Genomic DNA, 68036 nt, shown 5'->3' with positions numbered 1-68036 from the left:
GTTCAGGTCAGCTGTTTCTGTAGGTTTCACCAGCCTGGTTCTCATTGCAGTTTTTAGAAAAGAGAAAAGAAAACCAAAGGGAAAAGAAAAAATTGAAATTAATGAAAGAAAAATGGCATAGTGTATTCAGGATAGTAAGACTATGGTAAAGTCAGCATGTCAGAGATAACAGAATCCAGAGGCAGCACGGTGATAGATTGCAAATGATGCAAGGAAAACATCCAGCCAGCCTACCATGGTACTGCAAGTCTTTAATCCCTGCACTCCAGAGGCAGAGGCCAGCCTGCTCTATAGAGGGAGCTCCTAGCAGCTAAGGCTGCACAGTGAGTCTTCATCTCAAAAAAGAAAAAGAAGGAAGGAGGGAGGAAGGGAGGGAGAGAAGAATGGAGGGAGGGAGGGAGGGAGGAAGGAAGGAAGGAAGGAAGGAAGGAAGGAAGGAAGGAAGGAAGGACATTCCACCAAGAATTCTATATCCACTGGGCAATGGTGGCTTATACCTTTAATCTTAGCACACGAGAGAGGTAGAGGCAGGCGGATCTTTATGAGTTGGAGGACAGCCTGGTCTACAAACAGAGTTCCAGGACAGGCTCCAAGGCTTCAATGGAGAAACCCTGTGAAAGAAGAAGAAGAAGAAGAAGAAGAAGAAGAAGAAGAAGAAGAAGAAGAAGAAGAAGAAGAAGAAGAAGAAGAACTCTATATCCATACAAAGTAAAAACAAGGAAATTTCTACATGACCCAAACCTCACAGAATGTGTGGCTAACTAACCTGTCATACAAGAGATGCTAAAAGAAGTCCCTTGGGTTGGAAGGGAATGATATCAGATGTCAAATCACATCTAATAGAGAAATGATGAACACAGCAGCAGCCACTATGTGGGTGAACAGGAATGACAGATCCGCAGGTGTAAACAAAATCTGTGCTTACAAATATAGTAGTTTATGAGCAAACATAGTTCTCCTCATTTTTAAATTTTCCTTAAAACTGAAACAATACTTGAAACTCTGTATCATAAGGTTTGTTAGCCATATAGGTGAATAAATGACAATAATATATCAAATGATGAGGTGTAAATAAAGCCATATCAGAGTCTATTTGCTAAATTTTCTGGAATTAAGTAAATGCTAACCCAAAGTAGATTGTAGCAAGACAATTATTGTGATGCCCACAGAAATTCTGTCTCTCCCTCTCTGTTGTGGGGGCAGGGAGGGTATGTCATACATACAGTAACAATAAAAAATAGAGTATTTCTATTGACATCATGGAAAGCAAGCATGCAGAAGTATTACTAGAGAAGAATGAATTTCATGATAACTACACTCAGTACAAGAAGAAGATAGGAAAACTAGGACTGGAGAGATGTTCAGTGGCTCCCACGGACACCTGAACACAACTGGTGCACACATACAGAGAAGTGTACACACACACACACACACACACACACACACACACACACACACCTCTTTTTAATCCAAAGAAAGAAAAGGTGGGTAAAATACTTCGGGATGAAGATAAGGGTCATCACATGGATACTATGTGCTCAAACAGTTATGAAAAAGTAGTTTATGTGCATCAGTCTCAAAAGTCCCCACTCCGATGTCATCATATTTTCCTTATCCTTTGCATCTCCTGACCTTCAATCTGTCCTACTCAGCGTCTTTCCCACACTGACTAGATCTTTTCAACATGCACTCCATTTATTTAAGAAGGTGGGGGCAGTTAATGGTTGCTGGGAGGGGTCCCATTTCTTCGGTGGTGGAGCCATTGGTAAGTTGCCCATGGTCCTGTAAATAATGTCCCACCCATGCCCATGCAAGCAACCTTAGCCAAACTCAGTAAATAACAACAAAAAATGAAACAGTTATAACCAAGTAGATGGGGGACTTTTTGGGAAGAGGGGGTTCAACAGAAGTGAACATTATATACATGAATAAAAGTGCCAAAGAATTTTTTAAGGCATTAAAAGAAGGGGAGGAAACGGGGAATGGGCACAGTGGTTAGGCCCATAATCCAAGGGTTTGGGAGGCGGAGTCAGGATAGGGAACTCAAGGTCACCCTCAGCCATATAGCTAGCCTGGGCAACATGAGATGCTGTCCAGCTAGTAAAGAAGCTACTATTAGAGAACTTGCTGAGGTATGAAAGCAAGGCTCTGGCTTGGCGTGCGCAAGGCTCTGGGTTCAATTCTTAACACTGGAGGAAAAAAAAGGAAAAGGAGAAGAGATGAAGAGCATATTCCCAGATGCAGTCATACGCATGGATGGTATGTCAGCAGCACGCAGGCACACGGGAAGGAAGACGGCTATTTGACTAGACACTGAGAAAAATGCATGTAAACCTTAGTGACTCCACTAAGCAAAACATCAAATTAGCGTTAGGTGTCCTTAGCGGAAATGCAGTGTGTTCTAGCCTCCAAAAGACAATATGGCATATTCTTAAAAACAACGCATGCAATTCCCATGTGACCAAGTGACTACATTCTTGCACGAGTGTCCCAGAGTGAGGGGAACAATGAAACAATGGAGGGTTCACAAGACGTGTGTGTGTGTGTGTGTGTGTGTGTGTGTGTGTGTGTTTACATATATCATATATATAATTATTAACCAAGAAGAAATATTTTAAGTAAATACACTACATGTGCATACCACAGCAAGAGTGTAGAAGTCAGAGGGCAACCTGTGAGAATAGTTCTATCCTTCCTCCATGGAGGTTCCAAAGATCAAACTCTCAGGTTGGCATAGATAGACATTTTATCTCTAAGTCAGCTTCTGGGCTTTCACCTACCTTCCTAATAGGCCGGCACACACTCTGTTAAATAGAAAGCATCTCTCATGAACCACTACTCAACATTGATTCCTGAGGACTATTTGAAGCCAAGGGAGCTTTATAGTCACTGGAGCCACATCTGCTTTAGTGTCAATTACAGGCTTGAATGACAAGTGAAATAATATTTGACTTGGATTCCCCTCCAAACCTACCTATCTCTTCTCCTCTGGAGATTACTGGCAGCCTATGTGCCCATCTAATCAATTCCTCATCATGAAAACTGTGTGTGTTTAGCTTATATAAGTCTCCTGCTGTTCTCTGTGCAGGGACATCACTGTGCTGTGGCCAGGACCACCCTGCCACTGCCACACCCCACACTAGCTTCGGTTCCGATCACTTATGTCATTAGGCAAGCGGGAGAGCTAAAGTGTGCTTCCGAACTCCCTAAAGTGAGTTACAGCCAAAACCTTCATCTTCCCTTATGGGTGTCTTTGATGGAGTCCATGGCACACACGTCTCATCAAGAGAAAATTCTGGAAGGCACACACATGTACCTGCTCCTTCCTGCCCACATCAGAACAGGTGGCTTTTATTTTTGTTGTTGGTATCCGGGTTTTCCTTGCTTTGTTTCTCTTTGTTTTTTGAAACAGGGTCTCAGGTAGAAGAGGCTGACTTTGAACTCCCAATCCTCTGGCTTCCACCCCCCACCCCATACACCCGTACTGTGGGCATGCCGCACCTTGCGTGCTTTTAAGCAGACCATTTTTAACACATCCGTTTTATTTTTTCTTTTCTCTGTATTGCTTTGGAGGTGGTCTTAGAACTTGCTCTGTAGACCAGGCTGGCCTGGAACCCACAGAGATCTGCCTGCCTCTGCCTCCTGAATGCTGGGATTTAAAGACATGGGCCACCAATGCCAGGCAACACCCCCATTTTCTACATAACACATTTACTTTTGGTAAACAATCATGAAGTCAGATAAACATGATGAACACAAAGAAACACAGGCAAAAAAGAAAGGAAGAAAAAAAGAAAGAAGGAAAGAAAGGAAGAAAGAAGATGGAGTTTTTACATTTAAATGTATGTACATATATGTATGCTAGTAAAAATATAAATGTTAAGATACAAAAACCAATCAACAATAGATTTTAGTTAGTTTATCCATTATAATGCATTTCTGGAATTAAAATTTTTTAACTTTCCTTATAATTGGCATATTATATTCAGGAATAATAATGCAATATAAAAACAATAAGACAATTAAACTTCCATCATAAACATACAAATAACCAATGGGAAATGCTATGAATTAACTGAAATTTTTACTTAATAAAAATATGATTCCTCAGATCCTATTTCACTGTGTTAAATTTCAATCACAATTAAAATGGCGAAGTAGTCATATGAAAGGATGGAATTTTAGGCCCAATACGATGGCTCGGTGTATGAATGTACTTGCCGCCACTCCTCATGACCTGAGTTCAAGCCTGGAACCACACTTCTACACATGTGCGTCCTCACTGCCATCAACACAAGTGTGAGCACACAAACACACATGAAAAACATTTTTTTAAAAGATGGAAATTTACTAACTCATGTTCTGTTCCTTTGTCTTGTCAATTGTCTTGGTAGGAGTGTTTCTTTCTCTTTTTCTTTTTCTTTCTTTCTTTTTTTTTTTTTTTTTTTTGGTTTTTGGTTTTTGGTTTTTGGTTTTTCCAGGCAGGGTTTCTCTGTGTAGCTTTGGAGCCTATCCCCCTCCCCCCTGGCACTCGTTCTGGAGACCAGGTTGGCCTGGAACTCACAGAGATCTGCCTGCCTCTATTTCTAATCCCTAACTTAAGAATGGGGCTCTGAGATACCCTTGGGAGTGGAGACATAAACTCAAATGATTCCAGACAATGACAACCCAATTAATTCTTAAAACAGAAGTATGTAGCCAAGCTTAACTGGGAATTCTCCATCTAAACTTTTGTGTAGAAGACAGTACTTACTAAAAGGCAAGAGAAGTAATGAAATATGCTGATTTGAAGGTTGAATATGCTAGTAAATATGACTGCTGACCCCACAGTGGTTGAGATGAGCAGATTACACTGACGGTGTTTCGTCACTGATGACAGTATGGAGAACTGACGGCACCTGGCGATGCTAATACAGAGACCATCTCCTTTAACTGGGTTTTACTGTTGTTTTTAGATGCCCCAGAGAAAGCCCACCCTCTAGTGTTTCCCTGGGACGTGACCTTTCCCACCACCCCACTCTTGTTTAACTGCTACATAAAATACATGGCCCTTGGAGTCCAATTGTTCCTTCAGTTTATAGCAGGAAAAGGATTCCAAGCTTAGTGAACATCAGAGACCAACTCTTCCTTCCTTTCTTCTGTGTTTTCTGTTTTGTTGGGGGATGATGAACGTGCAGGGGATTGAACCACCACCCCTGAATGCTAAGCAAGGCCTCTTGTACTGTGCTATGAGCACATGTGCATGTACAGACACACAGACACACAGACACACAGACACAGGCACACACACAGACACACACACACACACACACACACACACACACACACACACACACTCGCGCACACACACACAGACACACACACACACACACCACTAGTTCTATTGCTACAAAGCCATTCAAGGTATCCTTGGCACACCAGAGGTCACCTTCCAAGGCTGTGTTGGGTCTCTTTCCCAGAGAAGGGTGTTTAGGCAGTTGGAGATGGGTGAGGGGAGATATGTCAATAACATTTAAAATGCTTCTTGCCTCTTTCATGTTTTTGTTTCTCTTTGCATCTGAGATTCTAGTACTAGTTCCTTGAGAGGTGTGGGTCATGCAACCGGAGTGTTCCTTCTCACTTTCTAGGCCATGGTCTAGCTTGACGGTTCTCAGTTCCTGCAGTCCCTAAAATACTTAGGAACTTGCTGGACAGTACAACATCAGCCTACTAAAGAATGGCTCTGATAGCCCCAAGAATGTATTTTCATAACCCTTCCAACAGCTTCCTATGCATGCCAACATAAAATTTACCACAGCCTTTTTTGTGTGCACTAATTTTTTTCCCTTGGTGTTTTGAAAATATTATTTCATGGGCCCTCAGCATCCATAATTATTGACAAAAAGTCACTGTCTTTGTTTTCAATTGAAACATATAAAACAGTTATTGTTCGCTTGTAGTCAATTTATAAATAATTAAATTCATCGATCTTGCGTGTATAGTTCAGTGAGTTTTGAGAAAAGTACAGCAGTGCACATCACAATCAAGACATAAAGCATTTCCAGAAGCCCCAAATGTACCGTCAGGACACTTTTAATGTATAACCTCTTTCTGTATCTGGTACCAGGGAACGACCAACCTGCTGTTGTGCGCTTTCATACCTTCTGCCTTTTATTTGGCACAATGCTTCTGACAACCATTGGGGTCATCGTATTTGCTGGCAATACAATGCCAGCTCTTTCTATGGCAGTGTAGTATTCTACTGCTTAGAGAAGCCATGGTCCATGCCGTGGAAAACTGTGTTAATACCTGTTACGTGGTTGTGGGGTTATTTATGGAGGGAGGGCAATCCATACAGCAGCTAACCATTCACAGAAGCAACAAACATTCTGCACCGTTATTTTTATCTGCAATTGAGCTGTATTCCATATGGCTTAGTACAGGAGATAATCTTTCTGTTTCTTTCTTCCTTGTTTCCTTCCTTCCTTCCTTTCATTCTTTCTTTTTTCTTTGTTTGTTTTTGTTTTTGGAGACAGGGTTTCTCTGTATTACTTTGGAGCCTGGCCTGGAACGCTCTGTGTAGACCAGGCTGGCCTCAAACTCACAGAGATCCGCCTGCCTTTTCCTCCCGAGTGATGGGATCAAAGGAGTGTGTCACCACTGCCCAGCTGATAATTCCTCTTTCTTATTTTCAAGTTTTATAAGATTCTTTTTTTACTTTATGTTTCTGTGTTTCAGCAATACTATGTTTCTATTTCTATTTGTTCTTATTTATTTGTTGTACTATTTAGTTCGTTTGTTTTATTTAATTGCTCTAGGCTTCACAGAGCAGAGGTAAGCTGGTCCTATAATGTAGGCAATGACAAAAGTAGATCATACAGTGAAAGCCAGGTCTATGGTACTGTGCTGACAGGGCTCTTACAGGCCCTAGTCACAGGACTCTTACCTGGAATTCATGACATCTCTGTTACATGTGACCTTGGGAAGTGCTAGACTAAAAGGAGGTAGAAAAGATGGGATTTCATGACTGTCTTAGTTAGAGTTGCCATTGCTGTGTTGAAACATCATGGCCAAAGCAGGGGGCGGAGAGAGAAAGTGTTTATTTGGCTTACACTTCCACATCACTGTTCATCATCAAATGAAGCCAGGACAGGAACTCAAGCAGGGCAGGAACCTGGTGGCAGGAGCTAATGCAGAGGCCATGGAGGGTGCTGCTTACGGGTTTGTTCCTCATGGCTTGCTCAGACCACTTTTTTATAAAACCCTAAGACCACCAGGCCGAGGGTGGACCACTTCCAGTAGGCTGAGCTCTTCCCTTTCAACCACTAATTAAGAAAATGTTGTAGAGACTTTCCTAGAGACCAGATCTTATGGAGGCGTTTTTCTCAACTGAGGTCCCCTCCTCTTGGTTGACTATAGCTGTATCAAGATGACACAGATTTAGCCAACACAATGACCCAGCTTGCCTATGGTCATTTCCCATGACAGAGTGAGACTGCAGTGACACAGATGTTTGGGGGACACAACTCCCCTGTGAGTAATCCCTCACCCATGCTCTGTAAATAACTTCAATAAACATTAGTTCAGCAAACTGGACTTGGTTGAAGTTATTTCTTTGGTATTTCATTGGTACTGGTACTAATTAGTTTTCTATCGCTGTGATAAAACATCATGACCAAGGCAACTTACAAAGGAAAGGTTTGGGCTTATGATTCTGGACGGGACAGTGATAGCCCATGTCAATGGCAGCACAGAGGCATTAAGCATGGCTGCTGGAGTCGCCTAGAGCTCACGCTGCAAACATAAAACAGAGAGAAAACTAGATACTGCAGGAGTCTTTAATCTACCCTGCCTATAGTGACACACTTCCTTCAGCAAAGTCACACCTCCTGAGCCTCCCCATACAGTGCCACCGACTGGGGACCAAGCAGTCAAATGCTCAAGATTGTAGCAGGCTTTCTTTTGGGCCATCTACCAGCTCCCAAATAAACACAAGGGAGACTTACTATTAGTTATGAATGCTCGACCTTATCTTATGCTTGTCCTACTAGCTCTTATAACTTAATTTAACCTGATTCTTTTCATCTATATTTTGCCTCAAGGCTTCTTTTTCTGAATGCTCTACTTTTCCTGCTTCTTCCATATCTAGCTGGCTGGCAGCTGCTGCCCGGCTGGCTGGCCCTGGGTGTCTCCCTCTCTTTCTCCCTAGTTCTCTCTTCCATTCTTTTGAGCCTAGATTCTCGATACTTATTCTCTCTGCCCGCCAGCCCTGCCTATCCCTCTACTGCCTAGCTGTTGGCAGCTCAGCTCTTTATTAGACCAATCAGGTGCATTAAGCAGGCAAGGTGAAACAAATACAGAACATTTTTACATAGTTAAACAAATGCAGCATAAACAAATGTTACACACTTTTACATAGTTAAAGTCACATTCCACAACACAAGACTATGAGGGACAGATCATTGAAACCATCACAAGGCCCAAACTAGGGTGAATAAGTGTTTGGTCAGATACCCTCAGAAAAAGTCAGGCACTACTTAATTCATTATGAAATTTATTGACTCATCTTTCTTGAATGTTTCTTTTTGTCCTCACTGTCTTTTACAGCAGTTCCACTAGACATAAAGTATGACCCTCTATTTCAACAACGATGTCTGTTCATTTTCTCTATGAACTGTGGACTGTGTGGTTTCTGTATTTATTTATTTATTTATTTATTTATTTATTTATTCATTTATTTTGAGCAGGGTCTCACCAGACAAGCCCTAGCTGGCCAGAAACTGCCTATGTAGACCAGGTTGGCCTCAGGCTGAAGTGTTCCACCTGCCTCTGCCTCTCAAGTGCTGGGATTAAATGAGTGTGCCACCACACCTAGCTAAATCATATTTTTTAGATTTGTTATTTTTTCTATTCAGAAAAATCTAAATTGCTATTAAATTCATTCATTAAATTTTCTCAAATGCTAACTTCTAAAATTTCTAGAATGTTCCAGTTGATTGTTGCTGCACGAAAAAATGTATCTCAAATATAACAGCCTACAATGACTATTACATTTTGCTCATACATTTGTTGATTAGGAGCTCACACTCCCTCAGCACGATAAAGTGCTCCTCTTATAGAGTCGCTGGTGCTCTCACTATCGTACAGGAGAGGCTGGGGGAGGCCAGACACCTCTGTTTGTTTATGTAGTCACATAACTAGGCCATCTACATGCAGAGGCCAGTTTTGTCTTCTGAACCTGAAAGCCTCCAGCAGGGAGATTCTTATATGGCAGTGTGTGGCCCCTGTACAAGTCTCCCAGGAAGCAAAGCAGAATAGACCCCATTTCTGATGGAAGATAAGTTGCCCAGTATCACATCTAAGCAGTGTGATAATTATAGCTGAGTTACTATCATATCCCTCACAGGAGGGCACAGAAAGCCCTCCTCTCAGTGGAGGGACAGACACATGGTCAGAAAAGTGAAAGAGATGGGGAGCCATACTGCATCACTGTGAAAAATTCCCATGCACATAACTAGAGCAGAGAAATGTTTAGTTGAGCTCAGAGTGTCACAGGTTTCAGTATCCATTGAATGGACCCACATGATGGCAGATCACCATGGTGACAACACCATGTGGCAGAGGCTAAGCACCTTGGGGTGGGTAGAAGACAGAGAATGGCCTAGAACAAAATATAACCTCCTAGCTCAGGTCCCTTGTCATCCATGCCCTTCAACTAGATCTTACCTTCTGAAGTCTAGAACCTCCCAAAGTAGAGCCACCCTCTAGGAAAACCCATCTAATACTTCAGCCTTTTGGAAGGACACTTCATACCAAATAAATTGTGGCTAAGAAAATACATCTTTGGAAGATATTAGACTTTCTAATTTTTAAAATCTCCTTCCTTTAAAAAGCACTATTCCTGCAGGGTGGTTGTGGTGAACTCCTTTAATCCCAGCACTTGGGAGGCAGAGACTGGAAGATCTTGTGAGGTCGAGGCCAGCCTGGTCTACAGAGTGAGTTCCAGGACAGCCAGAACTACACCCTGTCTAGAAAAAAAAAAGGCAATATTCCTCTCTCTTTCTGTAGATATTGTTCAACAAGCTGAAAACCCCCTTTACATTGTACCCTGGGTGAGGGAGAAGACCCCACACATGAAGCTTTCCCGTAGCTACCTTTGTTAAGGATCAGAGTATTCACCGACTCCGTGAGTTTGGATTCTCAGTTCACAGCTTCTATATACACCATAGAGGATATATAGAGGATAGCTGCACCTCTAACTCGTAGTAAAGATTTTGCTGAGCTGACTCTGTAGACATTCCGAGCCCAAGAATGGGAGCAGCTCTCAACCATGCTCTCCAGGAAGCTTAGCAGCAGCCTGAACACTTAGCCAGTTCACAGCACTTTTAATAATCCATACCCGAGGGAGGTGGGACTGCTCTAAGAACGTGTTTTTATTTTTAATTATATTGGGGGGGGTGCTTGCACACATGAGTGCATCTGCACAAGCAGGCCAGAGGAGCAAGTCGGATCCCTTATAGTGGGGGTTATAGGCGGCCACCCAGCTTGGGTGCTGGAACTGAATTTGGGTTCTCCACAAGAGCAGTGCCGCTCTTAACTAGTCTGCTATCTCTCCAGCACCTCGATCTCCATTTCTGACACCTGAAATTTTCTTTCTTACTTGTAAGTTTGCCTTTGTTCTTCAGACGTAATTGATGTGTAGCAGTTTAGCTGTTTGGAGCGGCGAGTAAATTTCCAACGTTCTTTTCAGGTGAAAATCAGCAATCTTCTAAATTTGGAGGTTTGAGTTGCTGAATGCTTGCATTTTATCAGCAAATGTGTTCTCTGTAGATCGTCCAACATCGTTGTTGATTGAGGTAAATAAGAGAATATGGCTTTGTTACGGAGGAATGAGGAGGGTGCCATTATGGACTCAGAGAAGCCTATGAGGGAGTGAGCAAAGTAGGAGCCTTCTGGATGCGGGTCACAGATGCAAAGGACTCACTATGGAAAATGTTTCCAGTGTGTGTCTGCTGTCTGGGGCCGCAATGAGTCCAGAGGATGCGAGAGACATTCCCTGTCCAATGACCTTTTTCTATCCTCAATCAGTAGGCCACCCAGATTCCAGACGAATAAGAACTCTAGCCACCCTTTGCTAACCAAATTTCTAGTGGCAGACTGAAAGGACCACACTCATGCCAGTGTTCACCGAAAAGTGTGTAGTCTTCAAATCACGCAAGACCCGTAGCGGAACACTAGAACTCTATCGTGTTTTGAAGCCTCGGAGTACCGGGAACTGGGAGAGCTGAAGAATTCACTCACATCCCAACTGCAGAGACCTTCAGCATTAGAAGTGTGTAAGCTGTGCCCTGGAGATCTGCAGGAAACCTAATCCAAGGAACAAATAATGAGGTAATAGCAGAGCTGGCCTTTTGTGCACTCTTCTCCCTGCTCCTCTTGATGCCTTATGCGAGGGGGGTTGCTTTCAGAATTCTGTTCAAAGATTCCTCTCAAACGGAGACTTGGAAGGTTCCATATTTATACAGCTGCTCTCATGTGTAAGCCTTGTCTCACTGTATAATATTAATGGTAACTCCCTAGTCACTCTGCATTCTCCAAGGTCCAGTTGATTCCCCACCACTCTACGAAGCCTTCTGTCTCCTCTATTCATGCACAACATGCACACACACACACACACACACACACACACACACACACATACACAGGCACACACACATGCACGCACACGCACACATACATGCACTCATACCTGTATACATGCACGCACTCACTCACTCACTCTCTCTCTCTCACACACACACATATCCCGCCACCCTCCAGTTTATTGTTACTCCACTCTACATAGCACATGTGGCCCAGGATGTTTTCTGGAAACCTTTTTTTTCTAGTCTTCTTGTAAACTTTTCAAGTTCTAAGGCTCGAGATTCCAGTATTTTCAAGTCCAGAAATGTGCACTGCACATTTTTTATTTTAATAATTTATAGCTTTTACCATCAGATGAGGATGGCACTGGGGCTCCATCCATATTTATGAGTGATAGCTATCTGCTCACTGTCCTTATCTGCATGCTTACATGATTTACCACACACTCTGATGTTGGGATGCTCTGAAAGATGAAGGACCCTTGAGGAAGCAATGCAGCCTCCCCATAGTTCTGTTTCCCGCCTGCAATATGGATATGATGACACTCGTGGTCTCTGCTCAGGAATGTAAGAAGGTGGTTGTTGTGTTCTGCAGTATGTGACCTCCATATCTTTACATAGAATCTCAGTGTAAATTCTTGGCCCAAGTATGCTTCATTTTACACAAATACCACATTTGCAAAAAATAATATTCACTTTTTACGATTCTATTTTTATTTTCAATTATGTGTAAATGTGTATGTTTATGTGTGGTTTGTGCACGTACATACATGTGCCCAAGAATGCCAAGAGAGGACACTGGATCCCTTGGTGTTGGAGTTTCAGGTAGTTGTGAGAGGCCCAATATGATTGCTGGAAACCAGTCAGGATCCTCTGCAGGAGTACACACTCCCACCCGCTGAGCCGGAAAGATGGGTTTCACCCAGTGAACTGAGTTTAGTTTCACCATTTCAAGTCTAGTATGGGTTTGTCAATCATGAGATTAAATATACAGCAAAGGAAGGAAGGGACGGAGGGAGGAAGGGAGGAACAGAGGGAGGAAGGAAGGAAGGAAGGAAGGAAGGAAGGAAGGAAGGAAGGAAGACCTCAGTCAGATTGACTTGGCTTGAAATGAAGATTCTGAGTGTGTGTGTGTGTGTGTACTTGTGTGCGCATGTGTGTGTGTGTATGGTGTGTCTGTGTCTATGTGTATGGTGTGTGTCTGTGTGTGTCTGTGTCTCTGTGTATGGTGTGTGTCTATGTCTTGTATGTGTATGTGTGTGTCTGTGTGTGGTGTTTGTATGTGTGTCTATGTCTCTCTGTGTGTGTGTTGTGGTGTGTGTGTCTGTGTCTGTGTATGTGGTGTGTGTATGTGTATCTATGTTTCTGTGTGTGTGTGTGTGTGTGTGTGTGTGTGTGTGTGTGTGTGTGTGCGTGCGTGTATATACTTGCCTTTGCCTTGTCTATCCCTCTGTATCCCTCATTTTGTCTCCAGAGCCCTGGTAGCCAGGATGCTCATAGTCCCCTTCATCATTTCCCACAGGTTATCCTGTTATGATGGTGGTTTTATGCATTCTATAACTTCATTGAAGGCATGACGAGTTACAGGGTGCTATCTTTAGGCCACCAAGACCCTCCATCAGCTAGAAGGGGTCACCCAGTCCCTTGCTTTGAACCAATGGCCTCAGCTCCATGAGCATCTCCTGGAGGTTAGTCTAATACTAAGGTTTCTCCCCTGAGTTGCAGCACAGCCTCTATGCTCTTGGAGATTCTGGAAAAGAAAAACTTCCACCTCTTTGTTGTAGTCACCATGGAAATGTTCACTCTTCTCCATTTCCACCAGAAAGTTTGAGGTTGCTTGGTTTTCACCAGTTGTTTGTTCCAACTCCCATTCTGGAATTCTATTCTAGTTCTCAATTCTTCTAAGGCTCTACTTGGCCTGTTATCTTTTTCTTCCATCCTTATACTCTCTGCACAGTACATAAATACCCCGTTTGTTTTCTTTGTCTTACATGGGGCTTCACTTCATGTGATTAGCCTATATTTTTTCTCTGTCTGTCATAATGACTTCAGGGTCAACCTGGGCCAGATAAAACACTGTCTCAAGAAAAAAAATCATGATAACATTATTAGAAAACAGTCCAAACTTAGCATGATGTTTAACTGCCCCCAAATTGAGTTCCCTGACAGTAGTCCCTTCTATTCAAGAGTCTTCAAATTGGCCACCATTAGGATAGGTGAGAGTTAGGTTCCTGTGTTGAAGGGACCAGCAGAGGAACATAACTAGTGTGTGACCACCACAATAAAAGCCCTGCTTTGTTATTGAAGACCCTGACAAGCGTCAATAACAGATGTGCACTAAATACTTGGATGACTAAGTAAAGCCAAATGAGACCATTTCTTTTTTAAATAGCACCTCACTATGCAGCAACTGGCTATGTAGACCCAGTTGTCACCAAACTCACAGAGTTCTACTTACTTCTGCTTCCCAAGTGCTGGAATTAAATGCTTGCATTGCCATGCCCAGCACTAGGACAACTTCCTGGGGACACCAAAAGTTTGCTGCATCTTCAGCCTTCCTAGCATGATGTTTGATTTTTACATCAGAAAGTACCCACTTTAGAATCTATCCCTGAGCCCAGCCTCACCAAAACCTTGTATTCTGTCATTTACATGTTAATAAAGCTGCTGGTTTATTAGTCCTTCCAAGTTTGCCACCTGTGTTTTCACTGAGGAATACGTAGCACAACATAAATTAATTTATCTGCTAAAGGAATTTAAATTACCATGGAAAAGAAAGGGAAGTTTTGTTTTGTTTGTTTTTTGGTTTGCTTTTTTAAGACAGGGTTTCTCTGTGTAGCCCTGGCTGTCCTGAAACTCACTCTGTGACCAGGCTGGTCTCGAACTTACAATCACCTGCCTGCCTCTGCTTCCCCAGTGCTGGTATTAAAGGCATGTGCCATTGCCACATGGTGACAGGGAAGATTTTTAAAACTAAGTAAAAACTTGTGTTGTCCTACAGCAGTGGTTCCCAGCCTTCCTAATGCTGTGACCCTTTAATACAGTTCCTCACGTTGTGGTGACCCCCAACCATAAAATTATTTTTGCTGCTACTTCAAAACTGTAATTTTGCTACTGTTATGAATCATAATGTGAATATCTGATATGCAGGATGGTCTTAGGTGACCCCTGTGAAAGGGTTGTTCTGCCCCCCCCCCCGAGGGATTGAGACCCACAGGTGGAGAACCACTGTCCTACAAGTAAGTTTCATTTAAGAGCCAGATTCAATTCCCATTGGTTTAGAACGCGGGCATCAGCTCCGAGGCTGACAGTCGTGCTACAAAAGGCTTCACTCAATTAGATACTGTATCTTAAGCCCTCCGGGATGGATGGAAGCTTTCTTTGAATGCACTGTGGATAGAGACAGCTGCCAGCCAACGATCTCTTCCCACACGAGCTTTCCTGTTGCCACCTTCATCGTTCATCCTTCAGCCTGTGAATGAACACAAGACTGTCCAGTTGGATCCCAGAATGCCCCTAGAAATAGGTCGTCCGAAATAAACATCAACTTCGCTTCAAAAAGATTCTATGCCTATGCAGTCATAATCCAAAAAAAGAGTCCTTTGGGGAAACGGAACATGTAAACAGCAGAGTCCAAGCTTCCCTCCCAGCCTGTTCCTCCCTCCCTGTGGCTGCGACATCTCTGACCTCTGTTAAGCCGGCAGCTCTCTGTTTTCTAAACCTGCTCAAGCCCTCTCTCCCTTGACTTCGGGTCTCTTCTCCTTCTAATTTTTTAGCATAATATTTATTTGAGACAACACTACTTAAATAGTATATACATACACCTTCTGGCAAAACAGCACGTTTAACTAGATTGTGTCTCTCGGGAGCATTAGCGAGGGTGGGATGGGGACGAGTGTGAGGGTGCAAAGGAAACTAATATTTATTGAGCAATTTCCATGCACTGTCGTCCTGTCTTACGTGCAGGATGTAGTTTAATCCTCATAACAATTAACTGAGGCATCTGTTATTATCTCTCTTTGTAAATAGGAAAGCCAAGGCTCAGACAGTGTGGTTAGCTGGCTCTGGGCTCTGGGCTCTGGGCTCTGGGCTCTGGGCTGGCAGTCATTAGAGACAGAATTAGAACCTAAGCCAAGCCAGTCTTCGAAGCCCATGTCCCCAAAACCTGCCACATGTCTCCATGACTGAGGCTGTTTAAGAAGAGAGAGAAAGCAATGTTTACTGAACTGCAAGGCATGCGAGGAAATATTTTCATGAATCAATCAATAGTTTCCCAAGAGCTGACATCCAGGAGGAACTACAGGGACACACAGAAGGAAACAATGGCTTCATCGACCCCTTCTGGATTTTAACTTGGGAGACAAGTAAAGCTTCTTGTGTATTGAGACTTGTCCCTAACTGAACAAAAGCTCCATAACAAGCTGGAGAGGTGACTTGGAGGCTTAGATCACTTGCTCTTCTAGAGGATCCAAGTTCAGTTCCCAGCCTCCACACCAGCTAGCTCACACCCTCCTATAACTCTAACTCCAGGAGGTCTAATGTCCTCTTCTGTCCTCCATGGGCACCTGTGCTTACACACACACACACACACACAATTAAATTGGTCATAGTAGCACACATCTTTAACCCCAACACTAGGGAGACAAAGGCAGGCAGATCTCTGTGAGTTTCAGGTCAGCCTGCTCTATATAGCAAATTTTAGGCAAGCCAAGGATACACAGTGAGACTCTATCTCAAAAATAAATCAATAAATAAAATCTTTTTAAAAAATCAACTTCTGAGATTTTTGGCACACTATGGGCTGAACAAGAAGAAACTAAATTAAAGAAGGATATCTTTAGGTAAACCTAATGGCAAAATCACAGTGAAATGTCACTTTCTATCCACTTGGATGACTGTAAAACAAAACAAAACAAAAAGGACAGATAGGAGCAAGTGTTGACAAGGTTGTAGATAAAGTGGGACCATCACACATTACAGGTGCTTATGACCTGGAACTTTTGTTACTTGACATATATTTAGGAGAAATGAAGTATACTATGAGCACCAAAAGTTATACATGACAGTGTCTACAGAGTCATTGTTCATTAACAAATCAGAAAATAGAAACAATCCAAATGTCATCAACTGATGAATACATGAAGAAAATGGCATGTATCCGTACAGTGGAGTACTAGTCACCCAACAAACATGCTAATAATATGTGTTGCAGCATGGATGAGCCATGAAACCATGCTCAGTGTACAAGCCAGACACAAAAACACATGTAATGTGATTCCATTAAGCAGGCAAATCTAGAGAGTAGATTAGTGGTCGTCTAGAGCTTGGAGTGGGGAGAAGTAGCTCCTAGTGAATATGAGGCTTCTTTTTAAGCACAAACTAGTCTCAAATTAGACTGTAGGGCGGCGCTAGAGTGATGGCTCAGTGCTTGAGAATACTGCTCTTGCAGACGCCTGGAGTTCTGTTCCCAGCACACATATTGAGCAGCTCCCAACTGCCTGTAACCCTAGCTCCAGGCAATCCAAATGCCCCCTCTGGTCACCTAGGATACCTGCACAAAGTCACACACACACACACACACACACACACACACACACACACACACACACACACACAAATACATTTTAAATACAATAAATCTTTTTAAAACAATAAAAAGTAAAATCAGATTATGGTTTTGAAAATTACCAAGAGCAGACTGCCTGGCAGGCCTTTTTATTATGCCTGGCAGCCATAAGCAGGGAAACAATGGCCAAGCAGACCCCTCTGCTGTCAACCAACTAGAATGCCGTGGCAACAGCCTGGCTATTTTAAATACTTTACAATAACTCTGAGGATACTATAGCAATGCAGAGGACCATAACAGCTATGGCTGAAGATAAGTCCTAGTCATGACCACTCTAGGCAGCCTGTACTGGCCTTGGAAGCAGCACAAGTAAATAAGCCTTGGTAATGCAATCCCACTCACCCTACAGCTACTCTCACTCACTTGCGATGATCCAGCAGAAGGCTTGTGGTGGGTGCAAGCAGTCCTCCATTCACACAAGGGCTATACCAGTCAGTTGCAAACAGCTTTGCCTTGACTCCCTTCTGGCTATGGAATACCTCTGTTCAAATCAGCCAGAAAACACCCTCCTAAGTGCACCTGGTATTGCAATTTAGGCTCATGAAAATGTTTCTCTAGAATGGTCTTTTCTTATCTACTTTTTGTTGTTGTTGTTGTTGTTGAGACAATGTTTCTCTGTGTAGCTTTGGCTGTCCTGGAACTCACTCTGTAAACCAGGCTGACCTCAAACTCCCAGACAGCTGCCTGCCTTCTGGGATTAAAGGTGTGCACCACAACCACCCAGCTCAATCCACCTGGCCTTGATTTTTATTTATTTTTTATTTTATTTCGTATGCATTGGTGTTTTTGCCTGTGTGTATATCTGTATGAGGATGTCAGGTGCCCTGGAACTGGAGTTACAGACAGTTATGAGCTGTCATGTGGATGCTGAGAATTGAACCTGGATCCTCTGGAAGAACAGCCAGTGCTCCTTACCACTGAGCCATCTTCCTGGCTTTGATCTTTGTTATGAATTGAGCTGGTTACACAAGGAAAAGTTAGCAGAAGTAGCTGTGCGGTAATAGGCAGTGAGAGGGAAGCAGAATTAATGGCAGGAGCAGCAGCAAGAGAGCAGTTGAAGAATCCCAGGGCACAAGATGAGGTAGAGAAGAGAGGCAGGGCCAGCAAAGGCTTTGAAGAGCTTCCAATGAGGAACTATTGACCCAAGTTCCTAGAAGAACTCAAGAGAGCTGCCCAAACCTTAAGCAGCGCTTCTCGACCTTCCTAATGCTAGGACCCTTTAATACAGTTCCTCATATTGTGCTGACCCCAACCATAAAATGATTTCCTTCATAGTTCATAGTGTAACTTCACTACTGTTAGGTATCATTACATAAATATCTGATAATGCAGGGTATCTGATATGTGACCCCTGTGAAAGGGTCATTCCACCCCGACAGGGTCTTGACCCACAGGTTGAGTGCTGCTGCCTTGAGGACTAAGGATTTACCACTATCGAGGGCCAAGGACCCTGACATACTGAGCCAGAGCTGTCCCTTTAGATACTGTAGAAACTCAGGATTTCAACATGCATGCTTATTTCGGAACAATGATAGCAAACATTGCCACCTGTTGTTGCTGCCACTGCTGCTGCTGCTGATAATGATGATGATGATGCTGGAAGCCGAAGATTGGAATAGTTCCATGGCCTTCAGTGGCTAAAGCTTAGAGCAACAGGGCTCCAACTAGAACCCCAAGTCTCTAACTTCTAAGCCTAGAACAATAAGCTCCCAGCTGTCAAGGCTTTGACTATAACCTACTGGTTACAGTCCAGCTTAGAAGCATTCAAGCTTCTAAGCATTCATTCAGCTTAGAAGTTCTGAGCATTCAAAAGCTCAGGATTGCCAGTCGTAAAGGACTTTCTCTTATCTACTAGTAATTACTACCTGGGTGGAGCAAAAGGCCCCCAGCTAGCTGATTGGGAACACAGACACCCTGCTGTGCAACGCTAAGGAGGAGATACACATTTGCCTTCATTGCTCCCCTGTTTTGTCTTTTTGACACATAAGCAGGAGGTAGAGTCGAGGATGCTAAGGCTGGTTTTCAGGTGCATTCGAGTTGGGGTCACCAGAGCAGTTTGGGAGTGGGATGAGTTATTTCTGCTTTAGCTAGGCTACTGCCAGATGATTTCTCTGTCTTCCTGTGTCTAAGAACACAGGCCATATTAATTGATCACTTTTTCAGACAGCCCCACATCCTTTCTCTCTGTTCTGGAGTTCCATTTGAAACTCTAAATCTTTGTTCCATCTGGGTAGCAGGGAGGATGTATGCAGAGCAGGCTGAGAGAGCTGAGAGAGGCCTGGCCCTTTTGTCGTAGCTCATTTTGTTTCATGCTCCCTTTCTTAATAGCTCTGAGATGAATGTCCCTTCAGCCTTGCTCTGGCCTTGTGCAAAGAGTTGAGTTACTAGTCACAAATATGAGCGTTTATTTATCTGGCTTTATCAAAATAACAAATTTATATAAAATGGTGACACATCAAAAACATTCCAGATTGTGTGTGTGTGTGTGTGTGTGTGTGTGTGTGTATTTTTTAAAGATTTACTTATTTATGCATTTTATGTATACGAGTGCTCTGTCTTCAGGAATGTGTTTGCACCAGAAGATTCCTTTATCATAAAAATACCAAGATGGTAAATTAATTTGCTATATGACATCTTCACCTGGAATCATTTAGAGGACTTGGGGCGCTGATGGAAGTCATGGATTTTAAGAAAACCTCACTATGGTACTAGGAAAAAAAAAAAGCCACTACATTAGCAACATCATCAGTAAAAAGCAAGGGTGATGAATTCACCATGGGTAAATTTAATAGCGGCCACAGCACCATTTGCTAGAAATTCACTTGCAATCTGAATTATTTTAAATAAGGCATCACATGTAGTGTAAAAAAGAAAAAGTCCCCTACTCGGTTCCCATTAATTTCCCAGCCAGTAACTTTGAAATATTGTAAAATGCTCAGGTCAGCAACGCAAACCCACTCAACCAGGGAGAAAATGGGCCATTCCTCTTTGGTGCCCAGCTGAAGCCCCCACTTAGGAGCTATCTCCCTGTTCTTTAAGAGTCTTTTAACTGTGGCATTTCTTGATTTTAACTGGGCTGAAGCAGCTCCCCAGGACCCAGGGAAAAGGGAGTGAATTGGGTTTTCTCTGCATTACAAGGGAATTATCCAGGCCCCCAAGTGGCAACCTGCCCAGATTAGTGTTAAGGCCAGTGTGACACCAGCTGGGATGAAGACAGAGACAGACATGCTGGCTTTTGTATCACTGGAAACTCAGAAATGCTGAGGAGGTAAAGGAAAGAAATGTGTCTGTAGTTTTTGTAGCCCATTAAAGGGCTTCAGCTTTTCTATCCTGCTCCTGCGCACAAGAGCAGCCGCCGAGAAATCCAGAGGCCATTTGGCTGCTTCTCACATCCAGGAAGGGCTTCAGCTCTTGGCATTTGATGTCAGCATCAAAGACAACCATTCATCCAGTTGCTGAAACATATCCCAACTGAAAGAGGATGACATTTATAGGAAAATCCTCCTCCACCTGGTGTGCTTGCCTGTGGCCCTGGACACTCACACACACCAAGAATCATTATTATTGCATGAATGATGCATACATTACAGCAGCCAATGTAAATAAGATTTAAAATTCACCACACAGCCACGTAATGTAACACAAAGTATGGGTAATCCCAACAGTTGGGCAGTTAAAGCAGGATGGTGAGTTAGAAGCCAGCTGGGCCACATAGGGGGCTTCAGGCTGGTGTGAACTATATAGTGAGAACTTGTCACAAAGAAAATAAAATCCAAGGGCTAGGGTAGAGTTCATAGGCAGACCATTTGCCTAGCATGTGCAAGACCTGGAGCTTGATCCCTGACACAAGAGGTCGGGGAGGGAGGAAGAAGGAGGAGGTAGAGAGGGAGTAAGGGAGAGAGGGAGGGAGGGAAGGAAGGAAGAAGGATTTTTGAAAAAGTTTTGAAATGTTTCCTTTACTTTATATAGTAAGAGCCACAAAATAAATAAATAAATAAAGGGCTCTCTCAACTTCTCCAAGACCTGTCTGACAGGATGGCTGAATTGCTAATGATGAGAGGTTACATTTTTAACCCCACTTAATTCACTTCAATTATTACTCATTTGTTGTTTAAATAGCAAGGTTGTGTTTTGTTGTTGTCACTGTTTTGTTTTTGAATGTGGATCCTGGCACTTGGGAGACTACGTCTCAAAACTAACAAGCAAATTAAATGAGTAAGTAAATAAGAGTAGGAATTCCTAACCAGTAAGTCCACTAGCACAGCCCCCTGTACTAGACAAGCCGTGTGTGTGTGTGTGTGTGTGTGTGTGTGTGTGTGTGTGTGTGTGTGTGTGTGTGTGTGATGGTAGGGTGTTCTTCTAGATTTACAACAGCCCTGAGGTAAGATTATTATCCAGGTTTAACCTCAACCTCGAGAATTAGCCTCAGCCTAAAAATCATTCACCTGATAGAACGTTTGAACCCCAATGTCTTCCTCTCTGACACCATGGCCATGTTCTTACCTAAACCATAGAATCACTAAACAGCAGTGACTGATTCTATAGGAAAGCTAAAAGACAACTTTAGAAACCTTTCCCCATCAGGGCCAGACCAGGAGATCCGAAAGGTCAAACTCTGCTCTCTGGACTTCCGGTTCCAGCTCTGACTGACCAGTTTCTCAGTCAGCACAGTCTTCTTCAGAAAGATAACAAACCATAACACAGATGACAGGCTGGCCTTTCAACAAGCTAACTCTGGAAGTTCTCCTGAGGGTGGACACAGCTTCCGTTGGGAAGGTTCTGACACTTCCAGCAGCCTGTGCATCACAGCTCTGTTCATACTTGATTTGCAGAAGGCATCGTTGCATTTATTGCTTTGCCCTTCCTCCACATGCTTAATTTTGTTGTGTAGTTTCCGGAATGAACCAATAATTCTTTTCTTTCTTTCTTTCTTCCTTCCTCCCTTCCCTCCTCCTCCTCCTCCTCCTCCTCTTCCTCCTCCTCCTCCTCCTCCTCCTCCTCCTCCTCCTCCTTCTTCTTCTTCTTCTTCTTCTTCTTCTTTTTGAGACAGGGTGTCACTGTATATCCCTGGCTGGCCTATGTAAACCAGACCTCAAACTCAACAGAAACTGATCTGCCTCTGCCTCCCAAGTGCTAAGATTAAAAGAATACACTATCATGCCCAGCCCAACAAATTTTGTCTAGGTATGGGCATATTGTCTAGACCAGGAACAAACCTTCCTACAGAGCATATCTTGTTCTCTGTAAAAGTTACTAAATAAGTAGCATGGATACATGAGAATATTGCAAAGGTACAAAGACTACATGATGAGATGTAAGTCTTTCCCACCCAGCTCCCCCTGCTCCGTCCCTCCTCTCACTCCTCACCTCTGCAGAGACAGCTACTGTCTTAACTATGGAGCTAATCCATGAGAAGCATTGAGTTTATCCATTTAACAGTAACATCCCAGCCATTCATTTTCAAAACAACAAAAAAAAAACATTTTATTATTTGATTTTGTGCATATGGATGCTTTGCCCGAATGTATTTCTCAGTATCACTTGCATGCCTTCAGAAGTCAGGAGAGGGTAGAGGATCTTGTTCGGAACATAAGTCAACTTGTCACAGTCTAAAGTCATCTGAAAGGAAAGAACCTTAACTGAGAAAATGATTCCATAAGATTAAGGTGTAGGCAAGCCTGTAAGGCATTCTCTTAAGTGACTGATGGGAGAGGACCCAGCCCATTGTGGGTGATTCCATCCCCAGGTGGTCCTGGGGTCTATAAGAAAACAGACTGAGTAAGTCATGAGAAGCAATCCAGTAAGCAGCACCCCTCCATGGCCTCTGCATCAGCTCCTGCCTCCAGGTTCCTGCCCTGTTTGAGTTCCTGTCCTGACTTCCTTCAATGATACAGTGATATGGAAACCTAAGCGAAATAAACCATTCCCTCCCCAAGTTGCTTTGGTCATGGTGTTTGCTCACAGCAATAGGAACCTAACTAAGACAGATCCCCTGAAGCTAGAGTTACAGAGAGTTGTCATCTGCCTAACAACGGTGTTGGAGCAGTATGCACTCTTAACTGCTGGGCCATTTCTCCAGTCCTTAGGTTGTTTCTTATACTTTGCTGTTGTAATAATGCTACAATGACTTCCTTTTAACCTGTAACAATTTATAAAGCCAAGTCTATAATATTAATCCCTACAGGTGAAGTTACTCTGTCAATTTAATACGTCCTTCCCAGAAGGTAAGTGTGCTTGCTTCCAGTGTCCTCCCTGTACAGTGTGTACCAGACTTTTGGATCTGTGTCAGTCAATTTGATTTCTGTAATCGTACTTCCTTGTTGTCACCACCAGCCTGCAAATAATGACCTGGAGATTTCTTATTAATTATGAAAGCTTAGTCATTAGCTTAGGCTTGTCCCACTAGCTCTTACGCCTTATATTAACCTTTTATTAATCTACATTCTGCCGTGTGGCTTGGTTACCTCTACTCTGTACAGTATGTCCAACCTCTTCAGTGTCTCTCTGGCATCTCCTTGGTGCCTAGATTCCTTCTCTTCCATTCTCTCCCTGGAAGTCCTGTCTATCCTCTCCTGCCTAGCTACTGGCCATTCAGCTCTTTATTAAACCAATACATCTTCACACAGTGTACAAATACCCCACAACAGATTTCTCTCTTTATTATAAAGGCTGGAGAGATGGCTCAGGGGTTAAGACTGTTCTTCCAGAGGACCCGAGTTCAATTCTTAGCACCCACATGGCAGCTCACAACTGTCTGCAACTCCAAGATCTGACACTCTACACAGACATGCATGCAGGCAAAACACCAATGCACATAAAATAAAAACAAATAAATTTAAAAGAATAAATAAAGGTAACTGCAACTTTTCATGTTTATAAGACATGTTTTCTTTTCCTATCTTTAATGTCCACTGCCTATATTTCTAATAAGTATTTGCTCCTTTTTCTTATTAATGCGTAGCAATGCTTTCTTATATGGGAGAGGTAGACCTTACAGAATAGTTGTTACTTTTCTCAAATTATTGTTTACCTTTTAATGTTGTTTCTTAGCTGGAAAAATGTTTTCTTTTTATACATTAAAATGTATCAATCCTCTCTTTTATGACCTCTGGGGTTAGTATCACCCTTACAAAGCCCTTTCCCATATGGATGTTATCTAAAACGCTCCTATGTTTTTGTCTAGCATTTTATGACTTTGTGTTTTGTGTTTAAATCTTTGATTCATCTGGAATACATTAGATCCAAGGAGCAAGTTAGCGATTCGGTTTTTAGTTTTCTAGATGGTTGCCAAGTTGACCAAAAACCATTTTGTATTTTATGATTTGAGGATAATTTCTGGGAACACAGTTAGGGAATCTGGAAATTGGAATTACCTAGCCTCCAATCCTTTAGAAAACTCATAGTGTTCTATGTAATCATGTGACAAACACCATGATTACCCGGTGAGAAAGGGTGTGGAAACTGGAGAGGCAGCAGTACAGTGAAGAGACTTACTACTCATGCGAAGAGCCCAGGGCTTGGTTCCCAGCACCCACAATTATGACTCCAGTTACAGAGGCTCTGACTCCTACTCTGACATGCAGAAATGAGGTGTACACACAGTGGTTAAATTTTGGTTTGGTTTTGTTCTATCCGTGTTGCTTTAGAAAAGTTTCCCTCGGCATTACAATATGATCTGAGACTTGTCACCTAACTTGGTAGAATTTTTGTCACATTTTGAGTAATGTTAACAGGTTTCTTTCCTACATGAGCTGTAAAATTTCCAGTCACTTCCTATTTTCTTTCTGAGTGACCAATTTTCAGTTCTCTTTAAGTTGATAATGCCTGCTAGCCAGCTGTCACCATTGGTCCCTGTGTAAATATACGTGAGAACCGCATAATTATCTCTTGTCTATGCTTGACATTACATGGATGGCATTATAATCCTCATCATGTTTATGTTCTCTTCTGATCTTCGTTGATTTGATTCTCAAACAACCCAAGAGAGTACACATGCCTCCTACTCAAACTATATCTCTTCTCAGTAATTTACTGTTTGGGGGGCAAGATTAACTTTTGGGGGTTCAAATTTACTTTTTATGTCATCGTTTATCTTCCTTGCTTTTTATTTCATATTCCATCATTTTTTAAAGATCTATTTTATTTTTAGTTATGTGTATGTGTGCCCACAGGGGCCAGTAGAGGGTGATGGATCCGCTTGAGCTGGAGTTACAGGCGGTTGTGAACTTTCAGATACAGGCAATGGGACCTGAACCCTGATCTCTTGTAAGAACAGCCAGCAATCCTAACCACTGAGCCATCTCTACAGGTACAGATTTCATTATTTTTATAAGAAACTTCTGATCAAAGAAATAATTAATACTGAAATTATAAACCATGTACACAATCTTTAAAAGGATTGTAGAAACCAGTGGGCCAGAACTTAAGGTATAGTCTGAGGGAAATTCACAACCCAAATAACAAAAAGAAGTGAGTTTCATTTTGAAGAAAGTAGAAAAAATGCAGAGAGGGATCAAGTGAAAATAGTAACCAATTAGTAAGTCAGATGTTGAAATTGGTGAAATAATTTTTAAGGACACAGAAATGTAAATAAAACCTCTAAATACGGTGTTTGGAACAAACCAATAAAAGGAGTAAACCTCCTTCAAATCTAGTTAAGGAAAACAATACAGAAAACAGAAACAAAGGAATAGGAATAAAAGGTAAAAAGGAAGCAATAAGGGTGAATAGTAAGTTAAATTCTGGGCTATTTTAGACTAAAGAGAAAATAAGGGTTTATGTATTAAATTTTCAGACAAAAAGCTAATACATTTCTAAATGTTACATGAAAACAACAGTGAAAGCTCTGTGATGCTGCCCTGAATCCAGCTTCCTGCCGGAGGCTCATGAAAACTAACTCCACAATTAAAAATGAACAATAGGAAACAGCAGAGATCAAGGGCCATGCAAACTTATCACACAACAAAAGCTAATAATCTGCAGTACTAGGGACATTTCTTCTTAGTTTGCCTTTATTTACACTCTGAAAAGATAGTGAGGGAGGGGCTGGAGGGATAGCTATGTGGTTAAGAACACTGGCTGCCCTTACAGAGAGGATGGGCCCAATTCCCAGCAGCCATATGGTTCACAACCATCTGTAACTGCACTTCCAGGAGACCCCACCCCCTCCTCTGACTTCTGTGGACATCAGGCATGCACATGGTACATGGACATACATACAGGCAAAACACTGATACACACAAAACAAAATAAATAACTCTTCTAAAAATTATTTAGATAGTAAAGTGATCCTCCAAAAAAAAATCTTTTTTTCTTTTTTTCAAGACAGGGTTTCTCTGTGTAGCCCCGGCTGTCCTGTAACTAACTTTGTGGACCAGGCCGTCCCTCAAAGTCACAGAGATCCTCCTGCCTCTGCCTCCTGAGTGCTGGGATTAAAGGAATGGGTCACCACTGCCTAGCCAAAAAAAAACAAAAAAAAACAAAAAAAACACCTTTTTATTGTTTTGTTTTTGCCTTATATTGCTATTTTGTTTTGAGACAGGGTTTTTACATGTCTTAGACTGGCTTTGAACTCACCATGTAGCTGAAGATGACCTTGAACTCCTGGTCCTCCTGCCTCCACCTCCAGTGAGTGCTGGGATTATGGCCATGTGCTGCAGTGCTCTGGCAGGAGAGACAAGAACTCTACAAAACAACTATGACCCCTGCTGTACCTCAAATTCTTTATGCGGTCACATTACACTTATTGTACTGTATCCAATCCAAAAATTCAAACCAAGTGATATTCAAAATATTCATTAGCTAAAAGAATGTGACCATTTCATGTTTACTGGATGAGAAATATCTGTGTCTTCTAAAACAAAAAGTAACTTAGTAAGAAGAAAGCTGTTGTCTTATATTTATGTGGCCCCTTCAAATATCAAACTTAGAAGAAAAGAGCTGGGTATCCATATGTGCTACTGCATTTCATTTCTTACATGCTATATTAGTCAAATGATACGAAAAGATCTGGCTTAGCACGGGTGTATAATTGTAATTGGCAAGGAAAATGCACGTTTAAAACTAAGACTAAAAAATTGAAATGCTTCACAAATTTGCATGTCACTCTTGTGAAGAGGCCATGCTGATCTTCTCTGTCTTGTTCCAAAGGGAAGAAAGCGTCTCAATACATTTTTTCCAAATAATCAAGAACAGTCTTCAATAGTACCAAACTTGAACAAGTTATGATAGTGGTTTGAAAGTTAGCTGACACATAGAATATGAAAGCCAGTCAATAAATGCTTCACATTCTTCCATGAGAATGGATTGGATTCATCTTTGAGTGGCTCTTTTACCTAGGCACAACTTTATAGCAATGTGTTGATCATGCGAATAACTTTGGTTCTGAATCATACAGGGATTCTAAAAAAAAAAAAAAAAAAAACATGAGTAAATGTCACAACCACTTTTGCCAGAAAAATCTTAATGTTTTAGGGGCTGCCAAGCTAGTGGAGGCACAAATAATCTTTCTAAAATTCTAGTTTTCATTTGAAAGCTCAAACTTGATAATAGGCAATAAATACTAGCAGTCATTGGACTGGGGATATTTGGATCATTAGATAGGTTTTCCTCCACTAACCGTAACAAGGTGGGCATGATACAACTCCTAAAAAGTCTTCTCACTAAGCATCGATGTTTTACTGAACAATTGTATATGCTATATCTGGGATAAAGGAAATGAATAATCACATGTGTTCTAATTCTATTATCCCCTATAACCTCGAGAACCAGGACTCTCAGTGTGGAAATAACTAGAGGCAACTACAAAGTGGAAGAGGCTAAGTAAAAAGCTATGGACTCAACACTGTAAACTCACAAGGAATTTTACCATGGAAACTATATGTAGACATTTAGTAGCCAGGCGGTGGTGGCGCACACCTTTAATCCCAGCACACAGGAGGCAGAGGCAGGAAGATCTCTGTGAGTTAGAGGCCAGCCTGGTCTACAGAATATCATAGCTGGACCCTTACCAATTTTTTAATTAATATTTTCATTTATTTTACATCCCAGTTGAAGCTTCCCCTCCCCCTAGTTTAAAGATTTTAAAGGCAGGCAAGACATTTTAAATGGACAAGAGGAAATGATCATGTCTAGTAAATGGTTACTCCCCTGGTGATAACACTATGAAGAAATACCAGCAAGTGAGTAGAGTCAGGATTGGATGGTTCTCCAGAGGTGACAGATGGGACTATGATCAGAGCAAGGGTCACTCTTGTATTACTTCATAAACTTATTTTGTTCCAACTTCTGTGATTGTTTCTATTTTACAACAAAAATATTTTGGAGGAAGGGGAGTAGGGGAGTTTGGGGAAGGAAAGAAAGGAAGAGAAGGAGTGGGGAGGTGCCAGATTATATCACTGAGTCTGCTCTCATCCTTGCAGGTAACTTGGACTTTCTTCCAAAGACCTGCCCAAGTTCATTCTGCCAACAACTACTCCACTGAACAGGATTAAAGGGAGAGGTGAAGGTCAAAATTAAGTGACTTATGTTTCCACCAGTGAGTCCTGAGTGTGCAAAGTGATAGTTTGTTGCAGGACAGGGGTGATGGCACATACTTTTTCTCCTAGCAATTAGGAGGCAAAGGCAGGCAGGTCTCTGGGAGTCTGAGGCAGCCTGATCTACATAGAATGTTCAAGCCAGCCAGGGATATACAGTGAGACCCTGTCTCAAACAAAAGATATACCAATTGCCAACATTGACTGAAGAAGCAATGCAAAATTCAAATACACCTGTCATAATTTTCATGTTTTAAAAATAATTAAAGACCTATATTTTTGACACCTGTAGGTTTGGTTATAATTAAGATATGTCTAATCTTTAAACAACAGATGAGGCCCTTGTTTTTTTAAATTCTCTCAAATCATTTCAAATATGCAAAATTCATTATTTTATGAGGCTAACAGAACTTTAGTACTTAGACTATTAGAAATAGAACTCCCAAATGACCATAACAGATGATTCCCATTTCTGAGGAAGATATTTTAGAGCTAAATAGGATATGAAAATTTTACCTGATATATGATTCACAGGTTTACTGGAAGAATTTAAGGCTGGTTTAAGTGCAGCAATTTCTCAACATTTCAGATGTTCTTAGTAAGCAAAAGAAAAAAATCAACATCTATGTCTAATACAAACTCAAAGGGAAGTGTCTAAATGCGATAAACTCTATCAAACCTAACATCAACAATTATTCAAAAAAATATCATTCAAGAACTGGGCATGATAGTACATATCTGTAATCCCAGCACTCAGGAGGTGGAGGCAGGAGTAACATGAATTCAAGGCTAGCCTGGACTACGAAGAGAATCACGCACACACTAAAAACATTCATCAAAAGATGAATTTCTCCTGGCCAGTAGTGGTACACACCTTCAATCCCAGCACTTGGGAGACAGAGGCAGGTAGATCTCTGTGAGTTCGAGGCCAGCCTGGTCTACAGAGTGAGTTTCAGGACAGCCAGGGCTATGCAGATCAACTCTGTCTCAGGGAGAGGGAGGGATAAATTTCTAAGCCACTGATTTATAAGCAAAATCAATAAAGGTGCCACTGCTACCTGTGCCAATAGTTTAGATATCCTAGCCAGGGAAAATTAAATAATTTGATCAGTGCAAAAGTTTTTCCTCCTCCTTCCCTCAGTGTGTAGCTGAGGCTGGCCTAGAACTTGCTCTCTGTCCTGCCTCTACATCCCCAGTGCTGGAATTACAGTAGGCATGCACTACCACAGCTAGCTAAAGATTTTAAAATCAAAAACTAAAAATTTAGCGGGCAAGAGTGGAGGAGAAAGCTGGCCTCTCCAGCCTGTATATTTTTGTTTATGTGTACTGAAAAGTTCTTTAAAAACTAAACAAAGCGCCAGGCGGTGGTGGTGTGTACCTTCAATCCCAGCACTCAGGAGGCAGAGGCAGGTGGCTCTATGTGAGTTTGAGACCAGCTTGGTCTACAAAATCGAGTTCCAGGACAGCCTCCAAAGCCACAGAGAAACAAAAAAACAAAAAACAAAAAACAAAACAAAAAAAAACCTAAACAAAATTTCCAATTAGAGTATTTCATATAAACACCCACTTTTCTGGTTCATTTTAAAGACTGGAAAATATAATTAGGTAGAATTTTGTACAGCATAAGATGGGAGTGAGAATCAAAGGGGACGTGTCTCAGAATGTGTCTCCTGTACAGTGACATACGACAGCAACTGGACTGTTATTACAACTCCCATAAAGTTATGTATACAAAGGGAACCCTGGAAGTCCAGAAGTGTTCAGACACGTGCCTGCACAGAATAGAGGACCAGAAATAGAAGCCAGAGTATGAGAACTTCATGGACCACAAAGGCGGAATTTCAGTTTAGAAGAGAAAGATAATTTATTTACCAAAGTGGCATAGCAAGCCAGCCATCTGGGAGAAATGCACATCACACACCAAAATAAATTCCAGATGGATTCCACATTACACATAACAAACATGAAATGAAACTCTTAGAAAATTTAAGAGAGTAACCAACCTTGGGGTGAGAGAGGCATTTTTAAATATGACAGAAAACTCAGACGCAATAAATGAAAAGGCAGACGTATTTGACAACATACAATTTAACATTTTTATACAGCAAAAACACCAGCATGAGTTGGAGGGGAAAAAAACCAATTCTCTTGAAAAATGCTTACAGCTCACCAACTCAGTTAAAATGTTTTAAAATGCTTTATTCGATAGTTGCCATTGGATGCAATTCTGAATAGAATGAAGAATATCCTTGCCTTCGCAACCTCACATTCCAGTGACAAATGATACAGTTGAGTGATAACGTAGAGTTCTTGCAAGTGAGAGAGAGCAAAGAGCAAATGGAAACATAAGGAAATACAAATGAGGATTGCAGATAATGCTAGCATCGAGGAAGGATGCCTCTGGCATTCTTAGAAAGGAGATGACGCATGCCTCCTCCCAACTCTGCATTCAGTGACTTCCTGCTGGTAGCTTGAATTTAGTGATGATGGGAATATTTATACCACAGAAACTAGCAAATGTTACATATCCCATTTTCACTTATTGTATTATTGGCTGCCTAAACTTAAGAAAGAGTAAAAGTGTTAAAAATATACATTAAACTTAAAGGCATGGCACAGTCTGTAGACACTGTGAATGACAGAAAACATTAAGTTGATATCTACCATTATTTCAAAATTCCCCAATTTGGGAAAGACATTGCTTTCATCGCTGATGAATGAGGGTCCTGTCATCAGATAACCCTGAAGCTGAAAGGGATTGCAGTTAGTGAATGTAATTTGTGTAAGCACAAGTCCTAAGCTTGATAGTGTTGATGGGGGGCAGGGGGAGTGAAATCCCACTTGCTAAATCATGGTAGAATTGCAACCACAGACATGTTCTTCAGCAAAAATCAAAGCATTTGGTAATAGTCAGGTTCTGTGAAACTTGAAAATGTCCTGGATAGGTTTGAAATGACTACTGACTACTCTTCTAGAGGCCCTGGGTTCAATTCCCAGCACCCACATGGCAGCTCACAATGGTCTGTAACTCCAGTCCCAGGGGCCCAAATGCCCTGTTCTGGACTCTGCAGGCACCAGACATGCACATGGTGCAAAGACGTATACATGCAAGCAAAACACTTGGAGACATAAAATAAAAATAAACATTTTTTTAATTTTTAAATAATTTTTTTAAAAAGGAAAGAGAAACATTCCTGGGTATTTTTATTTGTAAGTTGCAAAGCATTACTATCTGCAAATTTTGCAAAAATACATTTATTATATTAATATTTATTTATTAAATATTTGTTATTATCTATGTGAATGAACTTATATATATACAGTGAACATACATTTGAAAACCATCTACACACATGCTGTGTGTGTGTGTGTGTGTGAGAGAGAGAGAGAGAGAGAGAGAGAGAGAGAGAGAGAGAGAGAGAGACCAGTTAAACACCTGGCAGCACACCACTTCTTCTACCTACATCTCTTCATAGCTAGAAATTCTGCTGCTGTGGTGAGAGACTTTTAGGGGGAAGAACCAACAATATTGGGCACAACTGCTGTTTTTATCGTATTAAAGTGCGGCCGTACACACCCATAATTTCATCGTTTTGGAAGCTAATGCCATAGGATCACCTACTGTTCAATGCCAGCCTGGAGAGAGTAAGACCTTGTCTCTGGCAAGATGGCTCAGACAGTGAAGGCACTGGCAGCACATGCCTGATGACCATTCCTGGATCCCTCGGTGGAAGGAGGGAACCTCTCAAAAGATGTCTTCTGACCTGCATAGGGGTGTCATGGTGTGTGTGTGCCCCCACACACAGACTCGCAAATCCTCACACACACACACACGTAAATAAACAGATAAATGAATAAGCAGGAAACAGTACGAGAACTTATGTTAACTATCCAGCGTCTCTATAGTGAGGGAAGAGCTAAATTTCGGACTCATGTTATCTAGTGTTTTATTCTCCTCACCCTTCAGTATCTTTAGATATTCGATATTCTGAGTTTGAAGTAACAGTGGAATGTATTCAAGTTCCCAACTGACATGTATTTATTTATAAGATGATTAATGGCCCAAAGAGTTCCTACCACAGAGTAGTCAGCATCTGGCAAAGACCAGGAAGTCAGTATGAATAATACATCTCACTACAAAACTCACGTCTCTGCAGGAAGGTAGTAAACCTGGGGGTTTATTCAGAGGGGTGGGGGACTAGACGACCATGTCCAGTTTTCCTCAGACACAACCTTCATGATGTTTTTGTTATCTCAGAAATAAACGTGCTTCAGACATACCATAGGAAGCAGATAGATGTCAAAGAGGGAAAAGGCAACTTGGACACAGAAGTGAGGTGACTGGAAAAACTCTTTACCCATGAGAGATAGTAACCTTCATATCCCTATGAAGTTGGCTGTGTGTGACCCTTGCCAACCAGACTTGAGTCTTGTTACATTTCCTAACGTAATGTCTTTTTGGGGGAGGGAGGGAGGTTGTGTAGCCCTGGCTGTCCTGGAACTCACTGTGTAGAGCAGGCTGACCTAGAATTCACAGATCTGCCTGCCTAACCTCCCCCCTCCCCCAATTCTGGGATCAAAGCTATGTGCCATTGATGCATCTTTATTAATCAGTTGAATGAAGTGTCATGAGTGACCTGTGATTAAATATGGTCAGTACTTGTTTACATAATGTCTGTCTCTCTCTGCGTATTTCTGGAAAGGAGGAGCCACGCTTTTCAACTGGAGCAGGAAACTAATCATTTAGCCAACAGATAACTATTAAATCTTTACCATATGTGAAACACTGTAGAGAAAAACATTGGCTATAGCTTCACCTTAGACCATAAACCTGGCAGTGGGGAACAATTTCTTCCTTCCTCTGGAGTTTCCCATAGAGCACTGTTTGGATTCAGAAGGCAAGGTTTGTTACCAAAACATGCATTGGACGGATGCTTGTAGCGCGTCGTCATTGAACTCAGGGCTCTAAATGTGCCTCACAGTCCTGTGAGATGGGCACCATAACGATGCCTGCTTTGTAAACAAGGAAGCCACAGTTTAAGAGGTTAAGTACTGAAACATCACAGAGCTATGAAGTGTCAGGATACTGGATTCCTAAGTCTTAATCATGCTTTTCCTCTAGTTACTTCCTGTAGAGCTCTCTGGGACAGCCTAATGAAGGATGTGTTACTACAAAACTAACCCCTCTGGCTAAGGGGTCTTCTCTGGACCCTACCCCTTATTAGTCAGGACTGAGAGTTGACCAAGAGGCCATGCTTTTTAGACTGTAACAAAATCAGTGATAAATGGCATTTCTATGAGAGTTTTCGGTTTAATTTGTTAGATTGGATTATAGGTCCTTTTATCTGTCTCCAGCTAATTGAAAAGCTAAGTGTTGCCTTGTTTGCTCAAGCTGTAGGCCATACAATACTGAAATAACTTAAGTAAACAACAGGAGAGGCTGGAGAGATGGCTCAGAGTTTAAGAGTGCCAACTGCTCTTCCAGAGGTCCTGAGTTCAATTCCCAGCAACCATGTGGTGGCTCACAACCATCCATTATGAGATCTGGCGCCCTCTTCTGGTGTGCAGATATACATGGAAGCAGAATGTTGTATACATAATAAATAAATAAAATCTTAAAAAAAGAAACAACAGGACTTTTACATTTTCCCACCTTGTTTGCCTTAAGATAGATGATGGAACTCATGTATTTATATTCCTTTCTCCAAATTCCTCCTCAGACATGACTAAAGGTACATGAAAGAGAATTGGAGCAGAGAATGTGATGACTTTCTGGAAAAAAAAAGTTTATTTGCAGGTAAATACAGACCTTCATTAGAGGGAGCTGTAGCAAGACAGGTCAGAAAGAAATCAGGAACCAAAGGAAAAGAGGGGAAGGGGTGAGAAAACAGAGAGAAAGGGGAGGGAGACAGAGGGAGACAGATAGAGAACAGAGAGAAAGAAAGAGAAAAAAGAGAGGGAGAGAAGGAAGAAATGGAGGGGGCAAGGAGGGTTGGAGAAGGGAGGGAGGGAAGGAGAAGGGGAGGTAGAAAAAAGAAATAAAAGTTAAAGAGGTGAGATGGCCTCATCGTGGATTTATCCTCTGCCTACAACTTAAACCAAAATGCAGCATGTTTTCTAGAGTGTAATGAGGTAAAAAGAAATGCAATCTGTTTGACAACTGAGAAGATGGAAACCAAGAAACACATGGCTGACCACTATGGCACAAACCTGTAATCCCAGCACACAGAAGGCTAAGGCAGGTTGAGCTACACAGAGAATTCCAGCCTGGGCTGCACAACAAGGTCCTGTCTCATGACAAAGAGTAAAACCTAGCATATTATTCCAAATGATCATGGTGACTAAACAGAAGAACTGAAAATGTATATGCTTTTGTAAAACATATATTCTAAAGAAAGTATCCACATATATACCAGCAAGTAGAGGTAATATTGCAGTTCCTTGCTCCATAGCAAAAATGAAGAAAAAAGAAAATATATAAATGTTTGTTGTTAGTAAACAAATAATCATATTTACTCATTATATTAGTTAGGGTTCTTTAAAGGTACAGAATTGATAGAATGAATATATATATATATATATATATATATATGACATTTATTAGACTGGTTGACAGGCTGCAGTCCAGCTAGTCCAACAATGGCTGTCTACCAACAGAAGGTCCAAGAATCCAGTAGTTGTTCAGTCCATGAGGCTGGATATGTTGGCTGGTTCTTCAGGATATGCTGGAACCCCAAAGAAGCAGGCTCTAATGCCAGTGAAGGAATGGACTTGCCAGTGAGAACAAGAGCAAGCAGGCAAAGAGAGACCCATCTTCCTTCTTCCATGCCCTTTATATAGGCTGCCAGCAGAAGGTATGGCCCAGATTAAAGTATATCTTCTCACCTCAAAAGATCCGGTTTTTTCGTCTCCCCACTTCAAATGGTTTAATTAAGAAAATATCCCTCAGCCAGGCAGTAGTGGCACATGCCTTTAATCCCAGCACTTGGGAGGCAGAGACAGGTGAATCTCTGAGTTTGAGCCTGGTCTACAAAGGGAGTTCCAAGACAACTGAGGTTACTCCGAGAACCATGTCTGCAAAAACAAAAACAAAACCAGCAAAGAAAGAGAGGAGAGAGAGAGACAGACAGACAGAGAGAGAGACAGAGAGAGAGAGACAGAGAGAGACAGAAAGAAAGAAAGAAAGAAAGAAAGAAAGAAAGAAAGAAAGAAAGAAAGAAAGAAAGAAAGAAAGAAAGAAAGAAAGAAAGAAAAATATCCCTGACAGGTGTAGCCAGCCACTTGTGTTTTAATTATTCCGGATGTAGCCAAGTTGACAACCAAGAAGAGTATCACAGTCATATTAGATGGCAGTTTAAAATAGCCAAATGGACTCTTCATGCACTGGAATGGAAAATATCTGACACTTTTCCTTAAGTCACAAAAAGCAAGTAGCAGGATAACTAATGTGGTGTACTGTAGCAAACCTGTGAAGATCACAAAGCTGCAAGTGCTGCTAACAGTGCTGGCCTCTGATGGAAGGACTGCACCGGGGGGATGGTCAGGACAGATTCTAGCTTTCTACATGGTTTGAAATACTCACAATAAAATAGGCATGGCTTGTTCAACCTAAAACTGATCATTCCTGTAACATGAAAAATAAAAGACCCAGAGACTGATATTGGCGTTCAGGCTTCAAACTGAGTATCACCTTTGTGTGAGCTGTGCTTTTAGGACTGAATCAATTTCGTGTACTCAGGGTGGACTTGAACTAATAGAGATCCATCTACCTCTTAATCCTGAGTCCTGGGATTAAAGGTGTGTTTCACCACCTCCTAGCTTCTGTAGCTAACTAGCATGGCTGCTTTTGCTATTTTGATCTCCAGTGGCTTTAATAAATCATAAACAATATATCACCACACATTCTTAAGTGGCTACCACTGGGGCAAAGAAATGGAGGTATGGGGCTGCTCGGATGGCTCAGCAGCAAGTCGCACATGCAGATTTTGCAGAGGACACAGGTTCGGTTCCAAACACCCATACTGGACGGCTCCCGAATGCCTGGAATTTCAGCTCCAGGTGATCCAATGCCCTCTTCTGGTCTCCCAGGACATCTTCAAGCAACTTGATACTCATACATGCAGACACACATACACACCATGATATTTTAATTTTTTGTTTGTTTTTTTTTTTTTAAGACAGGGTTTCTCTTGTATTGCTTTGGAGGTTGTCCTGGAACTCGCTCTGTAGACCAGGCTGGCCTCGAACTCACAGAGATCCGCCTGCCTCTGTCTCCCAAGTGCTGGGATTAAAGGCATGAGCCACCAACGCCCGGCTGATATTTTAAGTTTTAATCTTAAAAATATAAAGCTAGTAAGAACCACAGCATTTTAATTTAATACCACTCCATAAGCTCTGATGCACTGGTTTTTTTAAACTATGAATTTTACCTTAAAACAATCATTTTAAACAACAACAACAAAAATCAATGTAAATACTCCTTTAGTTGCAAAAAATGTCAATGTTGCTGCCAGCAGTTCTGAGGCCCAAAGGTCACCCTTCCCCCAGCCCAGTAAATGATTGTTATTTATGAGTGTTCCCTGACTTATATGTGTACAGCTATTTCCCATTTCTGCTGGGGGAATGGATGTTCACATTCATGAGAGACAAATACAAATCAAGATTCAATGAGACAGGCAGTTGTGGGCCTGGGGATTAGAAAAGAAAAATAAAACAAAAAAACAAAGCCAGTGACATACTCCAGTAAATCACTCCTCTTTCCTGTCCATTTTTTCTTTTTCTTTTTTTTTTCTTTTTAGAATTCAACAGCCTCATCTGGGTTGCAGACATTTTTATGGACTCACCACTGAGTTCTAAAAAGCAGGAGCAAAACATTTTGCAGAACCAGCCTCTGGGCTGGAAGCTACATTGTAATCATGGTGGGTTTCTCTGTCCAGGGCTCAGAACCGCACTGTATGTTCTGTGTCAGCTCAACATTAGCTTGTCCTCTTTATTTTTTGTCTTTTGTTTCTTTCTCCTTTTCTCTTGGAGCAGTCTCTCAGAAAACTTCAGAAATTAGACAGACACTGCAGATTATTTTTAAATGTATCTTAAACCCTTCGAGATGACTCACCGAGCCTGACTACTTGAGTTCAATCCCCTGGACCACATGGTGGAAGGAAAGAATCAACTCCTAAAAGTTGTTCTCTGACTCAAAAAGCATGCTGTCCTGTGTGTGTCTGTCTATGTAATTGTGTGTGTGTGTGTGTGTGTGTGTGTGTGTGTGTGTGTGTGTGTGTGTGTGTGTGCATGTGTATAATTGTGGGTGCCTAGGGAGTCCAGAAAAGAGTGTCACAAATCCTGGATCTGGAGTTATGGGTGATTGTTAGCTGGCCAATATGGGAACTAGGAACTGAACTCCAGTCCTCTGCAAGAGCAGCAAGTGCTGTTAACCACTGAGACATCTCTCTAACCACAAACCTCATTTCTTAAACCAAGTGAGACCATTCCAACCTTAAGAGAGTGAGAAAATATTTCTTTGGGGTTTTACACAGATCTGACCTTCTGACCTTAACACAAGACACTGGTCCAGATGTCTGACAGGAGTTCTGTAGACAGATGCCTTGCCATGTTTTGCAGTAGCCTCTCTATGCTGCTTGGTAAACAGTCAGGGACTTTAATGGGACAATCTCTCTGAAATGGCCAACACTTCTTCCGCATGTCTGCAGCGAATCCATGAGTTCTTCCCTGACCTGTAGAAGCAAAGTGTGCCATCTTTGATGTTAGACTCTGAATCCTCAACTTCATTTCTACCTAGGGCAGTGTATTGAGGACAATGAAAACAGGTGTGTGTCTCCACCTCTTCTCGAGCTTGTCTTCTACCTAATATGTGTATCATCACTTCTGGGCCTTTAGATTCTCAGGAGAGAACAGTCCAGTATTTCTGCCCAGAACCAAGAGTCAAGAAAGACAATTAAGAGCTCCGGAGATACAGCTCAGCTAATAGGATGCTTGCCTAGCTTGCACAAAGCCCACCATGCATCATAGTGCGCACCTGTATGCCAGGACAAGGAAGGTCAGAAGCTGAAGGCCATCCTGAGCCACAAAGTGAGTTCAAGGCCAGTCCAAGACCAACAGCTCCACAGACACAAACTGCACAGGATCACTCCTCACACCTGACCAAACTTTGAAGGGTTTGAAGCTCTTGGTTTAATGTGCTACATCAAGCCTTCATTTGCTCTGTTCATTTCCCTACCTGCCACCTTCCATGTTGACCAGGCAGCACTGTTCTAGTGTCGTACAGGGGACTTCTCCAAGCTTCTCTTCCCCTCCCAGGTTGAACTGGTCCACACTCTCTGCATCCCGTTTGCTCTAGGAAGCCCGCTTCTTCCACAGTGAGCTCCCCTGATAAACCTGGCTATGTAATATTTCTTCTCAGAATAGAGTCTCCCTCTGCTCCCAAATAACTCACACGGCGTGCCTTCGAGGCTAAAAATACCCAAAGCTAAGAGGGAAAATTATAAATATGTAAAATTTCTCCTACCTGCTTTTTGGAAAACTTAATCAGGAAAGTTTCCCTCATGGATCAGTTTTCTGCAGTATTCTTGAGTTTCAAAACTCAGAGATTCCTCTTGTCTTCCCACCGAGTGCACTGGGGTTTTCGCCAGCTGTTCCACACAGCACAGCACATGAGCATCTTATATCTAAATCTGTACACACAACAGATGATTCGCAAGTCACAGGAATGTGGTCTGATCACCAGGCAAGAGGCTCCCCAAGGCCAGGGATGGAGCTCCATTTCCTGTACAAGCCTGGGGCACCCCTCCCTCTGATGCTATCTGGTGTCCCAGGGTTGCAGTCATCACTCTCAAAGTGCTTAGCTGGGGAATGGGCTTCAGGGAAAGGGTTGAGAGCTTGAAAACCTTGGCACTTATTTCTTTTTAAAAAAAAAATCACTTTTACTATACATACCTCTTCTCAGAGCTGATCAATTTCAACCAAAATATTCATGAGCACCCTATTAAAATTCTGTCTAGGTAATTCAGTTTCTTTAAATTTTTAAAAAATATTATTATTGAGCTGGGCAGTAGTGGTGCATGCCATTAATCCCAGCACTTGGGAGGCAGAGGCAGGAGAATGTCTGAGTTCGAGGCCAGCCTGGTCTACAGAGTGAGTTCCAGAACAGCCAGGACTACAAAGAGAGACCCTGTCTTTTTAAAAAAATCAAACTATATATATATATATATATATATATATATATATATGTAATATTATTTCATTATACCTATAATATATAATTTATATATAAATTCATATGTAATTATTGGGTTTAGGATGTAGCTCAGTCAGTAGAGCCCTTGTTTAGCATGAAGGCTATCTTGGGTTCCACCCCTAGTGCCTCTGCTAAATGGGACTAGTGGTACACACTTATAATCCCAGCTCTCAGGAGGTGGAGGCAGGGGAATCAGAATTTCAAGGTCATTTTCCACCGGTTAGTAACTCTGAAGTCAACCTGAACTATATGAGATTTTGATTCAAAAAAGGGTGGGAGCTAGGGAGATGTCTTAGCAAAGCACCTGCTAGGCAAGCGTAAAGACCTGAGTTCAAACACCCAGAACCACATAAAAGATGGGCACTGTCACCCCAGTGCTGCTGTGGTCATGAGGGAGGCAGAGATGGGAGGGTATGCAAATGCTCTCTGGCCAGCTAGCCTGGCACACACAAGGCAGAAGGCAACCACCAACACCCAAGGTTGTCCTCTAATTACCACACTCACCATAGCAACATACATATAGTCATCATACACACACAAGTTCAAGTTCATCCTTGGCTCCATGACATAGTCAAAACCAACAGTGGTCTACATGAAAGTCTGTCTCAAAGGGAAAAGGTTAAAGGAAATAGTCCTTTCCCCTCGGCCTTGTATTGTAACAGAGGCATTTTGGTGATGGGAGAGTATTGGCAGTAATGACAGAAGTACTTAGTGAGTGGGCCCTGACTTTGGCAGACATATTCATTCCCAGCGGTCACAACTGGAGGGAAGTCTCCTTGGAGAACATTCGAGGGTGCAGTGCTTGACTCCTCTCTCTGCAGTGGGATGCAGCCTCTAGCCCAGCTTGTGCTTCCCATTTCCATGAAGGGTAGACTTCCATGGTTTGGGCGATTCCAAAGGCAGACACCAGGTCTGTAGAGACGGCTCAGTGGGTAAGGGGTTTGTGGCACAAAAGCCTAATATGTACACCTGTAATCCCAGAGTTTATATGGTAAGATTGGAGGTGAAGACAAGAGAATTCCTGGGAACTCTCAAGGTCAGCTAGCCTGGTGTAGCTGTGGCAAAGATGGTGAGAGGCCAAGAACGACACCAGCATTATTCTGACCTCCACGCTCACACTTACAACACACACACACACACACACACACACACACACACACACACACACACTGAGAGAGATACAACATTGTCTTCGGACCTCCACTCTCACAACACACACACACACACACACACACACACACACACACACACACACACAGAGAGAGAGAGAGAGAGAGAGACAGAGACAGAGACAGAGACAGAGAGATTATAATTTTAAAAACCAGATACTTGAGGGCTGAAATAGAACTGAGGCAAAGCTTCTTAAATCTCTTCTTGGACAAGACTGAGTATTAGTATTCAGGCATCTGTACTTGTCTGCCCTTGGGGTCCTGACAGGATACCACCCTCAGCTGCAGCCACTAAGAGCACCACCTGTGCACATTCACTATGTTCCCTTTTAAAAAGGCCCTGCCCAGCCGGGCGGTGGTGGTGCACGCCTTGCCTTTAATCCCAGCACTCGGGAGGCAGAGGCAGGCAGATCTCTGTGAGTTTGAGACCAGCCTGGTCTACAAGAGCTGGTTCCAGGACAGCCTCCAAAGCCACAGGGAAACCCTGTCTCGAAAAACCAAAAAACTAAAAAAAATAAAAAAATAAAAAGGCCCTGCCCACCTCCCATCCTCCTTCTCTCTGTCTCTGTCTCTCTCTGTGTGTCCCTCTGTCCCTCTCTCCTCTCTCCTACTGCTCCCATCCCCAGAGGCTGGTCTCCCCTCTCCCCTTTCCCTTTTTTATGATCCCTTTCCAATAATAATAAAATAATAATAATAATAATAATAATAATAATAATAATAATAATACCTGTCTGCTTGAACCCTGTTGTATGGCATCTTTCTCTCACACACTGCTTTTCTTAAATTACAACACTGAGGACTTGGCTTGTAAAATTCCGGGGATAGGGACTGGTGCACTGCCCATCACCCTGATATCTCTAGCACTCCAGTCAGTCACAGAGAAGAACTCAACATTAATGGAGTCCAAGGAGAGAGCTGGTGGGTGATTAGGTATTGATTTAAGGCAGCAGAGGAGGTGTATACACTCTGTCAGGAAGACGGAGGATCGTTGTGACCAGAACCAGAGATCTTTCCAGCCAGACACCTGGAGGACAACTATATACTAATGACCCAGGGGCAGTAGCCAGGTTCTCAGCTGCTCCAGATACATCACCTTCTTCTACTCCTCCGGATCAGAGTCCTCTCTTTATAGCATGGCTGCTTCTATTCAAAGTCCACTGTCAATTACTGAGGCAGGCACATGCAGTATGAATGGGAGGCAACCACAGGTTTAGGGTAAATATTAATGGTTCCTATGATGAATGAATAAAAGAACACGAGAAAGACGAAGTTCTGTGTCTTATCACATGTGCCCACTGCTGGTCCTGAAGAACTTTCCTACTTTGGGGATACAAGGCTTTTCTGACCTTAAAGCACAGTTAACCAAGCACATAAACTTGGGGAAGTTTTCTCCATATATATCTCTCTCTCTCTCTCTCTCTCTCTCTCTCTCTCTCTCTCTCTCTCTCTCACACACACACACACACACACACACACACACACACACGTTGTTGTTTATGAAGCTACTTTGTTGTTTTTTCTTTTATTAATTCATTTATTTTTATTTTATTTTTACTTGCATTGGTGTTTTTGCCTGCATGTATGTCTGTGTGAAGGTGCCAAATCTTGGAGTTACAGACAGTTAGCTGCCATGTAGGTACTGGGAATTGAACCCGAGTCTGCTAGAAGAGCAACCAGTGCTCTTAACCACTGGACCATCTCACCAGCCTGTTTTTTTTTTTCTTTTTATTACATTTATATATTTGAGAATAGGACCTGTGTGCCACAATGTGTTTGTGTGGGGGGTCAGAGGACAACTTTGGGCAGCTTCTATATTATACCTTGTGTTCTTGCCTTCTACCATGTGGGTACTGGGGATCAAACCCAGAATCAAGCTTTGGCAGCAAGCAGCTTGATCCACTAAACTATCTTATAGCGGGGGAGGGGAGGTGGTGTCTGAGACAGGATTTCTCTGTCTAGCTTTGGAGCCTGTCCTGGAACTCAATCTGTAGACAAAGCTGCTAGCCTCGAACTCATAGAGATCCACCTGCCTCTGCCTCCCAAGCGTTGAGATTAAAGGCATGCACCACCACCACCACCCGGCCACTAAACTATTTTATCACCTCATTTTATTGATTTTTTTTTAAAGTATCTTTCTGTTTGTTTTCTATGAACTCACCATCCTCCTGCCTTTGCCTCCTGATGCTAGGATTACGAGTGCATGCCACTATGCCTTCCTCCCTCTTGCCAGTAAGGGTTGGGTAAGTTACACCAAGTATTGTGGTTAGTTAGAAGTGTGCTTCTGACTAGAGGCCCACATGATGAAGACTCAGTTTCTAGCTGATAGTACCCCTGGAGATCGTGGGACCTTTGAGAAAAGAGCCTTGAGGAACCCCAGAGAAGAGGGGGAGAAAGAAAGACTTGTAGGAGTCAGAGGGAAAGGAGTATAAAGTGAGGAGACAGGAATTCAAAGCTTTTTATCTCTGAGGATTCATGGAGACAGGACTGCCATTTCAGATGGGCAGGAGTAAGATCTGCTGGCTTGCCTGATTTGCTTCTCTGATACTCAGTTTGAAACCTGAGCCCCAATATCTGTCTCTGGATCTTTTACTTCTTGTGTTACATATGCCCTTGATGGATATTGAGATCCTACCTCCCTTCTCTTACTCTTGGCTCTGCGTGAAGTGAGCAGCATTGATCCACGGCCTGTTCCCCACTGAGATGTTCTGCCTTCCCTCAAGGCCAGGCCCAACGGAGCCAACTAACCAGGGACAAAAGTTAACCTTTCCTCTCTATACATTGTTAACTCTGGCATTTCGTTACAGTAATAGAACACCTAATAGCATATAAGGCTTTACCTCTAAATGGGAAAAATACAACAAATACCTTTCTTGATTCCTAGAATTTGCATACCACACCTGATATACCTCAACATGGAAGAAGGGAAATAGCTCAGTTTTATAATTATTAAATAGTAAGGAGTTTTATCTGGATTTTTTTAATGAAAAAAATTTTTCGATGGGAAAAAAAATCAACAAGGGGCTGGAGAGTTGGCTCAGCTATGAAGAGCCCTGGCTGCTCTTCCAGAGTTCATGAGTTCAATTCCCAGCAACCACATGGTAGCTCACAACCATCTACAGTGGGATCTGATGCCCTCGTCTGGCATAAAGGCGTACATGCAGATACAGCACTCATACTTTTTTAAAAAGTCAACAGAAGATAATCCTGAGAGGCAGTCTTGTTGGTGAAATCTCCACCTCTCAGATTCTTCCCAGAGTTCCTGTCTCTGCCCGCCTATCCTCTCCTGTCTATTGGCCATTTGTGTCTTTACTAAACCTTTCACATAGTGTGATCAAATACCCTGCAACACAGTACTCCAGGACCTCCAGATCTTTTCCAGATTTTACTATCTACTTATTTATTTTAAGACAGGTTCTCACGGACCTCAGCCTGGTCGCATACTTCCCATGGGCTGAGGATGACCTTAAACTTCTGATTCTCCCTGTTTCCACCTACTGTGCCGGGATCATAGGCACACAGCACCATGCCAGCTTGTGAGCTCCTGAGATGAAATCTAGGGTTTTGTGTACACTAGGCAAGAGTTCTATCAACTGAGCTGCATCTCCAGCTCCAGTAGCCTCTTGCCTGTCATTTTGTCTGTATCATTTCCTATCTTATATTCCACTCATTCCTAATAAGAAAGGTAGCGATCCCTAGAAGTCTGTATGTCTGTCTGTCTGTCTGTATATTGAAGTTTGAATGTTAAATATTCCCCGTAGGCAGTTGGTACCCAGCTGTTTGTGTCATTTGGGAATGTTGTGAATCTTTAAGAGAACCTTTATTTCCTGAGGGAAGTGAGTCACTGGGGAGTGTGCCCTTAAGTTTTATAGCCCAGTTCTATTTCCTATTCAGCCTCTGATTCCTGTAGAGGAGGCAATGTGCCCTGTTAGCATGCCATCTCCCTTAGGTTGTTTCTTTGAGGATATTTTGTCATAACAATAAGTAAAGTCACCTATTTATCTATTGTTAATCCCAAAGATGGGAGGAGAAAGAACACTGACCCAAATCATCATGGCCACATTAATTAAAGCATTTTTTTTTTCCGTGTGCATGTGCTGCCTCCCCGTAAGGTGGAGTAGAGGTCAGCCTTGGATGTGAGGAAAATAAGGCTTTTGTAGTTCAGGGGTTGGGGGGTTTCCAAATGGGGGATTTAACATGCAAAATGGGTGAGGTTAGAGGAGCAGGACAAACAAATTAGTCTTATCATGGATGCTGTGTCTATATCCAGTAGTTTATTAAATACAGGTGTGGAGGTCAGAAGTCAGCATTGTAGGAATCAGTTTTGTCTTTCTATCATATAAGTGAGTCCCAGGGACCAAACTCCGGCCATGAGGCTTGGTGGCAAGTGCCTGTACCCACTAAGCCAACTAACAAATCTTGCCTATTTGTTTGTTTTGTTTTGTTTTAGATAGGGTCAAACTATGTAGCTCTGACTGCTCTTTGGAACTCATGATGTAGACCAGACTGACCTCAAACTCACAGAGATCTGCCTGCCTTTGCATCCTTAGTACAAGGACTAATGGTGTGTGACGCCACTTTTAGCTACCTCTTCATTCTTGATAATGTTCTCGTTTTACCTCTTGTGGTTTATGCTCCTGATGTCATATGTAAAACTCCATCCCCAAGTCTAGGGTCATGGGACCTTACACCTGGGTTTTCTTATAAGGGCTTTATGGTTTTGGCTTTCCTATGGTTTGGGGTTTTTTCAGTCCATCATTATGTAAGTGTAAAGTAGGGCTCAACTTCATTCTTTTTCATAAAAAAGTAATTTCACGGTAGATTTATTGACTTATTTCTGGATCACCAATTATATCTTACTGATCCATATATATATGTGTGTGTGTGTGTGTGTGTGTGTGTGTGTGTGTGTGTGTGTGTGTGAATATATATATGAATATATATATGTATATATGTGAATATATATATTCTTATGCCAAGTATCATACTGTTTTGATTACTGTAGTTCTGTAGCAATACAATTTAAATAAATTTAAGTACTTACATGTGACTAGGGACTACCATATCAGACAGCACAAAATTAGATGAATGTGAGTTATCTCAGTGTGGTGGTCTGAATGACAAGGGCCACAGTAGGCTCACACATTTGAATATTCAGTTAATGAAACTTTTTGGAACGGATTAAGATGTGTGACCTTGTTGGAGAAGGTGTGTCACTGGGGGTAGGCTTTCAGGTTTCAAAAATCCACACCTGGCCCAGACATGTCTCCTTCCACCACCACCCTCCTCCTGTCTCTGTCTTTGTCTCTCTGTGTGTCTCTCTGCCTCTGCCTCTGTCTCTGTCTCTGTCTCTCTCTCTCTGCCTGCTGCCCATGGATCAGGATGTAAAGCTCTCAGCTACTGCTCCAGTGTCCTGCCAATTTACTTCCTGTCTTGATGACCATGGGCTACCCAATCAACTGTAAGCAAGCCCCCAATTAAATGTTTTCTCTTATAAGTTGCCCTGGTTATGGTGTCTCCTCACAGCAATAGAACAGCAACTAAGATACTCACATGGCTGTGCAAACATCACCACAATCCAGCTCTACAACATTGCCATTGTGGGATTCTTTTTTTTAATCATAAACTTCTTTTCATTCTTCTTTCCACTCTCATGGCTTTTAATTTTGTTGAGATTACACTTTAATCATTGTCTGGCATTTATGTATACTTAGAACCCTAAGACCCTTATTGGAATTCCTAACATTTCTCATTAACTTGCTGGCTTCTTTTCCTTTTGATGGTTAATTGCTACCCAAACAAAGAGAACATGAGAATTTTGCTTGAGGATGGAGGTCAGATGGTAAGAGTAAATTTGGGAGAATAGGACATTCCAGAAAATGTGATGGAGAGGCCATCAGGAGCACAAAGGACACAGTCATACACACTTTTCCAGGGTCAGGCTGAGAAAGGGGACAATTATTGTTGCCAGGGCTCTGTAGATTGAGGTTTCTTTCCCTCCTGTTCCCACAACCACTTTGCCCCAAATAAACACAAAGACTTATATTAAGTATAAAATGTTTGACTGATGGCTCAGACTTCTTATTGGCTATCTCTGTCTTAATTATTAACCCATTTCTCTTAATCTATGTATTGCCACGAGGCTGTGGCTTACCCGTAATCTAGCATGTTACTCCTTCAGCAGCATGGCATCTCTTGAAGGCCTCTCTCTGCCTCCCTCTCCCCAGCCTTCTCCTTGTCTGGTAGCCCCTCATATACTTCTTGCCTGGCTACTGACCAATCATTGTTTTATTCATCAACCAATAAAAGAAACATGTATACAGAAGGACATCTCCCATCAGGGATCTTTTGGTAAGTGTGCAGTCTTCTGGAGGCAAAGTATTTGACACTTCAAAGCTAGATATGACAGCTGCATGCCTGTAATTGCTCTAGGGAGGCTGATGAAGTAGAATGCCATCTCAAAAGAAAAGTGTTCAAGATTCCAGATTCCTTTTCCTTCCCCCTTGGCCCCTTCTAAAATGGCAAGTGGCATGCAGAGTCGGGATGGAGTGGAGCATGATTGGGATCCATGTAACATTTCCTGGCTCCAGGCTGGTTTCATTGCAGGATGATGGGACAACCTGTTTTCCTGGAATGGACATGGCCCAGGAAAGAACAGTCACATCTGACTTCTGTGGCTGATACGATGACACCCATATCTGGAACTTCAGGGCCAGCCACGTGCTCTTGGTTCTACCATCTCTATCTCCTACCTGAGATCAAAGGTGTGTGCCACCACTGCCACCTGTTTGTTGGTGGTGGTAAGATTCAAAAGAAAAAAAATCTTTTGTTGGTAGGGCAGTGGTGGTTCACCGTAACAATAAATCTTTATACCAAGCCACCCGAGTCCTGCTGCCGCGTGGGCGCTTTCCACCAGGCCTCTCAAGTTCTGCCTGCTGCCACGTTAAGGTCCCAAGTAACACACAGAGACTTATATTAGGTACAAATGCTGCTTTGCCAATGACTAGGATTTCTTATATGCTAGCTCAGTCTTAATTATCATAAGTCTATATATTTTATACGACTTATGTTATAGGACCCCTTCTGCTGGTGCCCTCTCTTGCCGGTGGATCACATGCCGACTCCAGAGCAGAGACCAGAAGGAAGATAGAAAAGGGACAACTTCCTTCTTGCCCTTGCTTATATACTGAGTCTGCCTGCTATGTCACTTCCTGCCTGGATCTTTTACTACATTTCCCAGAATCCTCCTTGACTCCTAGTCCCACCTAACTTGCTGCCTCATTGGCCAAACATTGCCTTATTCAACAATCAATAAGATAAAATCATACACAGAAGTACATTCCCCATCAGTGCACTCCTTTTGCCCCAGTAATCAGAAGGCAGAGTCATATGGATCTTTGTGAGTTCAAGGCCAGCCTGGTCTACAGAGTGAGTTCTAGGACAGCCAAAGCTACACAGAGAAACCCTTTTTCAAAAAACAAAACAACAAAAAAAAACTTTTAATATGTCTGAGGATTCTGCTTTCATGCATGTGTGTGCACCACTTACATGCCTGGTGCTGAAGAAATCCAAAAGAGACCGACAGAAGCCCTGGAACTTGATTGTGAGGTAAAATGTGGTTCTTTGCAAGAACACCAAATACTCCTAATCACTGAGCCATCTCTCCACCCTCTAGGATCCATGACCCCCACCCTGGGGGAGGGGTACGGAACTGAATTAGGGGTAGTGAAAAAGCTGATAACAGTAAAAGGTTTTTGAACGCACAATGACCAAAATTAGCTTAAAATCAATCATAATAAACCCACCATACTTCTGTCGGTGTTCCAGTATGTTACTGGTGCCACGCTGTGGGGGCCTTGGCTGCAGCCTTGGCACTGACAACACACCGTGTGCATGCTGCATTGTGCCTGACACACGATGCTAATGAACACTGTCTGAAACATATCGGCTCGGATCCAAACTTCAGAAATTTTACAAACTTCAGAAATTTTACTGTATGTATACACACTGTTTTCAGCTCTTAAATATAATTATTTCATTATAGAAAATGAAAATTAAAAACCTATTAATATTTTTCTACTATCACTCCTCATTCTGAAATTAGTCTTTGGATTGTATTGTTCGATTTTTTTAAATTGCTGTTTAAGAGATACATTGGAGAGTGGGGTGGGGTTGGAGAAATGGCTCCAAGGTTAAGAGCACTGACCTCTTCCAGAGGTCCTGAGTTCAATTCCCAGCAACCACATGGTGGCTCACAACCATCTATAATGAGATCTTGTGCCCTCTTCTGGCCTGCAGACATACATGCAGGCAGAACATTGTATACATAATAAATAAAATCTTTAAAAAAACAAAAAAAGATACATCAGTAGGTAAAGGCACTTGCCACCAAGTCAGACAATGGAAGGAGAGAAACAACTCCCACAGGTGGCTTCTCACTTTCATTTGTATATTGTGAAATATGCAGCCCCAAGCATACACATTTTATGTGTATGTATACCCACACAGGCCAGAAGAGGGCATTGTATCTCCTGGGACTAGAGTTACAGTCAGTTGTGAGTCACCGTGTGGGTTCTGAGAATTTAATCTAGGTCCTCTGGAAGAGCAGCCAATGCTCTTAACCATTAAGCCATCTCTCCAGGTAAAAATTTTAAAATATAATTGATGTTAAAGCTAGGTATGGTGACATATACCTTTAATCCCAGCACCTGGGAGCATTTGGAAGCACCTGAGTTCCAAGCCAACCTGGTCTACCAAGCCAGACCCTGTCTCAAGAAACCAAAACAAACAAACAAACAAACAAAACAAAAGCACTGTTTAAATACCTGGCTTGACTTTCAAAAACAGTGTTAAACGACTTTTGCCTTGAGGTAGGGCATAATTTCTGAAATGGTTCTAAACCATGTTGTTTCTGTCTACTTGTTTGTTTTTCCTTTTTTGACACAGGATCTCATGTAGCCCCAGATGGCCTCAAATTCCCTGTGTAGCTCAGAATGGCTTCTATCTCCAGAGGACCTCTGTTACAGGAAGGAACCACCCCACCCAGTTTGCAAATTTTACATTGTGGAACAAAAACTATGGTGTGATCTTTCAGGTTCTGTCACTGGTGTGCAAAGTATTTGGGGAAAGTTTGTTTTCTTTAGATGACACCAGACTTTTTAACACAATTTTCTCAGTCTCCTGAAGGCCAGTGCTGCAGTGTCCTATGTGTATAAGAGTTATAGGATGCAGAAGTACACCTGACAGGCTGGCAAGATGGTTCAGTGGGTAAAGCAATTGAGTGACAACTAGAGTTCAATCTCTGCAAGCCACTGTACAAGGCAAGAACCCCAAAAGTCATTTTCTGACCTTCATACATGTGTGTGGCAAACACATGCCCACAGACACAGTTCTACTCCCTGGTAACTAAGCATTCAAATATATGCGCCTATGGAGGCCATTTTCACTCAAATTACTACAAATACTCGTGATTTAATGTTAGAAGAAAAATGAAAAATAGGAAAGCATTTATGTAATGCGGGCGTATATACACTAACATAATACACACCAACACACACACACACACACACACACACACACACATTTAGTACAAGTGCACATGCATGTAAAACACAGATACAAACACACACAAGAAATTCAACTCACAAAAGAGCAAGGTTTGAGCCGGGCATTGGTGGCACGCGCCTTTAATCCCAGCACTCTGGGAAAGGCAGAGGCAGGTGGATCTCTGTGAGTTCAAGGCCAGCCTGGTCTCCAGAGCAAGTGCCAGGATAGGCTCCAAAGCTACACAGAGAAACCCTGTCTCAAAAAACCAAAAAAAAAAAAAAAAAAAAAAAAAAAAAAAAAAAAAAGAGCAAGAAGCAAGGTTTGTTTGGCTGTGCTTGTCTTAAAGAAAAGATGCAGTCTTCATGACCAGAACTCAAAGAGGAAAAAGAGGGTGGGGACACACTATTCTCTTTGAGCGAATGATCCCGACACCTAGACCTGCCCACTAAGCACCTCTGAAGGGTTTCACCACGTGTCATGAGAACCACGCTGAAGACCATACCTCTCATACAATCCACTTCTGAGCTATTGCAGTCAACAGTGACATACAGCAAAACTTATGTCACCACTTCTCCACTGGTGAGAATGTTTATCAGCTACAAGTTATTGTCACAATAACTGTCACATGAATACATTTTTATGCAAATCTACATGAGCATCTATAATTGTTTCTTAAGCATTAGGAATTCTCTCTCCCTCCCTTCCTCCCTCCTTCCCTCCCTCCCTCCCTCCCTCCTCCCTCCCTCCCTCCTCCTTCCTCCCCCCCCTCTCTCTCTCTCTCTCTCTTTCTTTATTTGCAACCAGGACTCATGGTGCAACCCTAGCTGTCCTGAAACTCACTATTGTAGACCAGGCTGACCTGAAACTTACAGAGATTCACCTGCCCCTGCCTCCTGAGTGTTGGCAGTAAAGGTGTGTATAAAACACCCAACTGAAGTTTAGGAATCATCTTGGTCCATTTTTCAATTTTGCTAAATGGTTTTCAGAACAGGTGATTTACAGTCTTACCAGCACACAGGAAAGATTGTTTACAACTTCTAAATGATGTCTTATAAAACGGGATGAAATGGAATGCACTCCTTTTCTTTTCTTTCAGTGCTAGGAATAGAACCCAGGACCCTGACTATGCTAGAGGGCTTTACCACAGTGCCATACCACCTGCTGGGAATGTGCTCTTTTTCACCCAGCATCTTCATGGCAATATCACTCATGCAGTTGTGTGTCTGGTAGTGTGAGTGTGGTTTTCTATCAGTACTTTTCCTATGACATGTATTTTGGAAAAATCTACTTTTTTTTTTTAGAGTTTCCTAGAAGTGGAATTACTGGGACACACATATTTAGATTTAATAGACACTGCCAATTGTCCAAAGTGTCTTTAAGAATTTACACATTGGTATGGTGGAAGGTTACAGTTGCTCTGTGTCCTTGCCAATGCTTGGTGTTGTCAGACCTTAAAATTTTCTCTCTTCTGGTGAATGTGTATTTTTTGTGCTTACACATACTCTTTATTTAGTACTCTCATTGTGGTTTTGATATGAATTCCCCCATCTGTTCAAATCTGCTTATTTTCCTACCCACTAAGTTGAATATGTATGCAAATATCATTGCCCAGTTTCTGAGTTCCTCTTTTCACTCTCTTAATAGTATCTTTGGATTAACAGAAGTTTCAAGAAGTTTAATACAGTCGTAAATAGTTGGTGCTCTTTATAAAACCTGCTCAAGTCATCTTTGCCCACGCCAAGAGCATGGGGATACTCTTCTATGATGTTTTTCTCTAAAAGTTTGCAGTTTGCTCCTTTACAATTAGACCAATGTACTTCAGTCAGGAATTGTCTTTTCAGAATGGTGTCAGGTGGGGAGGTGCCCAGATAATCTTTTGTACTAAACAGATAATCAATTTGCCCAACACCAGCTATTGGTAAGATGTCTTCTGCCCTCTGTTCTACACTGACTGCCTCTGCTGTAAATCAGATAATGAGGTATATTCAGTTTTGTTCTAGAACTCTCCATCCTGCTCCACTGGTGCATCCTTTTTATATTCTTGTGCCATTATGAGTGTCTTCACTGGATCACACAGTGTAAGTCCTTCAGCACACTCCTCCAGTGTTTCTGTCATGTCTAGCCTGCTCACTTTTGAGACTAAGTGTCAGCATGTAGCCCAGGCTGGCCTCAAACTCATGGTCCTCCTGCTTCTACCACCTGTGTGCCAGGATTACTGGCACACAATGCCACACCTGGCCTGTGCACTCCTACAATGAAATGGTAGCTTCTTTTTTTTCTCATCTTATATACAAATTCCTCCTTTGTGAGCATCTTAATCTTCACCTTTTATTCCTGTTATAAGTATTTTCCCCTGCATCAGCCAACTTGGATTTATTTATAGTTTTTCCTGCTGTAGAGAAGCATTGCATTTTTATGAAATGAAGTATAGTCATATTCTAGCTTAGTAACCTTACTCCCATTATTTTTATACTTAGAAAATCTTTCCCTAATCCCCATGAAGTTTAAATATAATGTGAATATTTACAATGTAGATGATATGTAATCACATAAATGTAAATATTATTTCCTACAAAAAAATAACAGAAATCCTTCACTCTCAAGAGTAAAGGAATTGAAATTTAAGCTTAAAGGGGAGGAGAGAATAAGTACAAATTTTAAATTGTGAGTTCTGGCAAAGTGTTTGCTTTCTTCCTTAAATTCCACCCTCAACAGGTCAATTATCTCTGAAAGAAAAGAATGTTCCCTCCCAGTACTCAGGAGTCAGATACAGGAGGATCTCCAAGTTTGAGGCCAGCCTGGTCTACAGAAAGAGTTCCAGGACAACCAGAGCTACACAGAGAGACCATAACATGAGGGGAAAAAAAACATCAGAATGTTCCCACCCGTGTCTATTTACATAGGCCTGATGTGACTATGGGCCATCTCATGTAGCAGAGAAAGTTGTGGTGACCTACAGAAGACATGAGACCCACAGTCATGCCAAGAAGATAAGCAGAACATCACAGTGACAACTAAGTCCATGGTGATGAAGACAGAACTAATGACATTTCCTGGTAGAAGTAGAGTGGGCAGGTCACCAAACCCTCACCTGAAATTCCATCCCTTACTCCCATCTACCCCCCACCCCAACTCTGTGTGGTCTTTGTAGGGGAGGGTGGTAGAATATATCCTGGAAAGCCCATTAAGGATGAAACTCCAGTGACACAGCTTTATGAGTCATCATACCTACTGGGGTGGAACTTCTTACTGAGTAAAGCCCTTTTGAGTCACCCATGCTCCTGTGAGTAACCCTTCACCAGTTTCCTGTATGCAACCCCAGTAAACTCATTGGTTCACCGGCCTGGGATTGGATGCAACATTTTCTTTTCTACTGTCATTGTTGTATCTGGGGACAAACAGGTGTTTCTTTACATCTCTCCAGAAAAAGTCATGCAATATCACTTCTCATGATATGTCTGGACTAGGGACAGTCCCAGCCAACACAGTGGCTGGTGTTAGGTTTCCAAGGAATCCAGGGTCTCTGGTTTCAATGACTACAGCTGAAGCTGCCAGCCAGAAGACCTGTCTGCTGTACAAGTTACCAGTGCTCAGATAGTCTCTCCTATTAGAGAGAGCAGCCTTCAGCCACTGTGGCTAAAAGAACTGCCTGGGAACTCCTAGCCACATTATGAGTTTTTACTGTGCCTGACCAACATAGTAGTGGCCTCAGTTTATTGAGTCTGATTACTGCTCTTCTGGAATATCCTTCTGGATGTACAGTGACCCATAGCTTGGTTATTTGAGGTGTTGTTGTTGTTGTTTTTATAAAACCAACTCTTAAAGTGACCATAGAGAAGTAGGATCAAAGCCCTGATGGGGACTGGAAATGTGGTTTTCATTCTGACTTGATTTAGGTCCTATGTTTGGGATTCTTCTTCTTCTTTTTTTTTTTTTTTCTTTGCGGGAGAAATAGAGGGAAAGCATAAACCCCCTCTTGGCACGATGTCTGTTGTACTTAGTTCATGGCCAAAGACAGTTTTATGGGAAAGTCCACTGTGTGCCAGCAAGACATTTTCTTTTTCTCCATCCGTAGTTTTAAAAACAAAAACATGAACTAAAATAAAATCCCCCATCTCCCCACCAGAAGAAGAAGGGGAGGGAGGAGAAGAGAAGGGAAGTCACAGCAACTTTCTCTAACATGAAACTTTTCTGATTTTAGTCTTTCCAAGAAAACAATGAAAAGGATCCATCACAGCTATGAGACACTTAAGCCTCGGCTTTTCAGCCACTTGACGTCCAGGGCCGATGTCTTTGGTGGACAGCCAAGAGGATTGACATCGGCAGGCTGATAGATGAGTATCTCCTTTGGCTCTCCCATATGGCTCTCTAAACTCCCAGTTTTTAAAAAAGCTAGAATAAGCCTATTTAGATGGAAACAGATTTTTCCCTCTTTTTCTTAAAATTAATTTAAATCAGAAGCTGGAGAGCTGGCTCGGCAGTCAGTGATGCCCCTTGCTCTTGCAGAGGACCAGGGTTCAGTTCCCAGCACCCACTACAGACGGTGGCTCACAACCACAGTTAACTACAGTTCTCTCCAGTCTCTGACATCCTCTGCTGACCTCTGTAGACACCAGGCACACACATGGTACATGTACATACTTGCAGGCAAAGCCCTCAGATACAGAAAATATGTAAATCTAAAAATTTTTGAAGTTTTTGAAATTATACTAAATCATTCCAGGTATGTGTTAGTTATACTGCTGTGAAGAGACCCCATGACCGAGGAAACTCTTATCAAAGAAAACAATTAATTGGGGGCCTGCTTACAGTTTCAGAGGGTGAATCCACGGTCATCATGGTGGAAGCAGGCAGGCATGGCACTGGAGGGATAGCTGAGAGCTTTATACCCTGATCTGTAGGCAGCAGGCAGGGAGAGAGAGGAGAGAGAGAGAGAGAGAGAGAGAGAGAGAGAGAGAGAGAGAGAGAGACTGGGCCTGAAGTCCACCCCCTCTTCCTCCAAAAAGGCCACACCTCCTAATTCTCTTCCATAGTATCCTTCCCTGGTGACTAATCATTCAATAGATGAGCATATGGGGGCCATTTGCATTCAAACCATCACATGGTATGGTGACTCATACCTGTAATCTCAAAACTTGAGAAACTAGCCAGGCAGTGGTGGCGCACACCTTTAGTCCCAGCACTTGGGAGGCAGAGGCAGGTGGATCTGTGTGAGTTCAAGGCCAGCCTGGTCTACAAAGAGTTCCAGGGCAGTGAAGACTGCTCTATAGAGAAACCTTGTCTCAGAAACCCACCCCCCCAAAAAAAAAGTCTAGATGAACCCACTACTTTCTGCATGGGCTGTGTGTTCATTCAGAGTTGATTGATCTAAACATGTATTAACTCCATTCTTTCACATACACACAGGAGGAAAAATGAGGATGAAAGAAATGAGTTCCTTTTTAAAAAATTCTAAAACTCCTAAATCACTCATTCTTCTTAAACAAACAATGTCAAAACAAAGGCCTGAAAAATTGTTTGAAGGACTTGGATGCCGTGAATAATGTCTCACTTGAATCCACCCACTCGGGCAGGAAAAATGCATTTTCCTTCTGCTTTCCCTAAAAACACTCCTCTGTTCCATGTCCTGACCCAGCATGGCAAGTAAAGGCCAGCCCAGGATGGGAGTCGGACATAGCTGACTCGGGAATGTATGGAAGTGTGCACGTGAACACAGGGATGTATGTAAGTGTGCATGTGAACACAGGGATGTATGTAAGTATGCATGTGAACACAGGGATGTATGTAAGTGTGCACATGAACACAGGGATGTATGTAAGTATGCATGTGAACGCAGGGATGTATGTAAGTGTGCACGTGAACACAGGGATGTATGTAAGTATACATGTGAACTGAACTTTCCAGAAGAAAAGCCACAACTGTGTTAAGACTACATGGCTGACTGATGATCAGAACTCCTGTGATTGAGGAGAGCTGTCCAAATATTTTAGGCTATTTTCAGTCTTCATAATAGGCGTTGCCTACCTTTGTGTTTGCCCTAACATCCGTGTGACTATCAGGTCAAATTTCTGTCGCTTCTACCAACCCAAAGGCTAAGAGGGATGGCATCTGACAGCTTCTGAGGTCTATAGCAGACACTCCCTGCTTTTCTGTAACCATCCTGCCTGCTGTTTCCTGCCATGGAAGAGGCCTTCATTTAGTGTGGCCTTTATTATGTTACTATAAAAATTCCATCTGACTGTTATCACATTGTCACATGGTACTAGACTACTCTGAATCTGTGTTCCTGAGCCTTTGTCACTCATATTTGGCTCCAGAATAAAGGATCCCTTATTCCATTTGATGCAAGAGTTCTGTTTTGAGCCTGCAGGTGGTGGGGCATACTTTTAATACCAGCACTTGGGAGGCAGAAGCAGGTGGATCTCTGTGTGTTCGAGGCCATCGTGGTCTACATAGTGAGTTCCAGGATAATCAAGACTAACAGAGAAACCCTGTCTCGAATAACCAAAAACCAAACCAAACTAAAAGAGTTCTGTTTTGGCATCAAAGAATGAAAAATATTACATGACCCCAGACAGTTTTTTATTCTAGGAACTTGGGGGGTTCCAACCCACAACACCCTAACCTGGGGACAGGAAAAGACATTACTTTACATCCAATACATGGATTGGCATGGCTGAGTCCCATTAAGACTTGACCTACAAGCTAGGTGTGGTGGTGTAATCTTTTAATCCCAGCACTTGGGAAGCAGAGACAAGTGGATCTAGATGGGTTCAAGGCCACTCTGGTCTACATAATGAGTTCCAGGACTATCAGAGCTAAATAAGAGAGAGAAGTTGCCTTTAAAAAAAGATGGCAGATGCCTGGGTTTAACATACAGGTCATTATTTGCAGTTGCTTCTTTACATGGATATGATAAATCTAATAAAAATAACTATAACATTTAAAGAGTACTCATCTTAATAGCCACAGTGGTTCCCATGAGGTAATTACATACCTGTAAGGATCATATTGAACATAATTAACAATTGATATAACAATTAAACAGAACACAAAACATAGACAAATGTATAACTGGTTGAAAGTAGAAATCCTGGACTACAGAGAAAGCTGTGCAATGAAGAGCCCTGAGCTCTGGAATTTGTTCTCAGCACCCACATCTCCAGCACTGGGGTGCGGGGAGGTAATCCTCTGGGCTCCACAGGCACCTGCTGTGCACTTACCCACCACGAACCACCACCCACCACCCACCACCACCCACCACCACTACCCTCCCCCTACTCCCCCGCCACACACACACACACACACACACACACACACACACACCCCACACACGCCATTTTCAAAATATGTCTTTTAAAAATCAAATCCTGATGTCACCTGTATATTATAGTTTTGGGAACTGAACTTAGCATAAAGGAGGAAATTGTCCCAGATCCCACAAATAAGACATACATCGAGGGCCCATGTGCTTGGACATTTGATGTATGTTCGATACGCCAGGGAGACTTCACTCAAGTCACATGCTTCAGCTCCTACCAGCTGTCAGGACACAGGCACACCTAAGCAAGAGCAACCTGTTCATACCATTTCTGAAAATATTAAAATGACCAGGAGTCACTGTCATTTAGAGTCTTCAGTATCATGGTACTCACCATGGAAAACAATTTACATGGGCGGCGGCACACACTCGAGCTAGTAATCTGCAGACTGAGACAGGAGGATGACAAACTTGAGGCTACCCTGGGTTGCATAGTATAAGAAACTGTTTCAGGAGAGAGAGGTGAGGGGGAGAAGAAGAGAGAGGGAGGGAAGGAGAGAGAGAGAGAGAGGAGAGAGAGAGGAGAGAGAGAGAGAGAGAGAGAGAGAGAGAGAGAGAGAGAGAGAGAGAGACTTTAATCACGTGTGAATTCCTTTGGCTTCTATCTGACTTAACATTTCTCCTTCTCTGTCCCCACAGTTTATTCTCACACTTCCCCTCTACTCTTCCACTCAGATCTCTGCTCAAATGTGCTCTTCGAGGTCCTCCCAGCCAGCATCCGCTAACAAACATCCGCTAACATCCACTCCACCATCAAAAAACAGCAGCATCCACCCCACATTTTCTCTCTTTCTCTTATTATTATTTTTTTTTCAGTAGTGCTAACACCATTGGCTATACTATGCTTTGAGTGTATTTGTTGTTTTTGTCACTAACTAGAACATGAACTCCACAAAACTCAAGGCTGTTGTCTTGCTAACTACTGTATCCTTAGCGTGGCCCTCTGTTTAGATTTATTTATATTGTATTTTATGTGTCTGGGTGAGTGTGCCACATGTAGCAAGCATTCTTAACCACTGAGTCATCTCTCTAGCAGCACAGGGCTTTGGGAATGGATGGATGGATGGATGGATGCCATTTGGTGTATAAAGGTCACAAGGTACAATAATAAAAGCAGTAGATTAGAATCGGAGGTAGATTGGAACCCCAGCTCTGCCACTTACTACTGTGTGCTCTTGGACAAGTTAACCAGAAAAGCCTCGGAGGCTGCAGAGATGCCCCGAAACTGTGAGTGGAACTGCACATTAAGAGTAGGAGTAAGGAAGATGAGCCTATGAGTATGGACAGACAGACTGTGTGGTCCTGTGGGCTGCTGTGCAGTCTTTGAGGTTTGTTCTGGGTGAGAGGAGGTAGGAGAAGAGTTCACACAGTTATCATGTGGCCTGTCTTTTTTTTTTTTTTTTTTTTTTTTTTTTGCTTTTTTGAGACAGGGTTTCTCTGTGTGGCTTTGGAGCCTGTCCTGGAACTCGCTCTGTAGACCAGGCTGGCCTCAAACTCACAGAGATCCGTCTGACTCTGCCTCCCTAGTGCTGGGACTAAAAGCATGTGCCGCCAATGCCCGGTTTAGTGTGGTCTGTTTTAAGTATTATTAAGACTGGATAAGGTCTGAGAGAGATCAACAGGCTGTTCCTGCCGTCGATGTCGGAAGCTATGGCTGCTCTGACCAGTGAGACGAGGCCACCTGGGCCTGGTGAGCAGTAGTGATGGTAGTCAAACACTCAGATTCTGGAGAGAGTTTGAAGGCAGAGCCAATGGGGGTTTTGGAGGGTTTGGGTTTGCAATGGAGAGAAATAGTCAATGACTCATTCCACCAGGGATTAGGAGGGAACTGGGGGAGGAGGCAGGGTGGGGATCAGGTGGTGCAATTAAGTCTGAGAGCTTATTAGAGGCTGTCCAAGTAGATGCTGTGAACAGATAGCTTAGAAATGGCTACTCGTGAGAATCACCTAAAGATAGTTTTCTGTTTCTCTCTGTTTTGTGCTTTCATGGGACTCTGTGGAATCCAGGGCCCTGCACTTGCTAGATGGTTGTTCTACCACTGAACTATATTCCTAGCCCTCCAAAGGAACAAAAAAAGAAAGAAAGAAAGAAAGAGAGAGAGAGAGAGAGAGAAAGAAAAGAAAAGAAAAGAAAAGAAAAGAACACCTGGGAGTCAGATGCAGGAAGATCTGAGTTGGAAACCAACCTGGTGGACATAAAGAATTACAGGATAGCCAGAGTGAAACAGTGAGACCCTGACTCTAAGTAGATAGACAGAGAGATAGATAGATAGATAGATAGATAGATAGATAGATAGATAGATAGATGCACAGGTAGATACATGTGTAGATAGACAGACAAGGAAGGAAGGAACAGAACAATCTGTACATGGTGTGGTTCTCCTGTTGTGACCCCAACTCCAGGGAGGCAGAGGCAGGAAGGGTGCATGTGTTTGAGGCCAGCCTGGGCTACATAGTGAGACCCTGTCTTTAAAAAAAAAAAGTCAGTAATATCTGAGGGACACAAGAGCACACATCTAAAGCAAATTAAAAAACTAGACACTAATTAAATCAATAGAATCAGAATTTTGAGGAGAAGGGACTTGAAGCCATTATTTCTAGGAAAATACTGAATATTTAGACTTGGCGAGACGCAGAGAAACCACAAAGGAAATATGCTGCGGGATATTTGTTTACACTGTGAAGATGTGTCTCTGCCAAGACACCTTCTGATTGATTCAATAAAGAGCTGAATGGTCCATAGCTAGGAGGAAGTGTTGGAACCCTGAATTATGCTGACTCCACCCCTGACAATGGGTGGGACTGCATACAGCATTCAGGTAGATACTCAGGCAGCTCAAAAGGCCCTGTGTTGCATGGCCACATCATAGCTATGTCACGCTTTATGGGGCTGCAGAAGGACTCAGTGCACATGTGCAAACTTCTCCTTTTAAGTGAGCACCTCCACGTGCTTTCCTCTCTCTCTCTCTCTCTCTCTCTCTCTCTCTCTCTCTCTCTCCTCCCCCTCTCTGTCCTTGCCCCACCTCTCCTCTCTCTCTCTCTCTCTCTCTCTCTCTCTCTCTCTCTCTCTCTCTCTCTCTCTCTCTCTCTAGCTCGCTCTCCCTTCTCTGCCCCTCTTCTCCACTTCTTTCTTTCTCTCGGCTCCCAGTTGGCCAACACCCCCCCTTCCCTTTCCCTTCAATAAATTCCATGTGGGTTTGTTGACTCATAATTCGTGTTTCATTGCCCCTCGCTGCAGCAAAAGAACAACAGGAAGAAGCTGGGTAAGACTTCCGGGAACAGAGAGGACTCTAGTAAGGAGAAAGGAAAGACAGCCAGATGTGGAATGAGTCAGACACACAGAAGGGGATACAGGTAAAAGTCATACGGTTGTTATTCTTTTGCTTAAACTAGAAAAAGACGCACAAGATGAGAGACGAACTATGGAGAGCACATTAACCAGTTTATTATAGGGTGGAAGAGTGAGAGGGGGAGAGCGAGAAAGGGAAGAACAGAGCAGGGCAGGGAGTAAGAGAAGGGAGACAGAGAAGAGGGTGTGAGTGAAGAGGAGGGGAGAGGTGGGGATAGGTGGAACTTTAAAGGGAAAACTGCGCGTGCACACTGAGGTTCCACCCGTGTGCAGAGCCCTCATACAGGTCCGTAATGTGTGGTGAGTGATATTGTGATGGTGTAGCACGTCCCTGTGCGTGCCCTACCCATCATCAGGGACGCGTCAGCCTGGTGTTGGTCCTAATAACGGTAGAACATACATTAATAAAAACATGGGTTAATTTAAGTTATAAGAGCTAGTTGAAAACAAGCCTAAGCTATAGGCCGAGCTTTCATCATTAATAAGAGATCTCCGTGTCAGTATTTGGGAGCTGGCTGGCAGGACAGAGAAGACTCATTACAGAAATGGAAAGGGTGGAGACATGTCTCAGCATCTTAAGAGCACTTCCTGTTTCTCTAGAGGACCCAACTTCAGTTCACAGCACCCGCATTAAGTGGCTCACAACTCACTGTAAACACAACTCCAAGGGATCTTCTGGCCCCCATAAGCACCCACACATACACTCACACAGATGGCCACACATACATATAAATAAAAATAAATCTAACCAAGATGCTATCTGCAATTGGTACCTGATGACAAAGTAAAAGTCAGCTTTCTCCAACAAGAAAATAGTAACCACACTTAATAATTAATCACTAAGTGTATTAACCGTATTTCAGGTCAGGACCCATGCTCAGGTCCCAAAGCTCATTTTGCTTTGTTTTGCTGCCCCCCCCCCTTTTTTGGTTTTGTTTTATTAGTTTTTGATTGCTTATTTTATTTCCATTTTTGTGTTTTTGTAGTTTTTTAAATTTTGTTTCTATTTGTTTGTTTCTTTTTGTTTGTTTGTTTTGGTTTTTTGAGACAGTCAGGACTGTTTCACAGGGAAACAGACCTGGCTCTCCTGGAACTGACAGAGATCCACCTGCCTCTGCCTCCTGCGTGCTGAGATTAAAGAGGTGTGCCACCATTGCCTGCCTTGTTTGTTTCTATTAAAGAGAGAGAACAAGAATAAAGTTTGGTGGGTAGGGAGGCAGGAAGGATCTGAGAAGAGTTGGGGGAGGGGAAAACATAATTAAAATGTATAGTATGAAAAACTTCTTTTGAGAAAAAGAATCGTAACAAGAAAATAAACTAAGAGGAAAACAGGAAATGGGAAAGTTCTCAAAGCAAAATTTAAAAAAAATATTTTTTTTCAAGAACTAGTAACAAGCAGTATTGGTAGTACAATCTGTAATATTAGCATTCTGGAGGCAGAGGCAGGAGAATCCAGAGGTAAAAACAGCCTGGAAACAGTGGTGTTGAACAACTTTAGTCCCAGGACTTGGGAGGCAGAGGCAGGCAGATCTCTGTCAGTTTGAGACCAGCCTGATCTACAAGAGCGAGTTCCAGGACAGCCTCCAAAACCACAGTGAAACCCTGTCTTGAAAAACAAACAAACAAACACTCAAACAAAACAAAACAAAAACAGCCTGGACTACACAGAAAAGCCCTGCTTATAAAAAAGAAGAAAAAGGACAAAGAGGAAGAGGAAGAGGAAAAAGAAGAGGAGGAGGAGGAGGAAGAGGAAAAAGAAGAGGAGGAGGAGGAGGAGGAAGAGGAAGAAGAAGAAGAAGAAGAAGAAGAAGAAGAAGAAGAAGAAGAAGAAGAAGAAGAAGAAGAAGAAGAAGAAGAAATAGTAGCAGCAGCAGCAAACTGTCACACTGCTGACAGGCAAGTCAGGACACTGACCACCAAAGGCTGGTGATACACCCAAGAGCTTGCCTGGCCTGTAGAGACAGCCTTAGTTTCAATCATTGAAAAAAATCTCAAATTTAACAAAACATAGATTACAGCTTTCCCTAGGGATCCTTTTAAGAATAAAGTCAAGAGAGATTTTTAAATTGATGTTCACTATTTATTCATACTAAAAATAATTACTGACAAATTAAAAATAAACCCCCTTTGACATTAAAACCCATTAGGTCCCAATGCTGCTATGCCCTGCTCTGGTATCATCTGCACTCAACATTCAGGACAAGGTCGTTGATGTTTGGCCCCAGCCTGAGTCTCCTGAATATGATATAAATCCCATATTCTTCTCAGGTAAAATGAAGGACTCCCTTGACTTGGTTTTTAGCTACTCCTGGAGGAGGAACACAAGGAAAGGGAGCCTCAAGAAAACAGATCACCTTTTAAAAAAAATGAGAAAACGCCTGTTTCCCTGTAGCAGTACAAACAATACTTAATTTGCAAGGTACTGAAGATGAGTGAATGGAAAGAGTTCAAAACCTCAACCTGTCCTTTGAGAAAGATCTGCTGTTCATGTAGCTGACTTCCTGATGACGCCTCCTATCTCCGGGAGTGTGACCCCCTCTTTCTGACCTTGAGTCCACCCTCAAATTATTTGTGAATCTAGCTGGAAGCATTCACTGTTTATCCGGGCTTTTTTCCGAAGTCTCGTGCTTCGCCTTCTCTCTGAGCTCTCCAGTGGGAAGGATGAAACTCTCTGCTAATCTTAGTGCAGGACCTCAGTATGCGAGGTCAAACCTCTCACACTTCCAGTTACCCTTACATTTCTTCCTCTTTAGCTCCTCAGGATGACAGAGACTGTGTTCTCCTACACAGTCCCTCAGAGCAAGAGATCTTAGTTCTGAAACTCTTATATGTAATAGACAGAATGTTTCCTACTCAAGGATTCTCAATTGGAGGAGGGTGTTCTGGGCACTCTCTCTCTCAAAATTCCAATGAGGAAGCCCTAACTCCCAGTGTCACAGAATTTGGAGGAAGGACATTCAGGAACTAATTATGGTTTGATTAGTCCATAAGGTTTGAGCATTCATTATGGAAATAGTTTATCTCACCTCCCCATCCCCAAATCTGAAGATATTTGTAGGACAATAGCAGTCAGTAGGGCAAGAGGTCCCCACTAGATACTAAATTCGTTGCTACCTTTAATTTGGACTTCTAGCCTCCAGACCGTGAAAAAGAATTCTCTTAAGTCTGTCATAGTTTGTTATAGCAGCCCAAACTGACTAAGACATTTTGGGTCAAAACTGATCAGAAATTCAAATAACCCCATCAATGACCCCCCCCAAAGACCGATACAGAGGTGATCCTATAGCCATTTATAATGTAGGTGTACAGACAACTTCAAGATTGAGAGTCCTAGTCTTACTTAATTTCTTACTTGAAGGCATAACCAATATCTATGAGTGTTTCAATAAACATGATGAAATAAGAAAGACTCAAAAAGCTAGCTAGCTGGTAGCATGGTTCAGTAGGCAGATAGAGGCGCTTACCACCAAGCCCAAGAACCTGATCCTTGTATTGGTAAAGAATAATTTTGTTGTACCACAAAGTCACACAAGGACAAAGAGAGAATCTCAACACGGCAACTTCTTTTGCACAAGGAGTGCACCAGAACCCAAACCAGGCCATGAGGACCCAGCAGGGAGTACGCTTGGTTTTGATTGACAGCAGGTGGTAATGGGGTCTTTTCACCACTGGCTGGGGTGACCTCACAATCTTTGGAGATAGGCTAGTTTACAAAGAACTGGGGTGGCAATTGGGGCAAAGGAAATGAAGAAAAGGGGTGGAGTCCATCCCTCCAGGCTCAAGTGCAGGTGGTAGGTAGGGGGTGACATCAACAAAAGTTTTATCTGGTATGAGAGATAAGAAAGGGTTACATAAAAGTTTTACAAGGTGGAGATTTGTAGAATATTGGCCTTTGACTGACTAGCTACCTATAACAGAAAAAGGAAAATGCAACATTTTTCACACCTACAACCCACAGGGTAGAAAGAGAGAACCAACTCCCCCAAATTGTCCTCCCATGCAGGCCCTGGCACATACACGGTCACATGCTCGCATACACAAACACACACAATAAAATGTAGTTTAAAAAAAAAGAAGATAGATACATTTAAGTTGTCCAATGTTATTAAATCCACCAAAGAAAATTGATTATCCAAAATAAAATTCGGCATCCGAATCCCAACCCCAAATGTGTTTACTCCATCAACAGTCTCCAGTCCTCAGAAAAAAACTTGTGCTGTGTTCCCTACATATCAGCCTCAGATCCCAAGACCACTACCGTTATCAGCCTAATCTGCTTTTCTCCCTACTCCCCCACCACAATCTATCAAAAAGCCTACTATAACTTTTGACAGTCACTGCTATTAGTTTTCTGTTCACTTGAGTGTAACATAAGGCAGACACCACAATGCTAGGGCCAACAGTAGTCTGTTTCTGTAACTGTGTGCATGAACAGCAAAAGGCTAGAAATGAGTCTGCATTGTTGCAGCATCGAGGGAAAGACTGTTTAGAAAGGGAGATCAAGAAAAATGTGATTCAACATGGAGAACCTCAAAAAAACATCAGGCCAAGTGAAAGAAATCAACACAAGTGGCTGAGAATAGGCAAATCCCTAGAAACAAAATGGATTAGCAGTTGCCTGGGGCTGGGAGGAAAGGGAAGGGAGAGGGTCTTGGGGTTTTTATTGCTGTGAAGAGACACCATGACCATGGCAACTCATACATGGAAACATTTAATTGTGGTGACAGCTTACAGTTTCAGAGGTTTGTTCTATTATCATCATGGCAGTGTATAAGGCAGATGTGGCTACATCTTGATCAGGAGGCAACAGGAAATGATCTGTCTCACTGAGCATGGCTTAAGCCCACCCCCACAGTGACACACTTCCTCCAACAAGACCACATCTACCCCAACAAGGCCACACCTCCTAGTAGTGCCACTCCCTTTGGGGGATCACTTTCTTTCAAACCACCACAGAGAATGACAGCTAATGAGCTTCTCTTGGGGCTTCTGAAAAAGTTTTAGAATTAGATACTGATGATAGATCAGAGCTTTGTGACTTTACCAGAAACCACTAAAATAGATACTTAAAAGGGACAAATTATATAAGAATTATAACTCAAAGAAGAAAATTAAATGCTACTCTATGGTTATTCATAATAATTGTAGCTGAATTACTGATTTAGCAATTAGTTGGGGGTATAGTCTTGAGATATTTTTGGTGTATTTTTGTTGTGTACTCCCTGCCCCTACTTAACACCCTGCCGCTACCCCTTCACTCCAGCCAAAGGATATTGTATTGGCTTTTTTTTTTTTTTTTTTTTTTTTTTTTTTTTTTTTTTTTTTTTGAGACAGGGTTTCTCTGTGTAGCTTTGGAGCCTATCCTGGCACTCGCTCTGGAGACCAGCCTGGCCTCGAACTCACAGAGATCCACCTGCCTCTGCCTCCCGAGTGCTGGGATTAAAGGCATGTGCCACCAACGCCTGGCTGTATTGGCTTTCTTATATATGAAAACTATACATATGTAACTTGTTTGGATTAAGAAAATATAAAAGGATATTAATAAAATAACTTGCAAAGCACACCCAAAGAGAATCATTATTGTTTTTGTTGTGTTTTATTCCAGATTGTTTTTCCATGCATATATGAGGAGGGAGGTATTTTTAACTATATGACTGTGATTTCTTTCTCTTGCATACTTTGTGTGTATGCTACCACCCCTCATTCTGTATAAAGCATGCTTTTCCCTTAGATAATTAGGATTTTTAGGGCAGGAATAAAGAGTGGGAAATTGTAAGGGAAATGTTAGCCACGCCCTCTTGAGGGGCTGGCACAAATCTATATAGTTTATAAGATTTATCGACTTATCTTATTGGACGCCAGTGGTAAACGTCCTATCTTCCCTGGCTCACATGGTGACTCTGGGCCTTCTTCTACCTTTCCCAGAATCCTCCTTGACTCCTAATCCTACCTATCTTGTTTTCCTATTGGCCAAAAGTACTTTATCAACCAATAAGACAATCATATACACAGAAGGACTTCCCCCATCAGGAAATAGCCTATATTCATCTTTTTACCTCAAAACCAAGAATTTTGAGCAAATATTGAGAATTTTGAAGCCAGATATGGTATTGCACACCTGTGATCTTAGTATTTGGGAGGTGGAGGCAGGAAGGTCAGGAGTTCAGTTCATCTTTCAAGTTCATCAGTGACATAGTAAATTAAGACCGTTTCTCAAAAACACAAAAGGAAAAAAACTGAAACCAAGCCATACCCATAATTTCAACATTCTGAAGGCTAAGACAAGAGTAGAGGTCTCTAAACTCAAGGGCAACCTAGGCTGGCTATTTCATAAGATCCTGTCTCAAAAATGTGAGATAAACAGAGAGAGAAAGAGATTGGATGGGCAGTCTGATAGCTAGAATACCAGCATGGGACTGACCCAGACCCCAGGAACATGGGTTTCTGAGAGGAAACCTCAGAAATCAATGGGACTTCCTATAGAAGCCCAGTATTTATTCCTAGCATAGGTGTGGACTTTGGGAGCCCATTCCATATACAGGAAAACTCCCTGAGCCAAGACACACGGGGGTGGGCCTAGGCCCTATCCCAAGGATACAATAGACACTGATAACACCCTATGG

At 42.4% G+C, this 68036-nt stretch overlaps 1 long non-coding RNA gene and 1 pseudogene across 1 annotated transcript; both read right to left on the bottom strand.

The window, feature by feature from the left end:
* Positions 1 to 22746: 22746 nt before the first annotated feature.
* On the bottom strand, positions 22747 to 55610 carry LOC103162077. Its single transcript, XR_004770309.1, has 4 exons — positions 55554 to 55610; positions 39304 to 39469; positions 38330 to 38512; positions 22747 to 22866 (listed from the first exon to the last, which is right to left on the bottom strand). It is a non-coding gene; the product is annotated as an uncharacterized LOC103162077 (long non-coding RNA).
* Positions 27318 to 27417, bottom strand: LOC113835982 (annotated as a pseudogene).
* Positions 55611 to 68036: the final 12426 nt, after the last annotated feature.

The sequence above is a fragment of the Cricetulus griseus genome, chromosome 5 (assembly GCF_003668045.3).
Source record: "Cricetulus griseus strain 17A/GY chromosome 5, alternate assembly CriGri-PICRH-1.0, whole genome shotgun sequence".
NCBI classification, from domain to species: Eukaryota; Metazoa; Chordata; class Mammalia; order Rodentia; family Cricetidae; genus Cricetulus; species Cricetulus griseus.
The sequence above is the reverse complement of the archived record's forward strand: the minus strand, read 5'-3'. Positions and strand labels throughout refer to the sequence as shown.